This window comes from Populus nigra, chromosome 8, assembly GCF_951802175.1.
Source record: "Populus nigra chromosome 8, ddPopNigr1.1, whole genome shotgun sequence".
NCBI classification, from domain to species: Eukaryota; Viridiplantae; Streptophyta; class Magnoliopsida; order Malpighiales; family Salicaceae; genus Populus; species Populus nigra.
The window spans coordinates 13597557-13668976 of NC_084859.1; the positions used below are offsets into that span (position 1 = coordinate 13597557).

The 71420-nt window shown below is 32.4% G+C and overlaps 7 protein-coding genes across 13 annotated transcripts in view; 3 read left to right on the forward strand and 4 right to left on the reverse strand.

Annotated features, from left to right (window-relative positions):
• Positions 1–5343: 5343 nt before the first annotated feature.
• Positions 5344–8994, forward strand: LOC133701659 (protein NRT1/ PTR FAMILY 6.3). The gene is made up of 5 exons (XM_062125667.1): positions 5344–5542; positions 5645–5822; positions 5936–5975; positions 6343–6905; positions 8020–8994. Exons 1-5 carry the CDS (start codon positions 5431–5433, stop codon positions 8876–8878), a joined length of 1752 nt encoding a protein of 583 aa, XP_061981651.1. The 5' UTR covers positions 5344–5430; the 3' UTR covers positions 8879–8994.
• Positions 8995–10484: 1490 nt separating this feature from the next.
• Positions 10485–19094, reverse strand: LOC133701841 (oxysterol-binding protein-related protein 2A-like). Of its 4 annotated transcripts, XM_062125966.1 has the most exons (12): positions 18876–19094; positions 18272–18778; positions 16506–16865; positions 15413–15509; positions 14596–15038; positions 13491–13646; positions 12819–12986; positions 12561–12701; positions 12126–12356; positions 11918–12037; positions 11270–11459; positions 10485–10829 (listed from the first exon to the last, which is right to left on the reverse strand). In XM_062125966.1, the coding sequence occupies exons 2-11, from the start codon at positions 18689–18691 to the stop codon at positions 11280–11282; spliced, it is 2316 nt and encodes a 771-aa protein (XP_061981950.1). In that variant the 5' UTR covers positions 18692–18778; positions 18876–19094; the 3' UTR covers positions 10485–10829; positions 11270–11279. The 4 variants fall into 4 exon arrangements, 3 of the variants coding, with proteins under 3 accessions (XP_061981950.1, XP_061981949.1, XP_061981951.1); XR_009843626.1 differs by having other exon boundaries at positions 11154–11459; positions 18272–19094; XM_062125965.1 differs by having other exon boundaries at positions 18272–19094.
• Positions 19095–30735: 11641 nt separating this feature from the next.
• Positions 30736–33265, reverse strand: LOC133700644 (probable lipid phosphate phosphatase beta). The gene is made up of 2 exons (XM_062124231.1): positions 32493–33265; positions 30736–31088 (listed from the first exon to the last, which is right to left on the reverse strand). The coding sequence occupies exons 1-2, from the start codon at positions 33131–33133 to the stop codon at positions 31058–31060; spliced, it is 672 nt and encodes a 223-aa protein (XP_061980215.1). The 5' UTR covers positions 33134–33265; the 3' UTR covers positions 30736–31057.
• Positions 33266–43517: 10252 nt separating this feature from the next.
• On the forward strand, positions 43518–44672 carry LOC133700896 (uncharacterized). The gene has a single exon (XM_062124627.1). The coding sequence runs from the start codon at positions 43753–43755 to the stop codon at positions 44584–44586; it is 834 nt and encodes a 277-aa protein (XP_061980611.1). The 5' UTR covers positions 43518–43752; the 3' UTR covers positions 44587–44672.
• Positions 44673–52679: 8007 nt separating this feature from the next.
• On the reverse strand, positions 52680–55385 carry LOC133701197 (probable WRKY transcription factor 17). Its single transcript, XM_062125031.1, has 3 exons — positions 54026–55385; positions 53569–53694; positions 52680–53076 (listed from the first exon to the last, which is right to left on the reverse strand). The coding sequence occupies exons 1-3, from the start codon at positions 54655–54657 to the stop codon at positions 52920–52922; spliced, it is 915 nt and encodes a 304-aa protein (XP_061981015.1). The 5' UTR covers positions 54658–55385; the 3' UTR covers positions 52680–52919.
• A 4570-nt stretch (positions 55386–59955) lies between these two features.
• Positions 59956–64843, reverse strand: LOC133702420 (uncharacterized). Of its 4 annotated transcripts, none has more exons than XM_062126772.1 (5): positions 64593–64843; positions 63249–63534; positions 62770–62949; positions 61808–62363; positions 59956–61672 (listed from the first exon to the last, which is right to left on the reverse strand). In XM_062126772.1, exons 2-5 carry the CDS (start codon positions 63384–63386, stop codon positions 60357–60359), a joined length of 2190 nt encoding a protein of 729 aa, XP_061982756.1. In that variant the 5' UTR covers positions 63387–63534; positions 64593–64843; the 3' UTR covers positions 59956–60356. The 4 variants fall into 4 exon arrangements, with proteins under 4 accessions (XP_061982756.1, XP_061982757.1, XP_061982759.1 ...); XM_062126773.1 differs by lacking the exon at positions 64593–64843 and adding an exon at positions 64333–64564; XM_062126775.1 differs by lacking the exon at positions 63249–63534 and having other exon boundaries at positions 64593–64842.
• A 3323-nt stretch (positions 64844–68166) lies between these two features.
• LOC133701950 (flavin-containing monooxygenase FMO GS-OX-like 4) overlaps positions 68167–71420 on the forward strand; it is a 6131-nt gene continuing 2877 nt past the window's right edge. Inside the window, exons 1-6 of the mRNA XM_062126146.1 lie at positions 68167–68220; positions 68253–68321; positions 68825–68977; positions 69120–69202; positions 69342–69399; positions 69490–69690. Of these exons, the coding sequence (XP_061982130.1) occupies positions 68167–68220; positions 68253–68321; positions 68825–68977; positions 69120–69202; positions 69342–69399; positions 69490–69690 (618 nt within the window). The remainder of the gene's footprint in view (positions 68221–68252; positions 68322–68824; positions 68978–69119; positions 69203–69341; positions 69400–69489; positions 69691–71420) is intronic.

Genomic DNA, 71420 nt, shown 5'->3' on the forward strand with positions numbered 1-71420 from the left:
CATTCATTACCGTACTTAGTTTATGCTCATACACGAACCGAATGGATCTCTTGAATGCAAGTATTGTTCTATTATTGAAACTAGTTTGACTGTATTAATTAGATCACTATAAAATACCTCAAAAGTCTTTGGAGTTTTCATTAGAAACAACCGTCTTCCTCATCAATTGTATGCCGACTCTAGCTTGAGATGACAATTCTTCATATGTGATTGTGAGCTTATATATTTTTTAGGACCTTTGGTTGTCTTGTCCATATAATCGACATAAAATTGATTTTAAATCCAAGCTTTATGTTTTTTTAAGGTATAACTCTTCTCATTTGAGCTATCATTTCTTGAAATTTCATGTAAAATAATTTATATATATTCATGGAAAGGGCTATTTTAAAAAAAAAAACAAGAAGAAGAAAAAAATAGCATGCTAGATCTTTTAGTAAAGAATGGCAATGTATTTTGGGTTAATAGTATATTTTTTTGTGTTTTAACATTTAATTTGGTATTTTTATCATAATTCCAAATCTAATTAGCTATGAGGTAATTGAAAGAGAGATAAAAAAAGTTAGAAAACTAAAAAAGAAAAAGAAAAAGAAAGAGAAGCTTTATAAAAGAATGCAATTGAAAGGGAAAAAAAGTTAGAAATCTGAAGTTAAAAAAAGCTTCACTTCATATAAATTGTGAATTTCCATGATGTTTCTCAATTGTTTTGGTGTCAACATGAGAATCACTATTTTGACTGTGGCTTTTTAAATGTATGGTAATACTTAAAAACTAATATCACGTCTTTTTAATTTATAACTTTTTAAAAGTCACATTCATAGCTAAAAGCAACAATCTTTCCAAACAGACCCCAAGGTTTAGGAGGGTAATTGTGTATATTATTATTATTAGTTTGCAATAAAAAGTATCTACTGATAACTTCTGCCGCCCTTTCCAAGAAACATGGATGAACTAGCTAGATATCATCATTGGAGGAGTCAAGCAAATAAAAGGAGAAAGAAAGTACACCTACCACGTAATATTCAAAAGGTGATTTGAATGTCTAACCTTCAACCTTTCTTTCGAAAAAGCGCCGCCGCTAGGGCGATTCAGGCCACGAAATATCAGTGGTGCTTATGGCTTGAAGATGCACGACCATTAATTGCCAAAAGCTTTTTGATAAACATCAGACAGAAACCAACCAAAGGAATATATACGAAGCAGCGTATGTATTGTATGCTCGTTGAACTTCATGGATCTTCGACAAGAGACCCCCGGTACCTACAAACCATATAAATAGGAAAGCTAATAATCACGAAAAAAAATTCTAAAAGTATTAAATATTTATGCACAAATAAAAAGCTATATTTTTTTTAAAACTTGAGAAATCTGAAATATTTTTGGTTTTTATATTTCAAAAATACTTTTTAAAAAATTTATTTTTTATAGTTTTTTATTTACTTCAAATTAATATTTTTTGATATTTTAAGATTATTTTGATATATTGATATCAAAAATAATTTTTTAAAAATAAAAAAATATTATTTTAATATATTTCTAAATTAAAAATAATTTTTAAATATTAAAAATAAAAAATATATGCTTTCACGGTGATTGAAAACAGGCTCTGTCAGCTTTGCAATTATCATTAATTTCTTGTTCATGTAATCAGCTGTAATCAACAGTTAAGTCAATAGATCATGATGTTGAAGAGGTACACTCTGTTTTTCTTTTTCTTTTTTAAGATTGAATATTAAAATTAGCTGCCAGAATAATTCATTTTCTTGCATCAAACAATATGAATATCGGTTGTTCTTGAAGAAAAAAAACTTTTCAGTATTGATATAAAATTTGATTAAAAAATATCCTTAACTAATTAATAAAAAAACTATCAACGGAAATACATTGGAGTGGAAAAATAAAAACTTGATACATCTTTGTGGTTGTATGATACATTTCTTCGCTTGATAAGGAGATTGTGAATTAAAAGGTATGGAATAATTAGTAATTCAATTAAACAAAAACTGAAAGGCAATAGCCTTTCTCTGTAAAATATGAGAGGAAACACCGCGCTCTTTTTTCTCATTCCTTTTTCTTTTTTTTTTCCGGATACTTAATCTATTTTATCCATTTAAATTAGATTTGTTTTCGGATTGGATTTTGCTATTTAGTTTTTTTTAGATCGGTATTGACTATTTGCAGTGTCAAGAAACAAAATCAATTATTGGTCGATGCTTGATTTTATAAAAATAAATAAAAATTAATTTTATAGAAACAATTAAAGCTATAAGAATAAAATTTAAACACTAGATAAGTATTAAGCCTCCTTTTCTTGTGAACATTAGGGATCGAGTTGCATGGGCAGGGGAAAGATTCCATCCTTTTTTAGGCCTCTCAATGCTTTTTCTTCAAATTGATCCTTTCACCTTGATTTTATTTAAGACTGGCTATGATAGTTTTTGTTTTTTTTTTTTTGCTTGGATATAAGGATCCCACAATGTTAATAAAAAATTTCAACACATGTTTGATGCTTGATTTTATAAAATAAGATTTAATTTTATTAATCTAAAATAATTAAGGTTTGAGGAGTCAAATTTAAAACTAAAAACATTTCAAGGATTAAGCTGGTGCGTGCAACACATATGCTAACATGTGGGGTGAAGTCAATGTGCTCTAGCAAGATGTGTGACTTTTTCTAGTGGCAGAACACCGCCATCCACAATTGCATTAGAAGCAGAGTAGTGAGCTTTTGTTGATAACACGGCTCATGGCAACATAGTAACAACGAGGAGGCTCCGACAACCTTTTTTTTATAGCGCTGCATTACTTTTATTTCTGCTACTACTTTAATCAACCCTGATTTATATGGTTTGAGATGTAGTTATAATTATAATATAAATTTATCAATAGTATTTTTATTAATAATATTTTAACAACTATCATTATCAATAGTAAAATAAAAAAGGTTATTATTTATGATGCATCGAGTATAAACTAACATGTTTCATTATGAATCCGTTGCATTTTTTGGTATTAACAATATCTTTCTAATCATGTAGGTTTGTTCATCATCATATAAATATTCTGTCATCTACATCAAGTTTCCTTAGTTCATCCTTGTCTTCGTAAGGTTATTACTTATATTGTTATATATATATATATATATATATATATATATATATATATATATATATATATATATATATAATGTTGATGGATTTTAGCTCTTATTTTGTGATAGTTTATCTTATTCTAGTAAGGCTCTACGACCCCCATTAAATTTGTCTTCATCAACACCCTCTACATAGATAAGTGGTTGTCTAAATCGATTTTTAAAAGTGAATTCTATAGATTCTTTCAAATTGTTTCTTGGTTTAAACTATATTGCATGGTCTTTTCTGAACCTTATATATGAGGTTAGGCCTAGCTCGAAATAAGTTTCTAAGTTCGTTTCTCTTCTCTTCATGATTTTTGTTTATGCCTCTCCATTGTAATTGATCCATCAACTTAATTAAGTTTTCTATGGAATATTGCTCCTGTGAATCAAATTTTTATGGTAGATTTTTTTGCATTCCTCTACAGCTCTTATATATAGTGATTAAGATGACATCCACTCCTATGAAATGAGTTAATATTGTCTTCATCCATTAAATAGACTGATCTACTTTTATACCAATTAACGCAACATACAACACGTACGGATAAGGTTCATCCATCCTTAAAGTTTTATAAAATCTAGAAAAAAAAACAGGGATTCTCAAACTCTATAGCTACAGCCCTAATATATAGAGAAAATTGTCTAATATTATGAAAAGTTTATTTCATTAAAATTCAATGAAAATAGCCTAAAATGTTGTTTAAATACAAAAAAATCTAATTAGTAAAATCATATTTAATTTAAAAGTTCTAATTTAAATAGAAAAGAGAATCAAAACACAAAAAAAATAAAAAAATCTTAAGCAATAATTTCTGTGTCAAATTTGAGCATGTTCCCAAACTTTAATAAAGCTGTCTTTTTTAGACTTCCATGGAACAAAGCTTTTATAACCTGTTGAAAAAAAATGCAGTCCAATCTAACATGCAACTAAAAAATTATGCATATTTTTACAAAATTGTGCATTGGACTCCATCATATATGACCCTTTAAAAATGTTAACAATTAAGTAAATAAAATAATTCTGCAAAAACTATGTTAACAACATGCAAATAAAAAATTATAAAGTTGAATTTCTAATCTTGAATAATAAAATTAAAAAAAAACATTTAAAAAAACTCAAAAGAGATCAAATTAAATCGAATTAATTTTTAAAATTTATAACATGAGATATAAGAGTGAGTTATTAATTAGTAAATAATTTTACTAAGCTAAAAAAATACAAAAAGAAAACATGGTCCTAATTTTTATTGAAAAAAGAAAAGAAAAGGATAAAAACATTATTTCATTCGGTGTTTTGTGTCTTGGTGGATTCCTAAGCTCTTATAATTTTCTAGATAACAGCTATGATGGGCTAAGACACTCCGACTCAATCCAAATATGGTTCACAAGTGTCGCATATTTCTCACCCTCGCCCCTTAAAAAATATTTATTTTCTCTGCAAAGTCTCATAATATTCTAACTTGGTCCCTCCAAGAAATTGATTTCGCTCTCCACCTCTGCCATCTCTTTCTTCCAAATTCCAGCTGCCACCCAAAACAAAAACTTGTCCAATCAAACACTGCAATTGCCACTTCAAAATCACAGGGTCCACTAACACGTGGAGAGAAAACTGGGATGTGCATTTAGGGTGTTCATCTAACCATAAATGACAATGGTAGCGTGTGGGTTGAGTTTTGTTTTTATATTTATATTTTATTTATTATTTATCAAATAAATAATTTAAATATTTAAAAATTACTCATCAAGTTTTGAACATTCAATAAGTATTTATTATCTAGTATTATTTATTAATCAATAAAAAATAAAATAGTTTATATATATATATATATATGCACTAATTCCTTAAATGAATAAGTATTTTTTAAAATTGATAGATAATAAATAGGATATAAATATTACCCGAATCTAATCTCAAATATATATTTAGATTTTTTAACATATATACATATTTTAATAGTAACATAAAAACACAAATATAAATACATATTTATCATTTTATCATTTAATATTCATATACATGCATCTCCCATATATATATATATATATATATATATATATATATATATAGTCTACAGTGAACTACTGAATAAATTTTCATTAAAACATAAGCTGCTGACACATTTCACTTTATCCAAAACACAACTACCTTATTGTTTATTTTTAACATTATTAGATCCCCTTATCTCCCCTATAAAAAGGGGCAGTTCCAAAGCATTCAATGTGCAACATAGTTTCTTCTTTTCTAGTCTCTCATATTTCTAGTTCTTAGGCTTCGATCCAAAATTAAAATCAAAGCAATGTCTCTTCCAGAAACACAAGGCCAGACCCTCTCAGATGCCTGGGACTATAAGGGCCGCCCTGCGGAGCGGTCCAAAACTGGTGGCTGGACCAGTGCTGCCATGATTCTAGGTTACAGCTTTCTTTCATTTTCTATGATATTTATATCTTACTTATCTGTATATGTTTCTCTATCTATCTGATCTCTCGCTCTCCTGTTCTGGGTTTTATCAGGTGGAGAGGCAATGGAGAGACTAACAACACTTGGTATTGCTGTTAATCTGGTGACGTATCTGACTGGTATTATGCACCTGGGCAATGCTACCTCTGCCAACACTGTCACCAACTTCCTTGGAACATCTTTCATGCTTTGTCTACTTGGTGGTTTTATTGCTGACACCTTTCTTGGAAGGTTTAACCAGTTTTTTGCACTTTCGGTCTTTTATTTTGTGCTATATTTGTTTCTAAATTCAGGGTTAGTGTCTGCTTTCTGCTTTCTTAACCCTTTCCTTTGTTTCATGACAGGTATCTCACCATCGCCATCTTCGCCACCGTGCAAGCAACGGTAAGACCATCGCACTTACCATTAATTGAACCATTTTTTTTAATGATCCATCAGTGGCCAGGGAACTTTGTGTTAATTGTAACAAATTGAAGTTTGCTAGCCAATACACAGCTATATATACACATGTAGAGCACTTGCCCTAGTCCCCAGGGCACTGGCTTCGCCCTTTTATCCTGCACCTGAAGTTTGTTGTTGCGCGTTAATTAGCTAGCTGATTTCTCTTCATATTTCCTTTTGAGTAAATTATCTCAATATTTTATTATAAATCTTTCTTCTTGGTCGTAAGAGGTTATGCACCTTGTTTTTATTTGGTTCCTAACACATTACTTCACTTGTTTCATTTTTCTTATTATTTTTTGTTGATCAGGGTGTCACAATCTTGACAATCTCCACCGTAGTCCCCAGCCTCAGGCCACCAAAATGTGTGGACAACACAGATTGCATCCCTGCGAACGGAGAACAACTCACGGTTCTTTATTTGGCCCTGTACCTCACTGCCCTCGGCACTGGAGGTCTAAAATCAAGCGTCTCAGGATTTGGCTCGGATCAATTCGATGACACGGACCCAAAAGAACGAAAACAGATGCTCAATTTCTTTAACTGGTTCTTCTTTCTAATCAGCCTAGGTGCACTTTGTGCAGTGACAGTTCTGGTTTACATACAAGATAATTTGGGGAGAGAATGGGGATATGGCATATGTGCCTGTGCTATTGTGCTAGGCCTAATTGTGTTCCTTTCTGGCACAAGGCGGTACCGGTTCAGGAAATTGGTGGGTAGTCCATTGACACAGATAGCCACTGTTTTTGTGAGTGCTTGGAGAAAAAGGCACATGGAATTACCTTCAGAAGTGTCTCTGCTTTACAACGTTGATGATGTTGAAGAGGGAAGCAAGGAGAAGAAGCAAAAGCTGCCACATACCAAGCAATTCCGGTTAGTGTTTTATTGAACATTAATAACTTCTTCCTTTTCTTTTTCTTTTTTATTATTTTCTCCTCAACTAGAAAACTTTTTTTTTATTATTGGAATTTATTTCATTTTGTTCTTGAAATACATGATGAGAATATCCTTTCGCTACCAGAGTAAAATGTGAAGAGAAGGGGTAGCTTTCACGTCATTGAAGATTAATAATTATGCTTTTGCTTTTCGACCTAATTGAGGAACTCATCCATATCCTCGAAATCCCCAAAGCCCCAAAAAGACATTGCAGTCCCTAAAATATCTGGATCTTAACATTCATACACAAATCAACCAGGACTGGTTTCGTGTTCCCAGTGTCATACATCTTATAATAATATTAGTATATTCAAACTTTCCAAGAGGGGATCGCTATGATCTATAGCTTCTGCCACTCTTAACGTGTAAGTTGAAAAATATTAATAATTTATTATCTTAGGTACGTATTTTAATGGTTTTGTTATTCATTATTTTAATTAAAAATATGTTAAAATAATTGTTTTTTATACTACCACACCAAAACTATATTAAAAAAATATAACACTTTAAAAATAAAAATTACTGAATCCTGAACATTAAAGTGTGTTTGTTTTTGTTTTTTAAAAATATTTTAAAAAAAATTAAAAAATTTTAATTTTTTTGTGCTTCAAATAATTCTTGTATTGTTTTTAAATTATTTTAATATATTAATGTTAAATATAAATTTTAAAAAATATAAAATATTTTTTTAAAAAAATAATTATTACGGCACGAGCCAGTCTGTCTCCCAATGGAATCTCCTGTGGTGATTTTTGTCTTCAGCATTTGATCAGTTCACATTCCCCCCAGCTATCTCGTGACAGATGTTTTAGCTTCAATTTTTTAAAACCTTCTCTGGATAGGGGACACCTTTAGGCGTACATCACACAAAATAAGTGGAAGAAAACAAATAGGAAATTATGTGTTGGTCACTAATAACGAGGCCGGCCAGCTATCTGTCGGTCCATGCCCATGGATGGGTTTTCTTGCAATTTTAGATCTTACGACGTGATAATACACTGATATATCATGCCTTAAACTTTTATGTATTCTTCGTATACGTACGGTGCAGTTTCTTGGACAAAGCAGCGATCAAGGGCCTAGAAGTGGGCAAGGTAAACAAGTGGAATTTAGCAACCTTAACAGATGCGGAAGAAGTGAAAATGGTAATTAGAATGATGCCCATTTGGGCTACTACTGTGATATTTTGGACTGTCTATGCCCAGATGACCACATTCTCTGTGTCACAAGCCACCACCATGGACCGTCGCATCGGAAAATCTTTCCAAATACCTGCAGCATCACTGACGGTCTTCTTTGTTGGTAGCATTCTTTTGACTGTTCCTGTTTATGACCGAATTATCGTCCCAGTTGCAAGGAGAGTGCTTAAGCATCCACAAGGGCTAACCCCATTAAGACGCATAGGAGTCGGCTTGGTTTTATCCATTGTTGCCATGATAGCAGCAGCACTCACTGAAAAGAAGAGGCTGAGAGCCGCGAGATTACATGGTTTGGCTAATGATCCAACGGCCGAGATCCCACTGAGTGTGTTCTGGCTGGTCCCACAATTCTTTTTTGTGGGGTCTGGTGAAGCTTTCACATATATAGGGCAGCTTGATTTCTTCCTGAGAGAGTGTCCAAAGGGGATGAAGACGATAAGCACAGGGTTGTTTTTGAGCACCCTTTCTCTAGGGTTCTTTGTCAGCTCTTCATTGGTTACTATAGTGCACAAGGTGACTATAAACAAGCCATGGTTATCGGATAATCTAAACCAAGGGAGGCTCCATGATTTCTACTGGTTGTTGGCAATTTTGAGTGCTTTGAACTTTTTCATATATTTGATTTGTGCCAGATGGTATGTCTACAAGGACAAGAGGCTCGCCGACGAGGGAATTGAACTGGACGAAGTTGATGAGCCCACTCTCCACTGAAATGTGTTTTATATTATACTTTTTTACACCCTTTTCGCCCTCTTTTGTCTTGGGAATTGCAGTTTGACAATGTGTTTAATTTTAAATAGTGTTTTAAAAAGATAACGTATTATTGATGCAGGCTTCCTCAAAACCACGAAGCTAATCATGAGTTATAGTTACTTTAATAATTTTAATTTTTAAAATTATTTATTATTTAATAATATAATAACAAAATAGTCATTTATAAAATTAAATATCAATCAAATATCATGCTATTTATTTAATACTATAATAATTTCATATATTGCAAAATAAAATAAATTATGAGTATTATTTTATTGATTGAAGAATAAAATTAATTAAGAAAAAAACTAAAAAGAATTTAGTCGAAAGGAGGAAAAACTGGAATATAGAGTTTTTCTTAAAAAAGAAAATTATTTGGTATATATTTTTATTAAACTCGATCTAGGAGGTCAACCTTGAAATCTCTCGATTTGACTTTTTTTTTTATCTCAAGTTTAAAAGTAACTCGCATGAAAGTTGATTTTATATAACCGAGTTGACTTAACTAGTCCAAATATAACCTAGATAACCAATGAAAGCATGGTTTGACATAAAAAAATCAAGATAACATCTTCTTTGTTTTTTTAATATTGAAACGACAACATATTAGATAATTTGAGTTTCATGGCTTGTAAAACCAATGACTTATGTCATGGACTCCATTGGACTTAATTTTTTTTTTAAAAAAAAATCTATTTTTTGCTTAATAATATGATAACAAAAAATATATACATGTAAAAATTAAGCACAAACCAAATGTCAAAATATTTGTTAAAAATTATTATAACCTCAGAAAAAACAAATTAAAATAAATTATAATAACTAGTTCAAAATCAATGATGACCAATTTAAAATCAATAAAATATTAAATGATGAAATTTAAAGAAGAAAAATTTGTTGGATTGACTTAGGTTTTGCAATGCAACTATATGTTCTAATTAAAAAGTTGAATTATTATGATACAGTATATATATTTGAGTTTACCAAGAGAATATGATGCAACTTTGAAGTTGTTGAGTGAGAGTAAATTATTTCAAGAACATCATGAAAAATAATTAAAAATAAATAAAATTAACAATGATATTTCTAGAATAAAACATGTCTCGTATAAGGATGCATTCAAAACAACGATTACATTACATAATTTTCTCTTGTAATATATGAACATTATATCAAAATTTCTTAACGCACTATGAAAAGTTTGAAATGAAGAATAGGTATCAATTTCAAGAGAGAGAAAGTAACATTGGAGTCATTTTTTACAAAAGTCTACTCTCTCTCTCTCAACACACATATACACAAGGGAATTATTAATTTATATATCAAGTAGAACCTGTGTATTGTCTTATAAATAAAACGAACTATTAATTTACCATAATAATTTAACGATGTTATTAAATATAGTTCAACGCGCCTTAAAAAATTCTATTAGAATGAGCTAAATTAGGTTTGAAGCACATATTCATTATGATTAAGATGGGCTAAAACCTAAAATTAACTCTCCCAATTTCAGAGCTGTAAAAGCACATAATTTGTTAAACCAAAAGTTGCGAGTTTGGGATGATGACAACAATATATTTCCTTTTTCTTTTTCTTTTATTTCTAAAAAGAAAAATAAATATCAAAATAAATTTTTTAGCCAATGGCTAGTGCAGTTCAAAGAACTATAACAGACAGAAGAGAGTGAGTACATTACAAAAATAACACCTTATAGCAGACAATTAAGAATGTTACAAGAAGAAATATCTCTAATCCTATCCATCCCCTATGAACTGCAAAAACCAGTTCCCGCTCAAGCGCCCACAAGAAAAACATAGTCAAACTTGGACTAAAACCTTTTAAAAAGGCTGGAATATGATAAACCCGACCAAATTAATGTGCACAGCTTGCTCTGGGACACCCCTTTCTGCATTATCAACAAGCACATAATCAGGTCAGGTCTAAAAGAAGAGTAGTAGTTGGAGCTATATGCTGTAGTCAGATTTGATTTCCGCTTTTGAACTGCTTGGACATTTCGTTGAAAACAGAGGGAATTATTCTATGAATGGTAAAATTAAGCTTAGAGGGGTCCATTTAAAATCATAATATGCATCAACTTTTTCATTGTTTATCCTTTACACCAGTCAGCATGGCATGGGAAAGCGGAAGCCAAGACAGGTAAGATGCATTTTTAGACTAGGATATTGTCCTCCATATTGAATCTTGTACATGCTTTAGGTTCAAGTCTCACCATAAACAATGGTGCAGCATTGCAAAAAATTTCAGGCATCCACCATGGCAATTCATCAGCCAAAGGAGCCGCATTTAAAGGAGTGTGAAAATGCGGTTTTCTGGAAGAATACACACCTAAATCAAGTCAGGGCCCTTCAGAGGATTCCACTAGGTCTTCATTGAATTCACCGAAAATATTTGGACATCCATCCCAATTTCCCTGCTCCCGAGCTTCCCAATAGCCACCACCATAGCGGAAAGATCCATTATCACCTTCCTTTTGGAACCATCTGGGCTTCCATCCATGTTCTTGTAATTTCCTTGACTGCATAAAATGAATGAAGTATGATGACAACGGGTCTTGCAAGTGCATATATAAGATTTATGACTCATTCCACCTCTTAATGTTCAAATCTAGCCATGCAAAGAATTTCTTAAATACGATTTCTTCCAGATCTAAACTGATAAGTAGGATACAAATGATGTTAATAGAAGTAAAGTCTAGACATCAGTGCAACAGATAGGTAAACTAACAAAAAATTATATGATGGCCTAATAGTCCATATCTCATCTAGTTCATATGCAGCCCAAGCAACAGCAAAGTCACACTAGATATTTAATAATAGTAATAAAGTTCAAATCTTAGCCGGGGGAAAAAAGAAGTTTTTCCATCACCAATAGAAAGTTCAACTCATATTCCCTATTCTTATAATTATTCCAACATATCTGCACTAAAATGAAGTGTATAATTAAGTTAAGAAAGATCAAAAGGAGTGAATATACCATTCTTTGCCTCCTCTCCAGCCGTTGTTTCTCTGCATTTGCTTTCTCATATTCCCCATTCTCCAAATGCCGCTGGTCTGGTCTAAGCCTGGAATCCGTGGGTGGGAGCCTCTCCTTAATCCGTTATCAAATACCCAGGATAAAAACAATTAGAGATGCATACCTGGAAAAGAAAAATTAGAAAATCAAGTTCATACATCATCACTACCTGGAGTCCTGGCGTCAATTCGTTTAGGGTGATAGCAAATGTCGTCAAGTTGTACCGGGTGAGATTAAGAGGTGGCTTGTTCCTTTTCCAAAGCAAGGTGGCATTAGATGAGGGAATCCGATCCTTTGGCTTGCCAGTCTCATCCCCAGTAGTATAATACATGCTGTCATCCCACTTCCCAAATAATGAAGCAACTTTGTTACCAGAAGCATCTTCAACGAACCCTTGAACCTATAAATACTGGACACTAATGAATTGTACTATATATTCGAAAATAACTCAGAACTAAGACCAATGCTGTATCCTAATGATCTGTTGACAGCAGACCTACCAGATGTACACTGATCAGGCTAGTGAAAAGCATTATACTAATCAGAAAATTAAAATACATGTCAGATCTCATGCATACAAGTAGAATTTCCAAAATTGACCAACCTGGTGAGGATTTCTGTCAAGAATAGATTGTTCTTTGAACTTCAGTTTGCATGAATACTGTCGATTTCCTTGTATATGCATCATCCCATGGTGACCACAATACAATTTACCAAGGATAAGATTATAGATCGTTGTTGTGACCTAACAGATAAGCAATCTTGCGTCAATTCAAATGCACCCCATACTAATAGAAATGGAAGCTAGAAGATCAAAAAATTTGACTAGCCATGATGCAGACATCCACACAGAAGTACATACCTTGCTCCACTGGAATATTTCACCATCATCAAATTCTAGGGTCAGGATTCCAACAGGGTCAAGCTGAATCGACCGCCCCCAAAATTTTGTGCGGAGGTTGCTGTCACCCCAGAACTTCCACCCTCTACCTTCACAGTGGCAGGCAATGAGAGTTGGGTGGTGACTAACCTGTTTCAACTCAAAATATCGTTGAAATGTACTCTGTCTGAAGAGAAAAGCATTCATGACCAGACAGATCCTATATCTTCCCTAAGGACATTTTGTTTGGCTAGTTTCACTTAGTGAAGAACTAAAAGCAAGGTTCAATTTTGTTTGAATAATTTTAAATAGAAATTTACTCCCGAACCCTGCATAGTAGTTTGACTGGAATATATTTTTCTTTAAGTGTTGCAATTTCTAAAATTTGTAAATACCCCTTTAGAAAAGAAAGTGGTGCTGGCAAACCCTTATGCATTTATTAGGATTCTAATCACAGTCATGTTTTTCTTAAAGTTCTTTCTATTCATTCATTGAAGTCTCTGACAAAGTATATGTCATGATTTTTTGTTAAATATAGAAAAGAAAAGGGCATGTATCAACACAGCTTAGTCAGTAGTCTGACTGTGAGTTCAATTTAAATATATCTTAAGTCGATTCACCCTGTTCTGTTGTGAATCAGAGATGATTACTGACCTTTTCAGAGAAGAAACGAACTCCTTTATCAGGAAAGTCAGCTTCATAAGTTTCTCCTAGCAAAGGATTGAAGGGTTTACAGTGCCGGCCTTCAGAGGAAGCATATCCAGAGACAGCAAAAGCGGCAACATTTAGGATCCTTAGGTCGCTGTTCCCCTGAAATTTAAAAATAAAAAATAAAACACATCGGAACAGTCAGAACCGAACAGCAATCCAATAATATATATGGGTAGCATTTTAGTATAGTTACTTGACTTAGTCCAGATTACAAGATCATCTTTAGCCCTCAAGTTATAGAGCCTAATTGCTATCTGAAAACCATCTCACATCTGCCAATCAAATGATGAGAAGGTTTAGCAACTGCAATGCATGGAATTCTAAAGATATTGTCTATCAGAGTCTGTAATATTTCCTTGAGAGCACTGGTTTTCCCAAAAGATGCTAGAATGGCGAGTATTATTTCATATGGAACTTTAGCCCTCAAGTTATAGAGCCTAATTGCTATCTGAAAACCATCTCACATCTGCCAATCAAATGATGAGAAGGTTTAGCCAACTGCAATGCATGGAATTCTAAAGATATTGTCTGTCAGAGTCTGTAATATTTACTTGAGAGCACTGGTTTTCCCAAAAGATGCTAGAATGGCGAGTATTATTTCATATGGAACCTTAACGTACAAGTCAGTATCACAGCAAAGAAACATCATGAACAGAAAAGAGAGACAAGTTTAGTGGCTGAAATCCTTGAATTCCCAAATACTCATAGATAATTCAAATGCTCGATGTTTGTTGTAAAGACCATAAACTTGAGTGCAATCAAGATATAAAGCAAAAAATCAATCACTGTCCATGGACTGTCCCCTTTTTGTTTACCATCTCATAATAGACACCAGAATGTGTTCACAATTCATGAATGTCATATAATAATAATAAAATAAAAAAAAACATTGAAGAGAACAAGGCGTAAAGTGATGAATTCAAAAAAAAAAAAAACACCATAGATACTCAGAGAAAGAGTTCGCAATACTCAGACACTTAGATATGTGTCTTTTGACAAAAAAAGTTGTTCAATATGAATCAAGACTAAAAGCAATAATAACTCTTACTGCTTTTCCATATTCATAGGCTCTGTCCAAAAGATAAGAGTACTCCAAGTCCTCAAAGCACTTCTGAAGAGAGGATATTGGTTCATTAAAGTAAACAGGGAGACAGACTCGTGTGAGATCCTTCCCCACATTGTCTTTGATCATAGACCAAAGACTGACTCCTTTCTCTTTCTCAACCGGGTCAGGAAGCTTTTTTCGCCGTTCAATATATGGATATCCAGAACTGCAAACTCGCTTCTCAGCATGCATTTTCTCTTCATTATCAAGCTGATTAAATCTCCTATCCTTCTCAGAGTACTTTGAAACTTCTGTCATTGACAAACCACTGACAGCCAGTTCAGTAAAATATTCTTTTGTGTCATAAAAGAAGGTTCCATCTTCGTCTGACACTTCCTCAAGCTCTTGTTTCTCAATATCATCAGATGACTCAGTTGTGCTATATTCTGAAATCCGTAATAGGACATCAGGAATAAGAATACATAAAAAGTAGCCTTGGAAATGTAGTTATTGACGCAAATTTATGGAGCAGGAAACCTTTTTAAAATGAAAAAGATAAATAAAAAAAGCATGGCAGAAATATTAATGAAATGTTTTTCAAGAAATCATGAGAACCGAATAACAGAAAATAAAAAATGGAAATTGCATGGCATTTTGTTGTTAAAATATTTTTCAACTCCAAGAAAATAAACTAGATACCCTTCAATTTTTGCTACATAAGGATGGATCCGTAGTTGACTCCAGTGATCAGAATAAAGACAAAATTCTAGTAATTCATTATGAGTTCACAATAAGAAGATGAAGTATCAGATGCCCATACCACTATATTTTCCACGCCCTAAACTTGAAAATTCATGCTTTGTCAATTGATATTCGCCATCTGGAATTCCTGAGGTTTCATTTTCAATATTAGCTGCCTGCATGCATAAAACAAACAAACAAACAAAAATTCTTGGGGTTATGCAATGTAAGATTATTTCAAAGCATTCATACTTCACAAAATAATACCTGCAACAATCCACTTTGTATAGGAAAAAAACATTAGAGAATCCATCAATGGTATTGAACCAAATATTACAATTCAAAAGATTTTTGGATCAACTTTGTCAATTGCCACAGATTGTTTCATCACTTGCAATGCCAAGGCAAAAGCAATTTGTCAGTAATTCCTCAAAACCAATACTGAGACAACAAATGTTAACCTCTATGTTCTTGTGAATATACTATCGGTCTATATTTGGCAGAATATATTAATTATTCTTTATTCATAATTTGAAATATTCAGGCAGCAGGAAATTATCTGTCCATAACACTCCCATCAATTACAAAGCATTCAGACCTTTCCAAAACTTTACGATAATGTCAGATTTTAAAAATGAACAGCAGAAGTTGCATTAACCACCTGAAATTTACATTTTTTTCAATTTAAATAGCTATGAACATGTGCCTTACTCAAACTATGATCCTAAGTTTTCAAACAAATTTCAAAGTTAGAGGTTGGAAAGCAAAATATATGTTAAGAGCAGGGAGGGCATATTTTACCACTCAGGAAGGTTTAAGCTGCTACCTTATCCATGAAGATATTGGAGATCAACAAAACCAAGGGTTTTATCAAGAAACAAGCCAGTCAATACACTACATCTAGAGAAGCTAGGGTCATATAAATTGTCAAAAGGATGAAGATTTGTTTGGCCAACCTTAGTATTTTTTTCACTTGAAGATGAACAATTACTTGAATTCATCCTCTCATTAAGTTATTTATGTTTTAGAAAAGGATTGATCACAACATTTTCAAATTTAACATGATAATGCAATGACAAAAAAAACAATTAATTCAGATAATGTGTAAGAATAAATAAATATACTGAATATCACCCCAAACATCTCCAATAAAGTTATGGTCGTTTTTTTACCTCCAATTGCCTTAATGTGTCTAGCAAATTGGACCGTTCTTCACAAAGAACTTTAACTTGTACTTGTATTTCAGAGAACTCGGATAGCATGATCTGCTCGCAATCCTTTACGATGTTCTCATTGATACCGTCTTCAAGTAAACGTTTCTTAAGCCTGTCAGTTGAGATAGACAAATCATTTGGAACAAGGGAGATACTATCATTTAGCGATCTTGATGGAAAAAGGTTGCTAGTTGAGACCAGTGCTCGTATCCAAGCCACTCTATCTCTCTTTGAATCAGTTCTCAGATGAAGTGTCTTAGTAGCAGTAAATATGTAAAACCGCTTATCGTCGGACTTGCTCTCACGAAATGATGAAATCTGCCACACCAATTCAGACAACATCCCGATAAACATTTGCAACAATTGCATATCACATTGTAAAATAAGAAAATGCTAGAAATATCACGACTAAAATGGTAGAATAATCGTATGACTAAATCAACAAACAAAATCAAATATCTGGAATAAGTTTGAACAGTGAACGTGTTCTCAATTTCAAAGATTCATTTAGATAAGGAGAAACTATAACGTTGAAGGACAAGACTCCCCAGGATAACTAGCAAATCACTATGACAAAAAAGAAAAAGAAAAAAAAGACATACCCAGAAGAGGAACCGTTTAGACTTTTGAACCGAGTCCTGTCCAACCACCTTTCAGTTTCAGGTCACCGAGAACTAACCCAGGTAGGAGCAAAACCCTTTAAACTAGTTCGTTATACAACCAGCACCGGTAATAACACGAACAAATGTTTTGGTCACAAGAATATAAATCAGCTGTAGAAACTCAAAAGCCAAAAACCACCACCCAGACCCCAATATGACTTGGTCAAAAAACAAGACCCTGATATAATAAAGTTTGTCACTGCCCCAGAGAAGCCTGAGATAGGATATGCTTAAAAATGCTCGCATAAAAGCATCTTTTTTGTTTGTGCGGTTTATAAACAGTAGTAGTCAAATTAAAATGAACTCCCAAACCCAGACTTGAAAAATAAGCCAAGCCCACGCCTAGTGATAGTTACATATTTTTTAAAACCAAGAATATTTTTACAGCACAGAATATAATTATAAACGGAAAAACAAATATTATCATAGCGCAGTCGTCTTCTCAAAAGTCCATCAAAAATAAAGATAAGAAAAAGTCCATAAGGTCTATAGGTTTGGTTTTTGGATGAGATGTGAGAAGAGTGAAAACCACGAAGTCGATGATAAAAAGCAAGAAATGAAAGATCATTTGATGGTGCTAAAATCCAACCATGCAAGGCCGTCGATGTGACCAAAGCTTGGAATTACCTAGATCTACACCGTACCTTATTCTAGCCATACCATTCCATACCCCCCCCCCCCCGCCCCAAACACCTGCTGATGTGACCCACTGTACATTAACACCCAGTTGAAACTGTAAAAACAAAACCCAAAACAGAGTACTCCATCCATGCATTAAAATCAATAACAAAAGTAATCTTTTTTCTTATAAAAAAAATTCATCCTTTTCCTAATTTGAAAATCTAAAAAGAAAATTCCAATACCAGCAACACTTCCTCCAATACCGCTAGAAAGAAAAAGAAAAAGAAAATATACGCACAGCAAAGAAAATGGATAGATAAATGAATAATAATAATAATAATAATAATAAAACCTTAGTAAGCACTTCCATTTTGTTGATCATTTAAATTAAAGGTCATAGTTTTAGATTTCCATTTCTGATTTTCGATTTAATAATATTACCTTTAAATGAACAAGGCCAACAGTTTTTTGCAGTTTCTGTCTTCCACTGCCGCCACGACTATCCAATCTCAATAATCGATTCGTCGATATTTCTCCGATCAATCTAACATCATCACCCAGATTAATACTCTCCGGTGGCCGTCGAATCTTCGAGTAAGAAAGCATACCATTTTTCAACAAGAACCACCGCGATCTCCACCCTTTCCCATAATTCGTCCACTTGTACAACACTCCAGCCACCGTCGCCTTCGATCCCACCTCTGTCCTCCCTACATTGCCGTTAGATCCACCGAAAAATGTCTCCGGCAACGATCTTGCTCGAGTCAACGTTGCATCCGGTGATTGGCTCCGAACTTCTGAACTCTCTAGTGAGATGCAGCATAATGGATGCATTTCTTTGACCCGCATTTTTATAACCATACCAAAAAAAAATTAATGCTAAGTTGTTATTGCTAATAGAAAAAAAATAAAAAATTGATAATCCCACAACAAGCTAGCTAGCACTTCCTGCATTGACACGCACACAAAGAGAAAGAAAAGAATCAGAACAACATAAATCGGAAGAGACAGTGAATCAATGAAAGAACGGAGTGTTTGGCACTACCAGAGATAGGGAATTCTAGAGAAAAATGGTGAAAGAGTGGATCTTGGCTTCTGGGTTGTTCATAAAATGGGTACTTGAGGTATAAAATATTAATGCTGGTACATAAAGAGTTGCAGTTTTTATGTTATCCATGTGTGTGTGCGCGCAAGCCATTGAGGGAGGAGAGAAACTGTGTTGCAGAGAGAGGGAGAGGCGGTACTTAAGGAAGAGAGGGTGATGGCAGAATGGCAATTAAAGTGACAGTTAAGTGGGAGTTTTATTTTTAGTCTTCTTCACGGAGTAATGAGTAATTTTACTCCTGTAGTAACAATTGATATTTTACTGCTTCTACATTCATTTTATATAAATAAAAAGATATAATTATGATAGAAAAATCTTAAATTGAGATATTGTTATCTATTTTTTTATGAATAGTGAATTTTCAATTTTTTTTGTTTATTTTTTTAAATACATTCAAGAAAATAACTAATAAAATATCATAATAAAATAATAAGTTATATCCAACAACATTGGAGGGCAGCCTTACCAATCTTGATTCCAAGCTTTGTTTTTACAATTAATTGTGTCTAAACTGCAAGATCCATGAAAAGCTTCAACTTATTAATCATGAGTTACCCAGTTTCGAGTCACCAAAGTAGCATCATAATTGATTGATAAATGAACAGGAAAACGCAGCTTATCCATCTAAATTCCATGGTCAATCTCGACAAGCTTTCGCACTTTGAGATTTTACCTTGCTCATGTGAAGTTTCACCACCACGTAAACTACACAAGCAAACAAAAGAATGTTCTACCTGTGCAGGCTCCCACTGTGTGTAAAGAAAAAAGGTGCCCACCAAGAATTGGAAGGCACTTCGCCTTTTGTGATTGTTTGTCTTCACCACGTTTATATTTGATATAATCGACTTTTTAATGTAGCTTCAATGATCGAAAGATGAAGATCCTTTTCTATCTTTGAATTCAAATTAGACTTAAGGTTACACAAACTTTGAGCCAAAAAAAAAATGAAAAGAAAAGACACCTATCCCACTAATTAACTAAAAAGAACAAAGTAGTTGCGGACTCCATGATCTAATTGTAATTGTAAGCATGAACAATCACATAAAATATTAATGCCCATGATCTAGAACTTCATGATTTTCATGTATAAATAAATATCTAAAGAAAACATTAAAAGAAAGTGTATCTAGACCCCTAGCAAACCCCTTCAAATTAAATCCCGGATATGAATCTTTTAATGCCTTTAAATTATTATTTACGTAAGTTCTGATGAAATAAAACTAATTATCACGGGTAGAGAGATGGTCAATTTTCTAAAGAGACTCCTTAATTCACACATTCATATTCATCAAGTTTGCAATTATTAAAATAAAAAATTACTTCTCAAAAAGTTGACTAATAAGGTTTCAATATTAATATTCTATTAAACCATTTAATAGCCTATTATTTTATTTATGTAGCCACATCTTATAATATTCTTTCACTTGACTCATATGATATTATCTTTTTTCATGATTTAGTAAATAGACTAATATAATACTCATAGAGTAACGCTAAAACTTTATATACATTGGTCTCGACGTATATCATAATTAAGTAAAAACGAATAAGATTCATGACAGTTGTACATCATTTATTCGACATAAATCCTTCCATGTACAATAATATTAGTCTTCACTTACCATGATCTGTAAATAAAAAACACATAATTGGTCCAACAATAATGTCTTTATCAAAGACAATTCATGTTATAATTATTCTAATTCAATCATGTTTACCAAATAGAAAAGAGGAAATATCATAAACATCAGCTTATAATGTCAAATACATAATCATTATAAAGTTATGATATAATATCAACAATTATATGCCATGATACCCACTATTTTACATGATTGCTAAAAATTTTAGGTGACAATCCTTTCGTCAATGGATCAATAATCATAAGATTGGTGCTAATATGTTCAATTTACACTCTTTGTTTATGAACTTCTTTTTTAATTACAAAGTATTTCAATTCCATGCATTTTGCACCTTTTTAATACCTTCTGTTCTTAGAAAAGAAGACAAGTTGCAAAATTATCACAATAAACTTTTAGCAGCTTGGTGATACTATCAACTACTCCGGGTCTTGAAATAAAATTTTGTAACCAATTCATCTGAATTGTAGCCTCAAAGCATGCCACAAATTCAACTTTTATAATGGATACATCAATAATAGATTGCTTTGCACTATTCCATGAGATTTCTCCTCCAGCTAAAAGAAACAAATAACCAAATATGGATTTTCTTATATCTACACATCCTACAAGATCTAAATTTGAATATCTAATCACACCTCATGATGATCAAATTTTTTTATAAGTGAGCATATAATATTTTGTTCCTTGCAAGTATCTCAATACTTTTTTTGTAGCCTTCCAATGATCTAAGCCTAGATTACTTTGGTACCTGCGTAGCATTCCAACAGCAAAACTGATGTATGGTCTAGTACAAGTTCAAGCATACATCAAGCTCCCAACAATTGATGCATATGAAATTTCTTCCATTTGTTTGTGTTCCAATTCATTCTTTGAGCATTGAATGAGACTGAACTTATTTTCTTTTTGAATGGGAACAGTATTTGTTGAGCATTTATTCATCCTAAATCTCTCTAAAACTTCATTAATATAGGCCTTTTAAGATAACCGTAACAATTCTTGTGATCTATCCCATAATATTTCTATCCTAGTCATATAAGTTGTCTATTCTATATCTTTTATATCAAAGTTACTAGAGAGGAAAATTTTTGGTCTCGTGAAGTAAACCAAGATCATTAGTTTCAAACAAGATATCATCAATATATAGAATAAAAAATATAAACTGACTCTCACTAACCTTTAAATATATACACCAATTAACAATGTTTTTCTTAATCCAAAAGAAATTATTGTATCATTAAACTTGAGATACCATTGTGTAGAAGTTCGTTTAGTCCATTTATTGATTTTTTAATTTTCACACCATGTGTTTGTTTTCTTCAACTGAAAATCCCTCAGGTTGATCTATATAGACCTTTTCTTCTAAATCCCCATTTAAAAAGGTTGTTTTCACATCTATTTGATAAAACTCTAAATCATAATGAGCTACTATAGCCATGATAATTCTAAACGAGTCTTTCCTAAAGACTAGTGAAAAAGTCTATTTGTAATCAATGTTATATTTATAAGTAAATCCTTTGACAACAAGTTTGGCCTTGTATCTTTTAACATGGCTATTTGAGTCTCATTTAACCATGAAGATCAATTTACATCCAACTCTTTTGTAACCTTCAAGTATTTTAATAAGGTCTCAAACTTCATTCTGTTCCATAGATTTTAGTTTATCTTTTATGGCATCAATCCATTTGTTAGAATTATCACTATCAATAGTATGTGAAAATGAAATTGGATCATCATTAATTCCACGATCAAATCCTGACTCTTGTAAATATACCACTAATCATTTAAAATAACAGACTTTTTTGTTTTGTTTTTTAGACCTTCTTAATGTTATTTCTTATGGTTCATCTATCATGAGTTCATCAACAATATCTTTATTATGTGGTGTATAATTATTAATTTATTGTTCTTGATAATTGTTAAACTGGTCAACAATTTGAGGAACAACAACTTTAGAAGAAGTAGAAGGTAAATGAATTTGTACCATAAATTCTTAAATTTCCATATTATATGGTGTTTCACTCCTACTAACTTTATCATTTTTAATGAACCTAGCGTTTACAATTTCAACAATTCTTGTGTTATGGTTAGAACAATAAAATCTATACCTTATAGATTTTTCTAAATAACTAATTAATGAAGAAACCATTGATTGTTCTAGAATCCAATTTCTTTTCATATGTATTATAAATTCTTACTTCCATTGGATAACCCTAAACATACAGGTGCTTTAAACTAGGTTAATTATCAATCTATAATTTATAAAGTGTTTTTAGTTTTGCCTTACTATGAACCCTATTTAACAAATACGCAATAGTTTTTAATGCATACATCTACAATGAGATACGTAAAGATTAATTAAGAAAAGTGCTTACGCCTTACTTGGAATTGAAGTTGGGAAAGCCTAGACTTACTTGCTACGTAAATAGCCCTTTCTTGGCATAACGAAATGAAAAAGCTCAATCCCAACTCTTTCTCTTTGTGCCAAAGAGCTACTTCTTGCATAGGATTTGTCTAAGGTTATCCGGCAAAGAGCTTCTTCTAGAACATCTATCCCATCTCCTTTTACTTTGATAGGTGAGAGCTTGAAGTTGCTTGCCTTCTTGTTGGAATCAGACTGATTGTCAGGAATGAAATTCCATCCTCGATAGAAGTCACTCTTTTGTTTGACAAAATAGCTTGTTAGCAATGACCATTAAAGGAGCTCGGGAATCATGTTCCACCAAAGCTCAATCACCGCTAGTCTCTAAATGGTTTAAGGCTTATTTCAAGCTGAATGCTTGAGGTCGCCTGCTTTTTAGAATCAAGTTCCCGAGGTAAACTTTCTAGATTACCATTCTCTAAAGATGGAACAACCAATATGCCTATATATTCGCTCGGGAACTACGTAAAAGACTATTTCATCCTTAGCATCCTTCTAGTCCTTTTCTTTTATGGATTCCTATTCTTGATCTTTATATTGATATTCTACAGTAATAGGAGGTAGTAGATCAGTGTTCGAATAGGGCTGTAGCTGCAAGGAAGAATGCTTTGGACAAGGAAAGGGTAAAGAATTTTATGCTCTTAGTAGCTTCTATAAAAGGGTATCCTATTTTACTGCTGTCAAGCCGCTTACAATAAGAAAAAGGGCTGACATCGCTCCTCACACATCAACGACTGGATAAACTGAAATTGCACAACCAACAAAAAGCTAATTTCTTGGAAGGAAAACCCACCAGCGCGGACCTGAAAGGAGAAAAAAAAATTTGTGTTCACTATCTATTATTAATAATTCAACATACTCCTAACCATATCTAATAAAGTACAATTACGTCTTTTTGCTACACCATTTTGTTGTGATGTATCTAGCATTGTGTATTGAGCATATATGTCATGTTTCTTAAGGAATTTAGCAAATGGACCTGAAAATTGTCAAGTATCATGAAATCTCTATCTGACTTAATAAATCTCACCTTCATGTTTATTTGTCTTTCAACTTCATTAATAAACACCTTTAAAGCATCTATTGCTTGAGATTTTTCATGTAACAAATAAACATATCCATAACATAAATAGTCATCAATAAAGGTGATAAAATATTTTTCCTTACTAAAAAAAGTAGCATCAAAAGGTTCACATTTATCGGTGTGTATAATTTCAAGAAGCTGTGTACTTTTTATGGCTATTTTCTTTATGTGTTTTGTTTGTTTTTTTTTTAATACAATCCACACTGATATTAAGATAAATAAAATCTAAACCTAGAAGGATTTCATTTTTTACTAATCTTTCCAATCTTTATTTGGAAATGTGACCCAAACATTTATACCACAAGTAAGCAGAATGTTCATTTACTAAACCATGTTTAGTACCAATATTATGATGTAAAGTCAAAAGAGTTTCAACAAAAAGGTTTTCAAGGTTCAACTTGTACAAATATTAAAAAATAATATCGGGACCAATAAGGCGATTACGTTTAAAAAAACTAAAACATCCTTTCCCAGATCTAAAAGAATATTTAGCTTTATCAAGTTTGGATTAAAAAACTAAGTTTTGAGAAACTGAGAATACATAAAGAGTTTGAAACAAGTCCAAATGATATATTGTGTCTAGAATCAAATGATAAGTTCCAATGGCTTCAACTAGATCTTTGACTCTGTTTCCTATATAGACAAGCTTTTCATTTGAGTTTGTGCTTTAAATTGAAAGCAATCTCTGCATTGTATTAGAAACATAAACGGTACATCATAAATCAATCCACTAAGAATTATAAGAAACCTTAATTAAATTTGATTCAAAACATACAAAAGCACAAGGCTTACCATTCTTTTCTAACTATGCCTTACATTTCAGGAAATCTTTCTAAAAATGTCTAGGTTTTCCATAAAAATAACACATATCTCTCTCATATTCCTTCTTATGAACTTGGAAAGAAGATTCATTTATCCTGAGTGGTCTATGCTTGCCCTTTCTATATTGTTTACCAACCATCTTTCCATCTCCTTGATTGTTTACAAAATGAATGGAATGAGTTCCTTGATTCTTAAATCTTGTTTTCTCCTAAACAAGCATATTTTGCAATTCATACACATTCTATTTGTTCTTCGTGGTATTATAGTTCATTTGAAAATGACCATACTCAAGAGGTAACGAGTTGATAATAAATTGCAAAAGAAAACTCTCATCCACATTAATTTTCAATGACTTAAGTCTTACTGTGATATTTGTCATTTCGATGACGTGCTCATGTATGGTATGAGAACCATCAAACTTCATAGTGGTTAAAGCACTCATTAATGTCATAACAAGTGAATTATCAGCAGTTTAGGAATGCTCTTCCACAAATATCATAGATTCCTTAGCACTTTCAGTTTTGGGAAAAACAAACTTTATATTATTAGTTTTACTCATTCGCATAAACATTAGACTCGGTTTGTTTGATCTTTCACAAGCTTTATGGAAAGATTTTTCTTCGGTATTGCTAGTGTCTATAATAGCAATTAGAGAAATAAGCCCATTGAATATTGGAACAGATGGAACAGACGAATCATGTGAATGAAGGGAAATAAGAACAAACATGACAAAGATTCATAAAATACTCAAACATTAATACTTTGCACCAAAACTTAAATATATTATATGAATCCAAAAAAATATATTCACATAATGATCTCCTTTGGGTGATACAACAATATACACAAAACAATAACCATAATGACGCTAATTAAATTTGACTTTATTTGGTAATTAAACATGTACTAATTAAATACATCTACTATCTCTGAATATACAAATATATATTGACCACCAACAATTATGTTCATTAATTATAAAAACAACTAATCAACATTTGGATGATCCTAAAATATCTTATAACAATGAACTTCAATTTACATATAAATATTTATCATCATGACATTTATAAGCATTAAAATTCATGGGTAATTGAGAAGAAAAACATTATAAACATGAAACTTATTTATCATCAAAATTCACGGGTAACTGAGAAGAACATTACACAATGTCAAACTTATTTGTCTGAAGGATTTGATGACTTTGTTGAATAACAAATCATTCCTTTTATTTAAAGTTGTATCTTAAGATGATATATCTTTCACATGATGTAATAAAAGAGAATCCTATATGACCCCGCACCTAAATGATAGAACCCACCTCTTTATTTTTATTTATTTATTACACGAGTGAAGGAAAATTAATGGCTGAGCTCCAAGATTCCCAGTACTGTACTAGGATTTAATGTGCGGATATAATAGAAAAAGTTTTTAATTTTTTAATTTTTTTTCCTCTCCCATTACATAGATTGTTGTCCTCTAGCTGAAGGCACATCCAAGTCATCTCCATCTTATTAATTCTATCTACTGGTACGTACAAGACCTTTTATTTCAATTCCATTCATGTTCTTTAATTTGCACCAAACACAAATTCAACAATGATTGTCCGGCACAATCAAGTATCATCTAACAACTAGCACTTACTTACTTATAACAAGTATCAATCGATTTAATTATATCTTGAAATATTCCTTGATTCATCATTAATTATCGTAATAGGCAGCAGGAGGTTGAAATAAAATAATAATAAAAAAACTCCTTATTTTATACGTCTATCAAAATATGTTAATTTAAAACCTTTCACACTTGAATTGAACTGGAGATTCGCATTCCAATTATCATAATTATTTTGATGCTAGTATCTTCAAATTATTTTGATTTATTTTTAAAGTATCGGTTCTTTTACATAATTGAATTGCAATAAAATAAATTAATAGCACATTTGACCCAAAACTAAAGGGTGCGAAATGATTTCTCAGGACCAGTTACTTCTGTTTTTCTTTTCTTCATTTCTTTCTTTCTTTGACCAAATTATAGCTATCTGTTTGGTGAAAGTGACAAATCAATGAGAACAATAAATTAGATTCATCGAAAATGAGGTTAGAGATCCACGAGGTAAATTCACGCAGAAAAACTAAAATCACTGAAATACAATGGATTTAATTTGGAACATTTCAAGGAAGTTTCATGGAAAAATGAGTGATAATTACCCTTCTTCTTCTTCTTCTTCTTCTTCTTCTTCTTCTTCTTTTGAGAATAGCAATGAGTCTCATAAACAAAAAGTTCAGTAAATAAACGTTTTCGTTATTATTATTTGGTACAGCCAAAAAACCCTAATATAATAACACAATGAGGGAAGTAGAGCAATCCAACTGATTTATCTAATCCCGAGAAAAAAATATTATTAAAAATAAAAAATGGGTTGGAATCATCATATAAAAATAAAGGTGAAAATTAAGATTATTGTGTTAATAAATTATGCTGGTTTCACAAATTTCCATTTCTTGGCAATAAAAAACTGGGAGAGAGTAAAAGCTGAAAACGAAACAAGAATAACTAAAGGCATTTTCAATACTCCAACAAATAACATCTGTATAGTGAAAGCAATACAACAATGTCAGCATATATCACTAGCTGGGCACTGATCGATGCCTCCACAAACAATAACTAAAGGAAGAGAGTGAGTTTTTTTTTTCCATGCGCAAATATTTATTATGGGAACAAACAGTGGTTGGAGAAAGACAACAAATATTTATTGAGAATGATTCCCATTTCTGTTGGAGGTAAAGTAAATGATTCAATCGCCATTGATGACTGGTTAAGATAAAAGCTTGCCATTTTCACGTCATTCTCGTATGGTGTTTTAATATTTCTCCTCTCTTTTCATGGGTTTTTAAAACGATAGCCCCCCTTTTATATATATATATATATAGCCCTTCCATCTTAAATTTCTGAGTCCACTAAATTAATTTATTGTTATAATTTTTATTCTGAAAATAATATATTGCTATAATATTTAGCTCAGCTATATGTAACTTTATAATGATTATTGAGTTAATTATAATTTAATCCTTGGAATTTATCAAAAAAAAATTAATTAAGCTCTACCGTAACGGAGAGTATAGGGATTAAATAACAATTTAAAAGGTCATGAGGACCAATTACTTTTGTTAAACTGCAGGGACTGAGGTTATAATCAACTCATGATTAATTATTAGAGCAATAATTAAAAAAGAAGAAGAAGAAGAAGAAGAAAGAAAGATGCATGCATGCATCTTATAAAGAAAGCAAAATCTACTCTAAAAACAATCTCACATCATCTCTGTCACACAACACACAGATAAAGAGCAAAACAGAGAGGACAAAAGTAATTCAAATGATGCGCTGTCGACCTCATCCCTCCAAACTCTACCAGGATTTCTCTTGCATTTTGTGGCAGTCTTTCTTCTCTGGATCTCTCTGCCCAGGTTATCCGATTGTTGCCAGGCAGGTAAATAAATTAACTGGTGAATAGAGGGAGGGGAAATTAATAAAAGAAAGAAGCAAAGGCATGAGGTAATAAATCCAACCTTCATAACTCCAAAACCCAAATTTGGCCTCCCAGTGGTCCTTCAACTTTTTGGAAAATGGAAAGATACCGATTATCCAGCTAGTGACAATATGTCCAAATTAGTCCAGTCAATGCCCAATGCAATCGCCACTTCCAAACTCCCAAAATAATTACTGTATTTATACGTACCAAACTGCAAAAAAAACCCAGTTCAGCCTCGTGTATTCGCATCATTGTCTTGGGGTTCCACTCACTAGCTAGCAAGAAGAGAAATATGACAGATACTGATCATGCTGATCCATAACAGGCTTTCTCAGCATAACTTTTGTCTCACATTTGGTCATCATAAATGTTAAGAGTTGACTGGCCTAACATTTCAGAGGGACTCAGGTTCTAGGTCGATCCATGAAGCTTGAAGGAACATACTTCATTGGTGAACAACCACATTGACATATATAGCCTAGGGTGCCGTTCTATAAACCTGCACCAGCCACAAAATGGTCAACAAGAACAAGTTCATGCATCCTGGCACAATAGCAATAGTACTTGTTTTGGCCATTTATTTCAAAAGCTGATGGTACAAAGAAGATTTAAATAATTGTATGAGATATTTTTATGACATAAGAGATAGGGACATTTATAGAATTCATCTTTTTCGTGCTAATTCCATCTACCAATCATGATACACTGACCAAAGCCCTCGACGACACAGTGCAGATAAAAAAGTCCATGTATCATCTCCAACCCTAATCTTCTAAGACGGAGAAATGACAATTGGCCCACGATACCGTATAGAAAATGACAGGGTTGGTGTTTCTGTGGACTCAAGAAGTCTTAAAACTCTGACGTTTCATGTCCATTGTAGAAGTGCTGTAACCTGTTGCCTATTGGTGGTCTTCGATAGCTTATGCATAACAAGTGTTGTGTAATCAATTCAAAACAAATCCGAGCATATTTTTCCTCTAGCAGGCCGTTTTAGCGCCGACGGAGCATCGGCAAATGTCAATCTCGTTAGCCTCGATCAATGATTGTCCCGTTTCTTATTTGGGGCATTCTGTCTTCAGATTCCACAGTAACAACATGTGATTGCAACTCAAAACGCAGTGTAAACACGTTCAGAACTAAAAGAATGCATGTGCATATCTTTTTCAACAACAGCGATATTTGGAAATGGACTTCAAGAACAATGATGACTCGGGTCACGCTAGCCAAAAACATCATCCAGTATTCTACAACTCCTTTTCTATATATCCACCAAGCTGACATACAATAATTCTACCAGATGTCAGTATCGCGTGACATCTCAAAGTATCGAAGCTCTTTTTGCCTGGATGTGTTCCATATTTTCATCGTGACATTCTTAATCCAGCAAGTTTCCATGCGCTTTTTCCTGATTAACTAAAACCAAAATAAGATCCATCAAACCAATAAACATTACCTTATCGGATAGAGTTACCTTATCATGGCTAATTCAAAAAACAAAAGCAAGTTTTTAGATTGCAAAAATCTTTGAGCTAACTACTTTGTAAGCTTTTAATTATTTGGAAATACAATGCTTAGCTTCTATCGGAAAATACGCAATAGCCATAGAGTCAATAAGGGGAGTTATTCTTCGTTTATGATAATGTAAGAAATTACCAATCTCTTCAGCATCTCGAGCATCAGTTAGAGCAATTGCTTAGCTTCTCGGATGATAGAACCAAATGAAAGCCATGAGAGACCCCATAGGAATTCCTAAACTTGTAGTAGCACCAGTTTAGCCTCCTGTTCCGGTTCCGGTTCCAGTTCAGTGCTTGCATCTGGGGTTGAAGTTGTAAGACTACTTTCCTCGCGTTTGTAGGAAAAGGTATGTCATGACATCATTCATGGGCCGTTACATTAACTGAATAACTATGATTGAAGGGGGTGGCCCAAATTAAGCAAAGCTGGCGGCCCGCAGCTAGCTAAACTAGCTCATGTGCCAGTCAAGGACAGCCGGAAAGTTTTTTAGCCATCGATGATAAACGTGACCTTTGCATCAGCCCCGTCGTTTTTGTGCCCCAAAAGATACATGCACTATTGTTCTGAACCCTGAAAGTTGGATGCACTACAAAGGTTTCGCATCGGCAGGCGACATTATAGTGGATGCAAGACTCTCAGAACAGGAGAGGGTTTGAAGTTTGAAGTTTGAACACAGATAATATACGGTTGCTTCTACCATGCGTCATCCATTATTTTACTGGAACTTATGACCATATAAAGGTCCCAACTAAACCAGTTCCATCAATCCCATTATGACTAAATTGTAGCAAGCACCAATTGCATTTATGTGATATTAAAGAGAATCGAGAATCATATTTAATGCCAAAGGGCCAATGAACTATGCAAATTGAGACAAAACAATGCCACAACTTAGTTGGCTAAATGGCATTCGCCAGCAGCACATTTCAGTATTCTGTGTGTTCAGAGAATTCGCACCAATCATCTTCGAATTCTGGGGCTTCGCATCAGAGAAAATGATACCTTGAATATGGATCTGGCATTAAGATAAACCCAGAGAGGTCCATCCGATGATCAGTTTCAAAGGAAGTATCTCCCATGCCTTCCATTCCAAGCACTTAGCTTCTACCTTGACCAGATTTGATGACGAAAGGTGCTGCAAGTAGGAAAATTAGGCTTGTTTAACTCATCTTTATTAGTAGTCAAATTTTAGCTAGTTAATAAATCCAAACAATATAATTCAAATAAGTTATATTAATGTACATCTTTAAGGGTAAAGCTGACAAATGAAAAACAATATTCATTAAAGGGGAGTGCAGTGCAGGTAACCTTCCCAGCAGTTATGTTAAGCTGATAATAGGTAACCCTTCTACGGTCATATTTCCCTATGAGCCAGTAAATGGTCCATCAAATGCACCAAACCACTTCATTCTACTGCTTTGTCAACCAATCTGTGTACACTATGGAAGTACATTAAAAGACATCCGTAAAGTTGGTATTTCATGGAAAGAAAAACTTGAGTGAGAGAACGAGAATGAACAAGATTGAAAAAAGTTGATCACAGATCAGGATGGCTAACCCAAAGACTAGTGGGAGGTGAAGGTGTTTAGGAAGTTCAGAATCAGCTCAAGCATTGATTTGAATGACAGAGTGGACTGAAATCTAAACATAAGTGATTTTTACAGAGCGGACTGTGCTTGAAATGGGCCTTTTGCTTTGCAAGCCGAGATGAAAATTCTATCTGCCGATTCCTGATCTGGTTTGTCGGTGCTGGAGATCTAGTGATGCTGAATTATATACCTTCCTCGGAAAATCTTACTTTGCATGCTAACTTTAACAATTACATTTCTGCAATTTTGTCAATCTACAATCATCATTTCCCCCATCCCTATGCCCACAATTGCACTACATGAACCCAAATTTACCATTGCATGATCAATTTCTAACCCAAAATTAAGCAATCCAGCCAGTTTATGACGTTTCAGTAGCAAGCCACCCAACAAGTATTGACAACGACGACCCTCCAGCAACACAAATCCAATAAAAGAATGATATTCCTCGCGCATTGCCATATTGGACATGAAGGTACATGAGCAAAGTAGAAGAACCAGAAAATAAAACTCAGCATGTAAACCAACATCTTTCATGACTAGAACTCAATGGATCTTGACAATCTAACGCCAATGACAGATGAATTGATCAATTCATCAAAAGCAAGTAACGCAGAAGTAACTGAACTCTTACCTCATCATCTAACTAAGTCAAACATACTTGTAAATTTAGTCACATTCTGTAAACATCATGGATAGCATCATTCCTTATTTGAAGCATAGTCCATCATCTACTCCTGTCTACTATCTGAACCAAAACTTTTTAAGGTTCACGTTGTTTAAATTTCATAGATCTTTGAACACTACAAAACCTAGCCAAATGATGATCAATCTTATCAGCAAAAATCCAACTTAATTAATGTAAATGCTAACTTTCAATTCTTGAGCTAATAAACTTTTGTACCAAATTGCATAGCCAATAATAAAAAAGTTAAGTTTCAAATCTTTACCTCAAAATATCCTCAAACCTCAAAACCCGAAAGGCGAAAACCCCTTCAATCACTCCCAAACAAAACCCTGCGAAGACATCAAAAAAGTAATGCCTCCCTAATAAAACCCTAGAAACCGCCGTAACAACTGCCCAAACACAAACTCCCACCACCACGACGTCCACCAACTTCCCGTCTTCCCCCGCCCAACTTCCAAAGACTCCACCTTTTTCCCTCACCTCCACAGCCGCTACCTCCATCACCTCCTTATAGAGAAAAACCAATGCAGCAACAAAGGAAACACGAGATGAATGGCCACTAGGGAAGGAAAAGTGGTCGGCGGAGACAGGGGTGGACATGGAGGAGAGGTGGTTATAAGGAGGGCGAGGGCGGCGCAAGAGGATTTTGACAAGGCCGACGGTGGCGATATCAAGGAGGAGGCCAAGGAGGAGAGAGGAAAAGAAAGGAAGGAGGGAAGGGAGGGGAAGGGCAAACAAAAGGGAGAGGGAAATTGGGAAGGAAAATCGGAAGTCAGCGGAAATTTCTAGGATGAGGAGAAAGAATATTGGGAGGCGAGTGTGGAATTTGGAATGGAGGTAGTGGGAGAATTTTGTGTCTACCGTCAGGACTTTTTGGAGGAGTGTCGGTGGTGGTTCGGCCATTTGTGGTAGTTAGAGTGGTGTTTATGTGGCCTCGGCGGAGGTGAAGATTGTGATCGTTAGAAGAGGTTAGGGACTTGGGATATGAAAAGGCGTCGTTTTGGATAAAAGAGTCCAGCACAGCCTAGCGCATGTGATTTTTCATTTTTGGAGTTTATTGATTGATACAAAAAAAATCTTAGGTCGGAAAATTTTGAGTTTTTCAAAACAAAAATTCTAACAAATAAAAAAATGAAGAAAAAGGTACTTATTGAATTTTTTAGAAAAAAATCAAGTGTTTTAAAATTATATATTATTTTTTAAAAAAAATTAAAATATTTTTTAATTTATCATCATTATAAAAATAAAAATTTATTTAATTCACTCAATATTTAATTTATCACTCTTCATTATTTATTATTTTATGTAAAAAAAACCAAAAGAAAAGGGGAAAAAGTGAATGGCTAGATCCAGAGCCTAACCCTGTTTTATTTTTAAATAGTAAGTCTATATTTTATATAATTGAAAAATAAAAAATCATAAATGTTATAAAATTATAATAAAAATCTATTTAAGAATTTTAATAATAATAAAAAAACGGATTTTAAACGATTTTTCATCAAGAATTTATTACTAGTATTATTATGTTTTAAAAAATTATTAAAATGAAAATATTTTTTATTTTAATAGTATTTGAGAAACATATCAAAATTAAAAAGTAGGTTAATCTAGTAAATATTTTTTGAAGTATGAAAAAAACCTAAAGAAAAAGAAAAAAGTAAATAGCCAGACCCGGAGGCCGGAGCATAACCCTATTTTATTTTTTTTATATTAAAAAGCAGAAATTATATCATCCACTTTTTATGTTCTTAAACAAAAAACATTTAGCAAATACACGACCCCAACAAGATTTGATCTCATCACCTCAACTCTGTCGCAATTGCGCTAACCACTCTTGCTACAGCCTCAATTTTGTATACGGTAATTAAAAACTATATACATATATAAACTAAGATGTTTTAACAGTTAATCACCATATAAAAAACTCCAGTTGCTTTAGAGTGTAGGTAATCGTCTCTTACAAAAGGATATTTAAAAATAAAAAAGGCAGCTTGATTTTGATTTATTATCTTTAACATTAAGAAAATGGGCCAGTTTTAGAATGGGTTTTAACGACGTCGTGCCGGCTAGTATCTATTATTAATGGGCTTAAGTATGGGCTCTTCATAACAAGAATTAAAGAATGTATTACCAGACTCCTTAGCTTATCTAGCTTCGTAATACTGGGCTGAGAACTTACTCTCCACTGGAATGAAATTCAATTTTTTTTACATACGGTTTGAAAAGCAGTGGGCTATTACCCTAAGGCATCAGTTATTACTCCTCCTGTCTGTTTTGGACATGACTATCATCTCTCTTTTTTTTTAATAAAAAAAAATTAAAATTTTTTTTTATTATTTTTTCTTTACTTCAAATTATTTTTTATATATATTTTTAGATGTTTTAAAATAATATAAATCATATCCTGGAACCTCATTTAATAACTTAAACTTTTAAGTTGAATTGGTTCTTTGACATGGTATCAGAGTCTTAATAGTCAAGCAGTTATAAGTTCGAATCTCGTCATCCCTATTTATTTGATAAAAATTAAGTACAAGGTAGTGTTGACCTGTATAAATTTCAAGTTCAAAATACTTTCAATTTGATATTAAATTATTTTGATATGTTAATATTAAAAAATATATTATTTTAATATATTTTTAAATAAATTATTTTTTTAAAATAATCATTATGATACTTTCAAACTCCTTAAATAAAGCCAGAAGTGAAGGATACTTAATCATAAGAAATAAACCGGGTGCTTGCCGACGTAAGTATCGGTGGAATCAGGTCTAATGTAATGATATACGTAACACATGAATCAATGATTAAATGGGCTCTTAAGTAACTCAGAAATACCTATACTGAGATCGTGCTCAAATATGCTGGTGTTAGGGAATAACATGGCCAAATAAGATCAGCGAACTTTGAGGAAAAACATGTCGGAAATCGAATTCGATCATGTGCTACTCCAAACAATACCTATAATTTAACATAACATAACTAGGATGACGACCTCCTACTGTTTTTTATGACAAAAAAGGAGGGGAATATGAATATCAGTGGACAGCTTATGATGAAATAATACAAGTCTTTTTCCGGTTTTTAAATTATTTTTTTATAGCATAGTCATAAAACACAATTCGATGACAAACCTTGCTTAAACTTCAGCTTCAGGTTTGATTAGCTAATTCGTGAATTGATATATTAACTCCATGATTGATTTTTTAAAAAAATTATTAAAACAATATTGTTTTATTAAACAAAATCGGTAGCCTCGGCCAGGATTTGGGTTGATGGTTTACATTCACCGGGTTGTATATTTTTTTATAAGCATGGTTTTTAGTTCCGACTTGTTGTTTTATAATTGCCTATTTGCAACGTACAATTACTAGGGCTTCACAACATGACAGCTATCATCAATTTCAGACCCTGTAAAATGTCCTAGTCCTAGAGCTGTAGTAAAACCTCCTCCTGGTCCAATTATACTACCTGGCTTGCTCCTATGTAGAATAAAATATTTTGGGTCAAATCATGCGCTCTTGCTGTTTTATATATAAGAAGAGAAAAGTTCGTTGGCACCATAAATTGGTAACCACAAAATTTTCAATTTGGTTTCTCTCTAGGATTTACTCAAAGAACTCAAAATTGACCACCTGCGAATTACCAAACACAGGCTTCACCACAGATTAACCTAGTCAATAAGGGTCCAAATCTGTAAGGGCACTATTTTTAAAACCACTACCACCTGCGTCCAACAGCCCTCCTACAAGGATAGAAGACCCCAAATGGTGTAGGGTAGACCGTGGGTGAATGTCATGGAAGTTGCTGTAGGTCTAAACGGGGACCAGCCTCTTAAAACGGGACCTACAAATAGCAGTTTTTCATGCCCAGCAAACCTTCCCTTATCAACCTGCCAAATCCCCAAGGGCCACGGCCTAAAAAATCACATGATCGCAGTCCTTCCTGTTTCCATCTGGACAAGTCAAAAACAAAATGTTTTGATTGATCCGATAATCACTCATCAATTGATCAAGTATATTTGTGGTTCCTTGGCATTCATGAGATTTTGTTTTTTTTTTTTTTTAAATAGCACAATAGCAAAAAAAATACGCAAACTATCACAATTGAAAACTTATTTTCTAAAATAACACGGTTTTATAAAACATGTAGGTCACACATGCGCGACTATAAAACGTGCATGTGAAACTTGTATGACCTCAAGATGCGCAGGTAAAGAGAGGGAGAGAGAAAGGACACGGTGGGGGGAGAGAGAGAGAGAGAGAGAGAGCTTTCGCGGTGGAGGATAAGGGGGAGGAGAAGGTGGAAAAGAGAAAAAAAGGGAAATAGGAAAAGGATTTTTGCCAATTTCAATCTGATTCGACGTGCATGTGTGAGTGGGTCATGCAAGTGTGATATGAATGTTTTATAAAATTGTGTTATTTTAAAAAAAAAAGTTTTAATTGATAGCGTTATTTTCTTAAGTACATTTTTCATAAATAAGTACCTGAATCCTTGTCTGGTTTATTGATGTCGGGTTGCTGCTTAGTACAAGGGTTGCTGATCTTATAAATCCTTAGATTTGAGCTTGCTTACAAATCTCAATCTCGAATAAAATTCCTGCTAATGTACCTAACACAGATGCAAGGATAATAAAATGCTACAAAGGGCTCACATGTTACTCAGAAAATTCGTGGTAGGAAATGGTAAAAATGGGCTGACAACGAGGCATCAAAGGGGAAATCCCAAAGCGGCATTAATGACATGTAGTAGAACAAGGTGGTGCAAGAAATAATATCACATTAATGGTGGTGAAGGAGGGAGCTAGATTCATGATACAGGTGCATTTAAGTCATTGGCATTACTTGTCCCAAAAACGCATTGATTATTTCATGGCTCGAGGGTGGTAAAAAACAGAAGAAAAAAATGTATCCAATTGTTAATCCCCTCAATAAATCAAATTAATCCCTTGAATATATCTTTGCCTTGTCGAACCTTCCAAAGAAATAATAAAGTCATTGTTTTCTTTGATTTTGTTTTTGGCACAAACAGATGTGAGTTCATAGCTACTGCTTCTTCTTCTTATTTTACTACTACGCACCAATATTAATACTTCGGCTTTTCTAAAGCATTGCACGTGTGTTATATATAATTCGTTGGTCTAGCCAGTATGCGAAACTCCAAAAATTTAAATTTAGATAATTATTTAAATCCAAGATAATATAAATCTGATAAATACAATAGATCTAAAAAACTTAAACTTGACAGATAGCTAGACTAAAAAAACTTGAACTTAGCAGATAGGTAGGCATAAGGTAACATCAATCTGACAACCATGTCAGACCCAAATTATTTAGACCTGGCATTTAGCCAAGCCCAAGATAACGTAGGTATGACAAATATATCACACTCAAAATACTTAAACTTGACAATCCATCAAATCCAAGGTAACGTGGGTCTAACAAATATGTCAGACCCAAAAAACTTTTCATCTCTTAAGATAAAAATATATAAATTTAAGAGCATTAACCAACTTAAAAATCAAGAACAAATATTTTTTTTCCTTTAATTTAAGGTTTTTTTAAGTCATTTAATTTCTTTTCATAAATATATTGACTTTATCATCGGATGGTTTTTAAATTCCCCGATTAAGACTATCTTTGTAAGTATTCAAACTTATATCATAAGTCTGGAGTTCCTTGTATTAATTAAAAAGAAAAAATTCAAGTACTTGAACATATTAATTAACTGTTTTTCCAAACACAAAATAACCTTTTATCTGTGCATATTAAATTTTAGGGCCTCTTGGATAGGATGCATGATTATTTTGTTTTTATTTTTTATGGGTTTGGATTAGTTAGATTTGTTTCCAATTGTTGTTCACAGTGGGTTTCAGATTTTATTTTTTTAATGCCTTCTTGTTTTTAAGATTTAAGCTATTCACAATGGGTTTCAAAATTCATAATTTCAAGTTGCTCGCTTTCCGAGCTTTTTTTCATATGGTAAGTAATTCTTAAAATAATTTTATAGTGAGACATTGTAGTTTGCTTTAGACTTGCCTTCTTGCCCTGTGCTATTGCCAATATCATCATGATGCCATGTTTGAATTTGTTACCAACTATTTTTTCAACTTATCTGATGAATTTGTTAATATTTACCAACTATTTTTTCGGTTGGTAAAATTTTGCATGAAAAATTACCAGCTGATTTTGTCAGTTGGAAAAGAATTTTACCAACTGATTCCCCCAGGGTTACCAACCAATCTTCCTCTTGGTATGCGGTGTATCCTAACTTGTCTTTTCCAAGGATCTTAGTTGGGGGATTCGAGTTTTTCTCTAACTCCTCCACCAATCAAAGATTCTTTAATCGTTTCGTTTGTTTTACTGTATTTAGATAATGTTTGTAAGTACAATATTTGTTATTTTTTAAAGTGTTTTTAATTTGAAAATATATAAAATTAATATTTTTTATTTTACAAAAATTAATTTTTTTATATTAGTATATCAAAATAATTAAAAAAATTTAAAACAAAAATAAATTGAAATTTAATGAAACGCTATTTAAAATGCAATTTCAAATAGCCTCTTAATTTGGTTAGATAAATGCCATACATTAGAAGAGTTGGATAAAGCATCTCAACGTGCTTTTAAATTAAAATAGAAGGAAGTGTTTGATATTGTGGCTAAAATACTATTTATTTTTAAAAAATAAAAAAAAATATTATCTTGATATATTTTTAAATAAAAATATATTTTGAAATATAGCCTCTACTATACTCACAATCATATACTTAGTTTTACAAAATTTAAAGCAAAAAAGTTTAATTTTAACAAATGAACAAATTAGAAGGATCACATATCATTTTAAGCATTTCCACGAGTAAAGGAACTTCTAGGACTATATGCTGCAATATTATATTTTTAACTACTAGTTAAAAGGAACCATTTAGATTTATTTTTTAATAATGGGTGTGTTACCAAAAAAAATACTTTTAAAAAAATTAAAAAATATAGATATAGAGCAAAGAAATAACAATTTATTACCTATCAAATGAAGGGTTAATCTCGCTTCAAAATCATAAGGATCAATAACTTATTGGAATAATAAACAAAATTTATCTCCATCTTCAAAACAAATTTAAAATCACAGGTTGGAATGGTCAAGCCAAATGACCTAGAAAAATTTCAAAAAAAATCAACAGGTTTTTCACCCGTGTTTTATCCCGTGTTGACTTAAGTTTTTGACCGTATAAGGTCAAGTCAATCATTCCTCTATTTTTCTTAAACTCAGACTAGTCCAGACTTTGGGTTAACCTGTTAGTTAGTCCTGGTTTTATAACTAAGTTTATTATAATATTATTGATTTTAACACTCATTATAAACTAAAGTAAAAATAAAACAAAACTAATTATTTTTAAAAATATATAAGTTTGACAATAATATATATTATAATTTAAATATTTTTTTTATTTTTTTATTTCTTATTTATTGTAACCAAATAGAATATGAAAACAATTATTTTATCTTCATAACCAAACATAATTTTATCTCTGTCTTCTTTTATATATTATCTCAATTATCTTTATCTTTACTATCCTGAGACAATAATTAAATGTTACATACTAGTCAAATTCACAAAATAATGGATTACATGATTACTTTTAGGGTTTTGCTTTTAAGAAACACCAAGTACATTGATATTTTTCTTTTGCTTATCTCATGTTATACTGGAATATTATCCTAACATTGCTTTAATATGTTCCTTTTTGCATCTAGAAAAATTTGTTGTGCCGACTGTCAAGGTAAGTTTACTAGAGTCAAAAAAAATTTATTTTAACTTTATGTTTTTATTTGTTTTCAACCTTTTTATATTTGGTTTATTATAATCAGGCTTTCTAATTTGTTTTAATATGAATTTATGGTTTTATTACTATCTCATATTATATGTCACGAGTTTTATAGATTAATCATGGTTAACATGGATCAATTTGATATGTTAATATCTCAAATTTTTTTAGAAAAATATTTTATCCAACATATCACCAATTAAATGTTTTAAAAGTGTTTTAGACAACATGGATGGAGTTTTTACTTTCTAATGCTTTTATAAAATTTTTAAATGGTAAAAAAAGTTAACTCATTGATCAGCACGGGTGAAAAAAAACTAGTCTAGCTCTTTATACATGATCGTGAATTTGGTAAAAAAAAAAAGGGATATAAAATTATTTAATGGTGCTGCTTGATATTAAAATCCAAAAGGAAAAAAGAAGAAGAAATGTGGAGGACAAGTTGTCGTTTTATTGTTTTAAATCTGAGTGCTTCTTTAATATTCCATTCTCTTTCTAGTCTTCTATTCTCACAGTACCATTCAAACTCCAACGAAAGATTCATCTCTTCGGTCCTCTATCTTATCTCTGAAGTCTGATCTATTTCAAGGAATTAATCTCAGGATAACCAATAAATCATTAAAGAGAACCCACTCATCATTGTTCAGTGTCTGATCAAAGCACCCTAATCGTGGTTTTTGATGTGATTGTCCCTCTACATAAGCAAAATGGAATATCGCGACTGAAAACAAATTCCTAATCATGGAGGTCCTACTCCGATGAGCAGTATCCTTCGAACAATTCCCTGCAATTACGATCCAAGAAATTACTTAATTATTTGACATTAAAACTGCTAATGGCCATTGATCAATTTGTCAAGGCAGCCCTCCTTTTGTTTTTTAAGGAGGCCGGTACACAGGAGAATCAATAATGCATATATAGAGAACAAAACGAAAACCTGGAGGGGTCCCCTAGGGTTTCTTATTGCATTGAATTTCAGCCAGAACACTGCTAGAGCAGCTCCAAAGGTTGTGATAAATAATGGAAAGTCAAAAATAAAAAATAAAAATATATTTATTCTTTTTTGTTAATCAATTCGTTTTGAGTGCTGAACAAAATGTTAAATTGACTCTTCTTTTTCAAAAATATATCTTAAAAAAAAAACCAATCAAAGTGAGGCAAATAAAAAATAAATTAATTAAATGCAGCTATGTGTAAAAATAATGACATCAAGCTCCTTAAAGAAAAATAAAGTATTTATTAACCATCTAGGTGGTGGCCTAGTGGTAAGAGCTTGGGACTAAGGGGTTTGCTCCCTCTTAGGTCTCAGGTTCAAACCCTATGGCTGCTCATATGATGGCCACTGGAGGCTTACATGGTCGTTAACTTCAGGACCCGTGGGATTAGTCGAGGTGCGCGCAAGCTGGCCCGGACACCCACGATAATCAAAAAAAAAAAAAAAAATAAAGTATTTATTTCTCTACTCCAATACAATTAGCTTTTTAAATGATTTTTTTTCATTAGAATATTTGTAATAAAAAAACTATATTTATACTATTTTAATTATTATTTTATTAATTTGACTCTTCGAAATAGGAGCGCTACTTGGAGATGATTTAAAGCTTATTTAGGATTGCCATGGTTTTGATTTATTAATATTTTTAATATATTTTAAAGAAAAACTGCACTACAGTAGGAAATAGCTGGTGTAGCTTCGATTCGAAGGAGAAACAAAGCTGAACGAAACGCAAAGCATTCAAAACGAGGTGGGAGAGAGAGGTAGCCTTAAATGGAAAATGACTTGACAGGATGGAGTGCTAACTAATTTAGACTATACTGATGCAAAATAATTAAGATTTTGATTAGGGCAGATAGATGATGGATGGTACGCTGACATGAAAACACTGATTGTGAATTTTAAACAACCCTAAAGAAACGAGAGGCAAATATTGCCACCGTGGGATTTACCAGGAAGAGAAGAAGAGAAAATGACTGATATGACACTGGTACGGGCAAAAAAATATTAGCTTCCCCTGTGTTACCTTAAATGAAAAGCTGCGAAATCAAGCCAGTCTGCGGGTGCACGTGGCTGCGGTTAACTATACTGTCTTTTTTAAAAAAATTAATTTTTTATATATTTTTAAATTATTTTAATGATTTAATATTAAAATTTTATTTTAAAAAATAAAAAATATTATTTAAATGTATTCATAAACAACAAACAATATAAAAGGTAACTTTTACCGCACTTTGAATTGGATACTTAATCAGCTTTAAAAACTTTTATAACCTTCCTCGATTCTAAACTTAAAATTTATACAAGTAGTTAAAAAGCAAATCACCCGAACCAAATCTCTTGTACCAGTAAAATTCGAATAGAGAAACAATAATTATCTTGGTCGTGATAGGTTGAGCGTGAAATTAAAAATTATTTTTTAATTAAAAAACTAAAAATAAAAGTGTGAGCATTGTCATTTTTCAGTTAGATTTTTTTTTTACTCCAAAAAGTTAACTCAAGCATTTAATTATTAGGTGAATTAAAAATTATATATGTAAATAAATGTTAGGTATAGCTGATGATATAAATAAAAAAAACTAGACTAAAAAGCTGAAACATAAATGTAGATTAAATTATTTGATCTTAGAGTTATTCAAGTTTTTTTATTTAATTATATGCCAATATTTCTTTGATGAAAAAATTAATAATTTAAATTCTATCCAAATAAAATAATTTGCTTTTTTTATTAATCTATTTTTATCAATTAAAAAATAAAGCTTTTTTGAGCTATGTACTTCATTAATAAAAATAAAAAGTGATTAGAATAAACATTTAAAAGACTCATAACGATCCAAAATAAGGAAAAAAATGCATCTCTTTATTTAAGATATATTTATCCTATTATTGTGTATACTATTTTTAGCAATTTATTTATTGAAGCAAAAAAGAAATTAGAAACATAAAAAATTTAAAAATAACAAAAAAATATATTTATTTTCATTATTATACTGTGTATACTATTCACCAATTGGTCTTTTTCTAGTCAGTTTTGGTGATTGAAAAATCAAAATATAGGTTTCTGATCAAAAACCTATTTTCATATTGTTTTTATCTAAAAACAATTGAAAAAAAAAATATAATCCTTAAAAAACCACTTATCCACTTATTTTACACTTTAATACTCTTTTATTGAATTTTATTTTTCATTAACTAAATATAAGAAATCAGTCATTAAATTGGTCCAAGAATGCTGAATTTTAAAATAATATCTGAGAATAAAAATGAAAAAATAATATGAATTGCTCCAATGAAATATCTAGAAATTGTATTATATTTTGTAATCCAAGGTAAGGTAATGCTTGTCTATTTAGCACATCAGGGAAATCAGATTAAAACGGACAAAAGGTCTAGAAAGAACACTCTGTCTAGGTCATTATCGTCATTTGAAAAGATTAACCAGTTGCTGTGTCCATTTAATATCGCGCCATGTCCCTTCCATTTCATTCTTTATATTACAACACAACAAAACAAAACTCTGACTTCTGAGTCGAAAGAAAATGAATCCCCAAGCACATCAACACCTCGCTCAAAAACTCTAACCCAACAAAATCGACATAGACATAGAAATGAAATAAGGAACTCTCCCTTCTTCTTGTTTTTAATTTTCATTTTTCAAGAGAGAGGATCCGGTTGGTTTGCAGGTCGGCTTGTCCTCGTTCAATGGCGAGCGGGTGGATTAAGTCCTTGCAATGTAAGTCGAGAGCACTTGATGATGTTTTTAACCCCAACCCGAAACACTTGTTACCCAGCTCCAGTTGCAGAAAAAACTCTTCAAAAATGACTAAAGATGTCATTGTTGAAACCAAAGCCAAGAGATCAAAACCTAAACACCATCTTTTTAATCATAACCAACAAAAACCCACCTCAAACCCCGTTTCAACACCCCCACCACGTTCTCGTTCAACCCGGAACACTGACCCCGTTTTCCCTGCCCTCACCGAGCTGCCTGACGGACATCCTTCAAGAAATGTGGTGGATATCATCTTTCACACCAGTTGGAGCAATAAATCATTCCCAGGTCGAATCGAGATGATTTTCAAAGTGCAAAACGGGCCGAGAACGGTGACTCGCTTTGAAGAATATCGAGAAATTGTTAAAACCCGGGCCGAGTTAACAGGTGGAACGACGCGGGAGGAAAACGCAAGGTGTGTGGCGGATGGAAACGAGATGATGCGGTTTTATTGCTTGGGTCCCGCTGGAGGTGTACATGAAGCGCGTGGTGATGCGTGGGTTTTCCCTGGAGGGAAAGGAGCAAGAGTTTGCACGTTTTCCGGCAGCGGAGGAGCTCATGAGAGCGCTGGTGGTGGTATAGGACGGAGAGCAATGCTTGTTTGTCGGGTCGTAGCAGGTCGGGTCACGAAGCAAGTCGGGTTCGATTCATTGATTGATGACTGTCGGGTCGGGTTTGACTCGGTGAGTGGGGATAACGGCGAGTTGATGGCATTTGATAGTCGTGCGGTGTTGCCTTGTTTTCTTATTATCTATAAATTGTAAAAATACATGGAAATTATTTTCTTTTCATTTATTTTTTGGAGGTGCTTTTCTTTTAAATATTAATCTGGTGCTTTTATCAACACAAATTTTCTTTCTTGATTTTAAAATCTTGAGCTGTTAATTGTTTTCTTAATATTTTTTATGGTGCGGTTATTGTGAGAGAGATCGGGTTGATAAATGCTAATTAACCTACCCACCGTTACTGTTTAAGGGAATGTTTGGTACTGCGTTTGTACCTGCGTTTCTTTAAAATTTGAAATTTTTTTTTTTGTTAAAATTGAGTGCGGTTTGTACTTTTTGGATCGTTTTGATGTGCTGATGTCAAAAATAATTTTTAAAAAATAAAAAAATATCATTGACATGCATTTCGGCACGAAAAGCTATTTGAAAAGCACCCGCAACCACACTGCCAAACACGCTCTAAATGTACTCATTGTTATTGATTGCTCAGTAACCTTTCTGCCACATCCTGTTCTTTTTGTAACTTTTTTTTTTAATTATTATTATTATTATTTTATTAGGAGAGTTTGGTCAAAAAAGAGTAGGGGGTCATTTGTCGTTGTGTGACGATATTGATGTTGATTTGTCAAGCTATCAACTCAGTATTTTTTGTAGAGCTCTAATGCTGACAGGAAGAGAATGCCACACTCTTTTTTAAAAATAATTTAGATCGTTTTAATGTATAGTTTTAAAAATAAATAAAAAAATATTATTTTAATATATTTTAAATAAAAATATTTGAAAAAACAGCACAGTCTAAAGATTTGATTGTTAGTTATCTTGTATTGATTTTTGGATAAACTAATTAGCACAATGATGACTTGGTAGTGTGTCAAAGAATATGAGAATTATAATGTAATGATAGCAATATGTAAGTGGTGGATTTCTTGTGGTTTTCCTTCGTAAGAAAAATATTGGATCCTGTAATTATGATTCTGGCAACAGAAAATCTTGGCTTTCTAAAGGGGATGATGGTCAAATATTTAGCAATGATTCGATTGGGAAAAGTCATTTACTATTTGGTGTCTTTCTTTTGATTTCAAAAGTTAGATACTTCATACAAGGTTTATGAATTTCAGATGTAATTTTTTGCACCTTTTTGTTTGTCATATATATATAATTTTTTAAACTTCAGGACCTCAGTGGATTAGCCAAGATATATATAAATTGACCCGTACACCCATGACTAACAAAAAAAAAAAATTGCTAGAAACTATTTTCCCTTTATTTCTCTCTTCCCCTCCTCCACGCCACCCTGATTCTCCTTTTCTCGATCTCTATTGCAATTACTATCTTCATCTTGACAAAACATCTATTTTCAATAATTTAAGGTATAATCCACCCTCTCTTTTTAATTTGATTTTTTGTACTATTTTCTAATGTGTTATGGTTATGGTTATGGTTATGATTTTTTTTGTTAGTTTAGGGATTTGTTGATTTTGATTAAATTAATTATAAATTATGTTAATTACCTATAAAATACATCAATTTGGTTAATTAACTACATTGTTTGGGGAGAAAATTGATGAATTAGAGTTTCGTTGATTAAAGTTTTGTCAAAAGTATATAACTTAATGAATTTACGATATTGATAAATTAGCATTGATTTTTATTGTGTTATTTCATAAAATATGTCTTCTAGTATGAGATTATTATGTTACTATGGTGTTATTATTGTGGATACCGACAATAATATCACTTATAATTGAGAAAATAATGATTTTCTTACTGCTAGATTAGACATGTCTCTTGCCAAACCAAGAAAAGTAATATGTGGAGACAGTGAGTGAAATTCTTCTAAAATTGAAGTAGACATTACTTGGAAGATATAAGTTGGTATATGTCTAAATTATTATGTCGGTATGCTCATTTATAGTGATGAAAATTTAAATTCAATGGTTGGGTTAATGACAAAAAATAAGTTGCAAATTTTAAAGCTCTACTTAAAAAAAAAACTCTTATAGTACAGAGTTTACCCAGGACCCTAGTTAAACTAAAAAAACCGTACATGCATTACAAACAACTTGTATATTTGGGATAGGTGCTGATGTAAATAACCTAACATCAACACCAAAAAAAATGGATATAGAAGCTCGGTTGAATATGTCAGTTACTTTATATTATTGGGATAACTCTAAACCAAGTGATAAGAAAGATAATTTTTATATTAATGACGCAATTAAAAAAAAAGAGTTAGTTGAGCTAATAAATCAATTCATGGACTTCTCATTCTTGAATTTGAGGATAGTGAGCTTACTTAAATGGTAAACAATTATTGGTTTGAAGTTATATGATTAGTTAAGCAACTCATGCAGTCTTGGTATATGCATGAACTAATATATAAACAGTATTTGTGTGGCGGTATCACAAGAATTTTGATTAATTTAATATTTTAAAATGAAAAGAGCCATACATATATCTCATCATTAAACTTACTTAGATTTTATTGTTAATACGATGATAATCATTGTCAAAAGCCAAAATAAGTATTAAAATTATAATCTTTCAAGTTATTATATGTAGAGATTTTTCAAAAAAAAATAATTTTTTTTTTAAATTTTAAATTGTTTTGATTTGCTGATATTAAAAATAAAATTTAAAATATATATTATTTTAATAAATTTTTAAATAAAATATACTTTAAAAAACAATAACTAATATATCTCAAATAACTTTTAAAAAGGATTCAGATTTCAGAATATACTCGTATAGTACAAGGCTTCGCCTGGTAATGCTAATGGGGCCACGAAAAAACCACATGATCATGTCACGGGAAAACTCAATAAAATGATAAATCTAAATAGAAGTGCCCACAAATTAACTTATACAATCATTACCTAGCCAAAATTGGATTCCCATTTTTATTGACTCTCTCTCTCTCTCTCTCTCTCTCTCTCTCTCTCCCCTCTTCTACCAGTAAAGTAAAACTTGACGACTACAAGTCTCCTCATAGTGGACCAAAACAAAATAAAATTGAAAACTTGGAAAAAAATCACATGGCATCGACTTCCTCATTGACAAATTCTTAAAATTATGTGAATTCTATTTCTTTGATAAATCAATCATAAATTGAGTCTTAAAAGTTAAAACTGCAATGATTGGATCGTGATGGCATTATTTGAGGATTTTTTTTTCTATTTATGAAGAAAAGTCTCAAAATAGAACTTTTTTTTAAAAAAAATGCAAGCTAAGAAATTGAACCTAAAACCTCCTGTAAAAGAGGTGAAGTACACGCATAATGTTAAACCACAGGTCAAAAGGTCCATGATGTGAGTTGATTTTTTTTTAATTTAACGTGGATGTCTGGGTTAATTTGTGCGTACCTCGACTAATTCCACGGTCCCTGAAGTTAACAACCATGTAAGCCTCCAGTGACCATCATATGAGCAACCACATGGCTCGAATCTGAGACCACAAAGGGAGTAAACCTCTTGGTCCCAAACTCTTACTACTGGATCATTACCTAAATAATTTTTTTTTTTTGATAATTGGAATGCCTAGTAGGTGTGATTTTTTTGTTCAAATATTTTATGATATTTGTTTTTTAATCTTTAATGGATTTTTTGAATTATCTATAAATGAACAAGTTTGAATGGTTATTATATTAAAATATTTTAAGATATAAATAATTTTAAATAAATTTTGACAAATTAATTATAGTTAAATATCTTATTTGATTATTAAAATTTAAAATGAAGACTATAAATTTGAATTATCATTCAATATTTTAATAACTAATAGTTAAAATAGTAACTCTTAGAAATAATTATCACTATAAAATTTACACTTATTTGTTTTATATGTATAGTTTAAATTAAAGAAATTGGAATCATATTTAACATATCGTCTTATTGTAAGAAAGTCCTGTCTTTATTTCAAAAATAAAAGCAATAAAAAAAGTTTGTCAAATATATATATATGTTAACTGAGGTAAAAGTGCTGTAGGATAATAGTTAAAATAAAGTTTTAATAAAATAATGTATTAATTTGTTAATAGCGATTTAAGAATCTTATTTGATGTTTAAGTAGAAAAATTACGTTCACTCATTTTTTTGGAATTCGTAAATTTTGTAATTTGTTTTTTAAATTAGAGATGGGATTATAAGTTATAATTCTTTAAGTATTAGTGTTTCCATGCGGCTATTAAGATTTGGGCGATCACATGTTTTAAATGAATTAATGGTTTTATATATGTATGCCACTTTAATTTCAGGGATTTATTTATGCAATTAATACAAAGTTATGACGCCGTAACCATACGAATATTTTAACTGGAAACCACCAGCTATTTAAGACATATTAATTAGGCCTCCATTGGAAGAAAAATAAATTAGCAAAAAAATGTCTCCAAACCATATTAGGAGTGTCTTGTAGGGTAGATTAGAATATGAAAATGATTTTAGTTAAAAATAGTTTAAAAAAATCTTAAATTCAATAGAGTTCATTGTGAAAGCGTATTAAGATTGAAAGCTCAAGTTGATTTTCTATATCATTTCAATATTAAAAATAGATATTATTTTGAAATTTTTATTAAAAATCAAATCATATTTTTTATTGGTTGGTTAAATTTTTTTTAGGTTTATCAAATTAAATGAATTACGTCAAAATAATTTTAATGCAAGTCGAGAGATTGAGCCACTTGGTTAGACATCTTTTTTTCATCTTCCTTTTTTTTTAAAAAAAAAAATTACCTTTCAATTTTTCTCTTTTAAATAAATAATATTTTTTTAATTTTATCTTTCAACATATAATTTATTTGAAATTTGTTTTCAGAATTTGTTTTGGTTTGTTTTCATATTTTATTTTGGTTTATTTTCTAAGAGATTATCACAGTCTCAAATGAATGTCTCAGTATTTTATTGATGTTTAATTGTGCTTGTGTGTCTATTTTTGTTATCATATTATTAAGTAAAAAATTATTTAAAAAGAAAAAATAAAATTGTTAAACCTAGTATAGTTCATACTTCGTATTCTGAGTTTTGTGGGTTAAATTACAAAGTCCAAATCAATTTAATATGTTACCATCTTAATATTAAAATAAAAAAGATGTTAGCCACGCATTTTATTAGTTATTTGTATTTTTTTAGACTCATCGACTAAGTCATGTCAAAATAATTTTTATAAAAGTTAATTTTAAACTTAAATTAAATAAAAAATCTGACAAGAAAATTTTAAAATTAACACAATGAATCTAGTTTAATAACAATAACAGATATTATTAATTACCTCGACTTTTTTATCACGTTGAAATAATTTTTAACCACAGCATAGTATGGTTAAATAAACTAGTATGAACATGAGAAAACAAGTTTAAGTCCTCCCGTCCAATATTTAAGAAAGAATATCTTCTCTTTTCTTTAGGGGCCATCATCCAGGCCTAAGAAATTTTCATTTATTTCATATTATATTGAAAGGGTGCGTGGAGGACCGAATTGAATATCATAATATATATGTATGCATATATTAGTGGATTTTCAAGAAATATTTTTCTCACGACCTTTTCTTTGAAAACAGAAACCCCACTTGCCGCTTAATTTAACAGCTCCAAAATCACTGAAAAAGGAGGTTCTAGTCAAGATAAGGCCATACGAAATATATATTTACAGTGTTTGTAGCTTTGTCCCTGTGCTGTTCACCACGACCAGCCAACCAAGCAAACGGTATGGGCAAGAAGTTTATCATCTCAAATCTCAATAACAACGGGTGTTTATCCGGCGACTGCAATGCACGGAAGAAGGGACATATCTTGATCTACAAGCGTTGCCCTTATACCGTATCACTCTAAATACATCAATGGCAAGTGTTACGTGAGAAGCGAAGCAAAAAACTGATGGTAAGATTGACCTTGTATTTTAGCAATGGCGACACCTAATTTTGTTGTGATTACAAGAAGACCTAGTCTAGAAATAACTCATCATCTGCTGATGAAAAACGAACAAGAGATAACTTAACTTACACTTGTACTTGTTTTGTTGGGCATTGAATTTCCATCCTTTCTACTTAATTAGCTCTATTCTCCAGCTTTGAAGATGTCGAACAATTGCTTCGCTTGGGAGAAAATGAAAGGCAGATAGATGGTGTATGGTCAACATCTTTGATAAACACTTCTAATCCTATTACTGCAACATCAATCTAACACTAGATCTATGAAATAGAAGCACCTACCTATCACAGTAATAAACAACGATCACTTCATATTAAATTTAGGCATGCCCCAGCAGCCTATGGGAGTAGCGAAGTGAACTGCAAAAGCTGAGGTCGAGGAAAGGGAAATAGCTGTGTGTGATTTAGGCATATTAAATTTAGGCATGCCCCAGCAGCCTATCCCGTATGGTCGAGGAAAGGGAAATAAAAAGGATGATTGTCTGAACAGTACTAGCTGTGTGTGATTGCAAGGTTGAAGATACGCAAGGAAGAAATGTGCATTCGTTACACAGACAAAATTCATAGAATCTGAAGTGTGTATATGAGCACCAACCTCTCATCATGCATAAATTAAGTGTGTATATGAACACCAATCCTGCTTATCCTTCTTCAAAAGTTAATTTTATTTTAATTCTTGTTTCTTCATTGTACTCGATCGCAATTAAGAACGATGAAGTCTTTTCTATTAAAAAAAGAAAAAGGAAACGAAAAGAAAAAGGAGAAGGAAGAGGTCAGGACATTCTTTTGTATTTTTTTTATCAACAGTCAATAGAATGCACAGTAGCGAAGCCTTCAACAAGAAATAGGTTTACCAAGTAAATTCATAGCATTGCACAGAGTGCCACCAGTGGCAATTTAATCGTCAACCACCAAAGCACGTTCACCCGATTTGACTGCTCCACCTATATCTCAAGACAATCTCTTCCATGTTCTAGAATATACTCTGCCGAAATAACTGTCTTTAACTGGGTTTTTTTTTTTGTTAAATTTTGTTGTTGTTTTCATTCTTTAATAAAGTTATGTTTAGTTTTATTTATTTATTTTTTATAGGTTTATAAAGTTTCATGACCTGAATAGTAGATTTGAACTCGACTTAATCTGAATTAATCTAAATTGTATTAATATTTTAAAAATATATTATCTTAATATTTTTTAATCAAACTATATTTTTATCGATCGTTTATATTATTTTTTAATATATCAAGTCAATTAATTTATAATCTTTCTATAATTAAAATTAACAATACTTAGAATTTGTTTTATATATATAAAAAATAATCTTACCTACAACATAGCGCTCGCTATTAATAACATAGTTAAATCTAAATGATTTGGCGCGACAACATTTCTTTGGGCCTGGGCATGAGCCTGGCATGGCATGCAATATTAGCAAAAGTTTTGGATCCCACTTGGGCCATCCAGGCTTATAACGAGAAAAGTTTTTCTAGCTAATCTTATTTTTTATTTTTGCTTTTGATTAGTATAAATCAAACCAGATTTCGAAGTGAAACATAAAAGATAGTGGACTTGGTTATAATTCATCCCATGTAATTTATTAAAAAAAAAAATCAATCAATCACTATAGTAACAGAAATAATAAAATAGTCCCAGTATTGATCATGCTTACTTTATTAATATTTTGTTAAAAAATTCTTTATTTTTCATCAAGTTTTTTCTATTTTAATTAGCTCAAAGATAGTGCACAGATTGTGGAAGAAGTATGGACCCATCAGTTTGTCCGTTTGTGGAAAAAATTGTGTTGGGCCATAGGATTGGTGACTGGTGTTGCCATTTTCATATCTCTTTTAAACTATGAAGTTGATTCATTTTCCAAGTCGAAGCAGCAACATTAAACAATTTGCATAAAGCATAAGATATATAACTAAATTAGTGTCAATAGGCAATTAAAGATTTTTAATCAAAAGAGACTCTCCAAGCATTTTATGCTGGATCGGGCCATGTGTTAGGTGAGGTCTGATCTGACGAGGTTGAGCTCCTGGAAAACAAATACTATGCACTATGCAGGCAGGAGTTAAACAATCAAAATAAGTCTCAAAAGATGAATCTTCATAGTAAATTTCAGTGGGCATATGATAAAACTCCTGGTTCAATGAGTCTTTTTTTTGAAGTGAAAGATATTTGAAAAGCAAACTAGAAAAATTCAGTCGTGCATGAAACAAATAAGCCTTTATTAGAAAATCTTAAAGAGCATGTATACAACTAGACATGAAATCCATTGATGAAGAAGAAGCATATAGTCTAGGAGTAACTAATCGGGAGTCTTGATGGAGTGACAGGATCTTTTTTGAAGGAAACACATGGAGCAGAAGAAGAACCTTATATAGCTTGCAGGTGCACGAGCAATTCCAGCTTGGAAAATACTGTTGTCCTACGGTTTGATTTTGTTGTTAAATATGAAGCATCATGTTGGGAGATTGAAATGCAATTTTGGAGTGATTGTGTTCCCCTTCATAAGCCACAACTAACATGGTAGGATCCTCCAGGCTCCTTTCTACATGTTTTCTTGCAGGGCATCCCCTCTTGCTGCTGCATTTATAGTAGCTCCTTTGAAACCAAAGAACGAATTAAAGAGATGTTAATAAGCAATATTACTGGTATAGGTAGCTTTACTCTTAGATGGACAAGTTAGTGTCGAAAGCTTGTGTTCGGTAATGAAGATTACAAAAACCAAATTGCAAATGTACCAAGTAGGTGTAATCATATGAATATTGACTACAAGTACGGTTTTTGAATGGGACATTGACTTGGGGGAGAAAAGAAGAAAACAATAATAATTTATCTCAAAGCTTCATAAATCACACAGATGTTAAGCTTGAGCAGGATGATGAGTTGGGCCGGTGTGTCCTGTTTGATTCTATATTGTGTTTTATTGGGTAGACGAATGCAGAGAAAGAACGAATTTGAAGTTCTACACAACTAAATCAAGTTACTTTCAGTTGCTATATATCAAGGAGAGGAAATAAAATAAAGCTTGCCTCTCCCAGCAACAAAAGAGATTTGACAGGAGACAATGTCAGGACTCAGGATGAAACATACCTGGGATATGGAGATCCTTTTATTGGCTTCTGTCCATATTTTCTCCAGGAGTGATCATCGGGAGGTATGTCAGCTAGTTTAGTGCTTAAAGCAGGAACCTTAATAATTTTCTTGATCCTCGATTTCCTATAGATAATAAATGAAAGATGGGATTAAAAGCAAGAAATTAACATAAAATCATCCAGCAGATATGGAGTTGGTCGAGGCAACCGAAATTACAGCTATCATGTCATTATTAAAACCAAGATTTCGTCAACTACAGATGGAAATAATTTGAGTCTTGAAAAATATTAAAGTAAAAAAAATACAGCAAAAGACGATATCATAGGCATCAATCAGCAAGACAAGTTAAAGCCTGCAAAAGAATCTCTCCCGATATCACAATCGAAAAGTTTCCTCAGGGTTAAGTAAAATAAATTCGAGTCAAATCAGAAGAAACAAATTAGGTATGACTTGCCTTCGCTTTGAGCAGTGACATCCACCGGTTGAGGCAAGGCATTTAGCACTAGTCTCTTCACTCTTGCTCTTGGAAAATATGGAGGAGTCATCTTGAGAAGGTAGACCTTCTGATGATGAATGATGAATTATCCTGCCACTTCCATCCGAATTTAAAAAATATGCGCTTGTCTGTAAGGGAGAATGGTTCAACCCCATGATCAAATTATTTTTGACATCAACGTTGTCTTTAGACTTCTTCTGTTTTTCCCTGTACAAGTTGAGAGTATTGACATGGGTCAAAGAAGTAGTTGACAGAATACTCTGAAGAGGGAATAGCTGCCTATTGGGTTGAGAAAAGTTGTGGTCAGAACTTTTAGACACAGAGTTGGGACTATCCATCAGTTCAACTGGGTTTATGTCATGGGCATATGGCAAGGGACCTTTCCTGATCCTCTTACAATCTGACTGCGCTGAATCGTCAAGGATTCTAACTAAATTTCTGAATTCATTAACTGCATCTTGAGCAATCAGGCTTACTTCCTGGATGCTTCTTTTCTGATTTTTATCAGAAATACAGCTAAACAGATTATGAGCATGTCTGAAACTACTTTGAGCAACCTCATGAATTTTGAAATCCCATCTTGGAGTCATTGAAACACAAACAGCTGAAGCTTCCTTCGTATTCAGTCTGGAGTTTACACGCTACGCTGAAAACCTAGTATCGGAACTACCTGATAAAAGGCCTTGTCTAGGTTTAGATAGTGAGAGTCAAAACACCATGAATGACGAGATAAGCCACGATCTTAATAGACAAACTATATTTTTCTAATAGCAGGTGAACCGAAAGCAATTAACTGAGCAAACTGTTCAAAACCAAGCAATGAAGATACCTTCTTCTTCTTCTTCTTCTCTCTCTCTCTCTCTCTCTCTCTCTGTTTTTTATGGACGCAACTGATATGCAAAACGATAGCTTGGATTACGGAATCCGTCTAATCAATAAATAAGTTCGAAAAAATAGAGACAAAGGGAAGAAAGATCAGGAAGATTTTTTTAAAAGAAGAAGAAGAAGAAGAAGAAGAAGAAGAAGAAAACGTTGGAGTAGAAACAAAGGTGACTGTCATTGCGTTCTCAAGTGGCTTTGTGCCGGCTTTATGTATCATTTAGTAATGTTGATAAAATAATGCTGCAAAACTCCGTAAAAATCATTGAAAAGACAAATTTCTCATCAGTTACAGCCACTGGTGATGCTTCTTCACTCCAAATCCCAACTCTAGCATCACATCCATGACGTTGAAGTTATTAATTAATGTGATCAGGATATTCACACAGATTAATCAAGAACCTGCAAGTTTTCAGGATGAAACATCTTATTACATGAGAATAATACAAATGAAAAACAATCAAATATGTAATTAATATGCTTTCTTATTTTTTTTCTTGGTGAATAACAAACATATAATGTTTATCCCTGTATTTTTTTAATATTTTTCACTTGTCATTTTCTTAAAGAGTTAGCATATCCACGTTCAATTATGAAGATGCTTTGAATAAATATACGTGCGCCGTGTGTGTGTGTGTGTGTATTGTCTATGGCAATAAAAAAAGATTTATGAATGCGTTTTAATGATATTGTACCACGAAGAGCTATTAATTTTATTTATTTAATTATATAACAATAAAATTATTTTTTTAAGAAAAATAATAATTTAAATTTAATCAAAGCAAAATATATAATTTTCTAGTATAATTCTTTCTGTTTTACTAATATATTCTTTAACAAAAAAAAACATTTTTGGGCTATGTTGTTAATTCAATAAAAAATAAAAGAAATAGAATAAAAAATAAACGATTTAAATAAGGATAAAAGAGACATATTTTTAATTAAAACCCCTTCATGCTTCTTTTTTTATATTTTTTAGCAGAAAAAAATATTTTTTTTAAGTAATAGCTTATAAAAACTATAAAAGCAAGCTTTAATAATAAAATAAAAGGAATTATATTTTGATAATTTTGACGTCAATATATTAAAAAAATAAGAATAACATATTGTTGGTGCACTGATATGAAAAAAATTTTGAAATATATTTTTAATTAATTATATGATAATATAAAATACATTCATAATAAAGACAACAAATAAAATTAGGGAGAGAAATATTTTTTTTCAAAACCTTCTTTTTTGATTCATGTAATATTTTTTTTGTTTAGAAAACTATAATGATTAAACATTTTTTTCATTAATTATTCATGATCATAAACTTAGAAAAAATCTGCATAGGTTAACATATAAAAATTAACAAAATAATTGCTCACAATATGAAATAAATGTCAAATTGAATGGCATCTAATGAAATGATATCTTAAATATACTTTAATTTATTTTACTATAATGAGTTTTGATTAAAATTCAGAAGAGAAATAATAATAAAAATTAATTACAAAGGGCTTAAAAAAAGCGATTATTAATATTATAAAAATAGTATAATCTTATTTAAAAAAATTTAAATTTGAATGGTATTTAATAGAATAGTATACTACATATAATTTTAATTATTTTATTTCAATACTCTTAATTAAGATTTTAATAAATAAATAAATAAGGACTTTATAAAAGAGTCTAGAAATCTGGGTTTGAATGGCCAACTCTTAGCCCAAAATAAAAAGGGTAGGTGATTATGCGTAGACGTGTAAGACACATTTCTAGCCTTTTTTATGTTTAATTTCTTTTAAAAAAACAAAAAACAAAGAAGATGACTTATCATATTGGTTAAATTTAAGCTACCTCAGATGATCAAAAAGTCAAGGTTTAACTTCTAGTATAAAAAAAATTCATTTTCAACCATGTTTTTTGCACCTAATAAAAACGCCCAAAACCTTAATAAACTCATTTCTAACATTAAATTAGGCTTTAATATGTTAAAAAATAAATAATTAATTCGAATAGAAAATATCTCCAAGCTTGATTTACCCTTCTCGGGAAGATGAATGATAAAAAAAAACACTTGACACGATTCTTATCAAATGAAACATATTAATATAAATATTGAGTTTTTTAATTTTAAAACATGATCAATCGATCACTATCTCTTTTTTTCGTGTTTTTTCAATAGCTTTCACTCTCCTTTCTCAAATTTAAAGACTAGAACATGAATAAAATGAATTTTTAAACCAAATCTTAAAATTCTAAAACTACCAGGATAAAAAAGAAGTTAGTGAAGAATATATAGACTAAAACTATTTTTTAATGCGAATCTGAAAAAGATCATTTTTTTTTATTGTTAGTTTGATTCTTTTTATTTATTATTATGTCGTACAAATTCAAACTATATTTTATTAAACCAGCTTCCAATCGAAGTATGAAACTAATCAAAACTTTAAATTTTCAAGAATATGCAAAGAAAAGAAACAACTTCCAAAACACATATAAGACATAATCAAAGAAATTCGATACACACACACACCGTGAAGCTGTAAAGTGAAACCATCGCTATGCTTTTTTATAAATAAAACAAAAATCATTCCTCTGGATATGTGGGTTGCGGGACAGGCACAAAGGGATTCAAATATTTAGGTGAATTTTTTTGGCTGTATGTGGCCTTGTTCCACTTGCCCACGATTCTAATCCACTAAACAGCCAGCCAGCCATTGCAATGGCAGTCACTTTCATTCAAGAACTTGGACCACTAGGTAGCATATATCCTTTTTGGGTTCATCATTGAAGCATGCTTCTTCCCAAAGGATGGCTTTTAGTGGCTTCATCTTCACTCCTCCTATTAATTAGTGCAGTTTTTATTTCCTGTCGCAATAAAGAATCCATATCAGAATAAGCACATCTTTCACAGAAATCTTACCTACAATGTGCTATCAGGCAGCAATGGCCTTGGATATCAACAATCACCCCATCATTGCTGATAGTACTCGAAGGGATACTCCATCAAGTTCTCAGTCAAAAGATCGTATGGTTGGAAACAACTGTGCTCCCTAACGATATTGGCATCCATTCAAACTGATTTGTTGTGTTGCTTTTCTATGTCCAATCAATTAAATAACAAGCTTTGGCCTTACTTGTGCAGTTGCCTAGTTGCTGCCTCCTGAACTGGCAAGTGATGTCATAGCATTGATACTTGCATTTTGCCAGCTAAAAATCAATCTCTTACCATGAGTGTTTTGTTAATTATGTTAGAGTTTATGATTTCTTTGATTCAAATTTTGTCAAAATTATGTGTCATGATTAATTCGCATTATTGATAAATTAAAATTGGATATTGTTATGTTTTTAGCAGCAAGTATAGGATTACTATGCTTTTATAATGGTAATATTATCCAAGTCAATAATTGTATAACTTATAATGGAGAAAGTAACAAGTTTTTGACTACAAGATTAGACATGTCACTTAACTAAAGAGATTTACATGTGATTGAATTAGATAGATTTTAGGAGAATTAAAGTTAACAATACTTGGAGGATGAAATATGAGATGTGTCCAATTTCTTATATTGGTGTACCTATTTCTAGTAATGACAATATAAATTCAATGTTTGGGCTAATCACAAAAAAATAAGCTGTAAATTTCAGAGCTCTATATAAATAATAGACCACAATAAAAAAAATCACTTAATATAGAGTTCACTTAGTAGGAGAATCAATTGGTATGAATTAGATTTTTCTTATAATATTTATTAAATATCTTATTTATATATTATAGATTACAATGATAGTTTTTTTATACATATTAGATGTATTGTTTGATACGGGAATCTTAGAAAACTACTGTTATACTCCATGAAAGAGTTGATGAGATGAGACGTGTCATGACCAACACTACATTTTTTTTTTGTGTTGTGATGGACTTCAAGAACTTAAGGAGATTGAACATCTTGGAATGACATTAACGGTTGATGAAATCATTTTCGTGAACAAGAATATTTAATTGGGGAGGCAGGCGATTTAGATCTATCCATGAGTTGAGACGATTTTAATACATATATGTCCATGATTTATAATAATTTTTAGATGTAGTTAAATGATACACTTGAATTTATAAGAATTAATCTTGTTTAATTATTCATGAATTTAGTTGAAATTAAATTAAGTGAAATGTCACGTGAATTGAATTATGAATTGTTGAGTTGATTGATAGAGTTAAGAGGCTAGAGAAATTGTGTCTGTAAATTTTTTAAATTTGAATTTTATATAATAATATATTTGATTTTACAAACTGTGTTATTCTTCTAATTAAACTTTTAACTGTATTATATCAACAATATTTTATTGTTACAGTACTACTTTGAAAAGAAGAAGAAATCCTCAGCCTACAGATCACCAGATCCAATATGACTAATGACATTTGAGCTCATGACATTTGAGCCTGCTTCTCTAACGAGACCTTGACAGGTGTGTAACTTGACATGCCACTTACGCCAATGTGTTAATATATATATATATATATATATATATATATATATATATATATATTAACTGTTAAAATCCAGCAAAATGAACTGCGGAGCCATCTTGTTGTAAAATTTACAACAAGTTTGTTCGCAAGCATATGCCTTGGTCTAGCAGCCATAGCAAGACATTTGCTATGACCTTTTCATGGCTGCAAGTTGGGCCGGTGCAACTTTTACTCCAAGAAAATCCAGCTAGGACAAGACCAGATGTTTGCTGGTAACAGCAGCCGGAAAGTTGGGCTGGATGTTTTCACACCCCATAGCATGCCCAGGATTGGTAACAATAAGGTATAATTCAACTACAATAAATCATTGATTGAATTATCAAGATGACCGCTGTTACAGTCCCCGATCGCATGCCCCGCTTCTCAAAGTAAATTGTCTGGGAGAAAATGTTTTTGCGGGGGGTACCAGCATGGAATCCATATAGTGCACGAGCCATGAAAGTGCAGAAGCTAATCATTATAAATGTGGCAATTACTGCACTGCTCAAAATGGAACAACTTCTAAAATTCGATGTCATTCATCGAAAAGGGCGTGTTAACATATACAACAGCAGTAGCCTTACCGAGGAGCAAACTTTTCTGTCAGCAACTTCTTTTGCCATCAGTAAAGAAGCAAAATATCAACTTTCTCACTTAGTGCCATCATCAAGGGAAACAAACACGAAAAAGTGATAGATAGAGAGAAGCATTGAAGGTGCCAAAGATAGGTGTGGTGAAGGAAAATATTGCCCTAAGAATGGAACAAAATATGAAGACCAACCATCCATTTGAAGTAACGCGTTCTGTTTCTAAAGCTAGGAAATGAGATGGAACTATATGTGCTGCTATATATGCAAAGATGCTCTGTAGATCTAGAACGGATGTGATTAGATATCAGGCTGTTAATGACTTCTACTTGAACCTCGATGAACAATTTCTCCGTCCAGCATAATTGAGTCTTGACCGTCTACTTCTCAACGGTGGAGACCAGTTCTCTCCATTTCTTGCCATCTTGCCGCTGATTTTGCGGTATTCTCTTGATCTTAGAACTCCCTCAATAATGTTTATATCTTCATGAATTTCATGTCTTGAAAGAGATGCCAGAGCAGGCAGTATCTCCTTCTGGAAATCTTTCATTCTCCTTCCCCGTCTCAACTTTGAGCCAAAATCTTTTGTCTCCACATCATTTACTTCATATGGCTTTGATGTCACGGAATTTTCATCCACACTGCTCTCCGTTAGATCCACAACTATTAATTCAAACGAATCACAAGTATACTGGGGCTCCACTCTAGTCTCATTTCTGATTTCTTTGGCAGAAGAATCTTGATAGGAAACTGAATTCTCCAAAGACAAATTTATAAGTGATTCAGCTGCTCTTTTCATCAAACCATCCACTTCAGCTGATTCTTCTTTCTTGTGGTAGCATTCATTTTTCAAATCACAACTGTTGGAAGTTCTTAGGTCATTCTCATCTGATGAGGCATCAGCAACTTGTGCCCCTAAGTGGCTTTTCAAATCAGTGTTCACATCACCAGACACATTGCCACATTGCGCTGTCTTTCCACTGTTTGAATCATTATCATAAATGCCAGACTTGCATGAAACAGGAGATTGATTTCCATGTCTATCATTTTGAGACTGATATACACATGAAAAGACAGCGTCTTCCACTTGGCTCTTCTCAGAGGTCATTTCTATAGCAGCTAAACGCATTTGATTTAAATCATGTAGAAGACCATTTGCAAGTTTCGCCTTCAGCACAACATTATCATTCTTATGGTCACCACTGCAGCTGCCAATGTCTACAAAAATGTCTACTGGGGAGCTGGCCATGGGCTCTGGCCCTGTAAGGTTCACTACCCTACTGCTTATTCCATTATGCTCAGAACTTCTAGTCCAAACATTTGCGCTCCTAGTTGTGCTGTTTAAATCTACTTGAGCAGCATGAAGGATATCAGAAATTTCATTTGAGCAGCCATTGACTCGTTTCTCCCAAGAAGTGGTTGGGCAAGTTTCTTCCTGCACGCTCCCAATAACTACTGCAGATACACCTGCTGAGCTGGCCGGTGAAGGATAGGCCAATAGAGGATCATTTGAGAAACATGACGGGTCATCGAGGTAAACTTTGTTGAGGTCCAAATCAGCTTTTAGATGTGAAGTGGACTGTTGAATTTTGGTGGAAAGATTATTAAACAGGATATCATCATGTAACTCCATAATTCCTGCTTGCAAGAACAATAAGAGGAGCTAAATATGATGGTGGCTAACCATATACCTAAATTGCACAAGATCAAAATCCTGAAACACACATTCATGGATAAAAAATACTATATCAACTTCCAAGTAGTGATTATCAGTACCTTCATTCGAAGAGGTCTGCTCTCGGCAGCATTCACTATGTTCTTGAAAAGAGCTGCTTTCTGCAATCTCAACAGATGGATCTTTCTTTGCTCTAGTTGAGAAGATTAAATTGGAGAAGGCAGAAACTAGTGACTTGTGCTTGCCTGGGGAATAAGTTTCTGGAGCAGCACCGCCAACAGAAGGTGTGCATTTTGCATGATCATCTGATATCATCTCATCTGATTCCAAATCAATCACAGAACAGTACTGATGAGTTTTCTTATCAAACCAAGCCCTCAATGCACCTTCTGTTCTTCTATAGTCAACTCCAGTGGTCAGGGAAAGCTTCAACTCCTCAGTACCTGAAGAGTAATTAGAAGAGAGAGGATGCTTAAAGTCTATGGGTTCTCTTAAGCGATGATTCCAAGCATGTCCTATGCTTGGGAGATCCTCCTCGACATGGCTGATGAATTCATCAGCACAGAGCTGAAGATCAAGAGGCCTCTGCTTAAGCCTATAATATGCATCTTGGCACCCATCTAACAACTCCTCGCTTGTGGAAGGTGTTGAGAACACCTGAAAGACAAGATCCTTACATTAGCACAACGAAAAGCGTGTATGATGATTGTTTTAAAGCTATCTAGTGAAGTTTTCCATGGAAAGATATAATACATGATACGCCAGTTGTTGATGATTCAACAACCACTTGTCTTTTCTGAAGGACCAAAAAGCCTCAATCTAACCAAATTAAAGCAGGAAGCCATTGAAAGGAATTAAGAGTAAGTCTCTACTAACTGAATTGCCAACATTTTTGTCATTGCTATAGGTTGGACTTTCATATGGCATGCCGTAGAAGACTTGAGCTTGTGCCACAAAAACACGAGAAAAAGAGCCTAAAAACCATGATTGAAAAAAAAAAACCTCCTCTCCTACTTTAAGGATCACTTTTAAGAGCAAGCTCATAGTTGGAGGTTTCATTTACCTTGGAAAATGAGGAAATTCCTGTTTCTTTCACCAGCGGTTCAACTCTTGTAGGATTTGTAAAAGGTGGTAAAAATGATTGCACATTTGCATCCCATGAATTGTATGCACCACACCCCTTACAACCAAGATTCTTCATTAGTGACTTCTGTGTCCTATATAACTGATGGAGTTCATGGACCTAAAGAAATACAAGTAAAATGAAGATAAGAGTATTGTGGCAAAACCATGGTTTTGCAAACACGTAAACTTCTATGTTTCATGCCATCAACCATGACCTTATGATTCACCCATAAGATAAACCATATTAAAAAAGTGTAACCCAAAATCTCAGAGCTCAGCTTAGTTTTAGTATGACCGAGTAGTTCAAGCTACATATGACAGAAGTGACCCAACATTCTGACCAAACTCAAAGGAATCATATGATATCAGATTTAGCTCAAAACATATTATGATGCATGTTGAATGTTGAGGTCAAACCTGAGTCCTAAATATAACCTCCTGCTTGAGAATTGTCTTCTTTATAACTTCTTTAAATGAATCTGTGTATAGCTGTACAGAGTTCAGATCTAAATCTCCTTGCATCAACATCTCCTTGCTAGGATTGAACAAGTCCATCGCATCACATCACGAATCGTACCCTAAGCTGCATTTTGTGAACATTTGTCTCCAAAATCTATATTCCATCCAGTAAATTCCAAATAAAATTTCTAGTTGTGAGATGGGCAGCACCGATAAGAACCAAGAAACCACCCATTCACCATCCCTACATTTTCAAAAGAATTGCTAGTTATAAGATGCCCAGAATCAACCAATGAACCGGCAACTCTATGACAGTCTAAGCGGCACCAATGAAATAAGCTTTCCCCTGCTTAAAGCACTAGCAAAATCGTATGAATACTAAGCAGCACTAATCATGCACATGAAAAACAAACTCCAGAGAAGCTATTTACACGTCAAATGAGAAATGAAGTACATATCAACAGCATGACGACAACCGAAATCATCACCAGAGCCGTTTACATCCTTGCAGGGTCACGAACTCTGTTTTCAGCGCCCAGATGTAACAGTACCACCAACAATTATGCATGTCCCACACAATGCAAAATATGATCTGACTCGCTCTATAGTTAACTCTTCCAGCACTATTCGGTAGCAGAAAAAGTTCAATGCATAGAAGCCAATGCATACATGGACATGAAATTTGGCCAATAAGAACCCAGATATGGCTTAACAAAGGACACAAATTCCATGAACACTTGGACAACGATGCTTTCTCAAATTTCCCATTCACCAAGCCAGCCCCAAATGGTTCCCAAAGACCTCCAGCCACAAAAGAAAGTAGCCTCATTTTTTCAAGCCGCAAGAAATGACTCTGATGCCTTCATAGCCAATCAAAATTTTAAGCCTTTATACGATGAGACTCATGTACACTACAAACTAAGCCAGTTCTCCAAAAAAAAAAAAACCGCAACCAAACTAAGCCCTGATAATTTGCATTAATGACATGGGATTTGCATATTAACAACGGAAATGGAAATAACTTCGCTAATGATTCACGAACCAAGTAGAAGCTCAATATGTATTCTTTGGCATGTAAAGTTTATATCTTGCAAACATTTTGGCACGAGTTATACAAGGACATTCAACGGATCAAAACTCCACTTCATATCCAGCCCATACACAATAAAACACTGTTATGGTAACCCTCCTCAAAAAAAAAAAACCAAAACAATACACAACAAAAACATGTTATCAACAACAATGAAACTCAAATCCCAAAATGATGTAAGAAAAGAAAAAAAGAGAAGGAAAAGAGAGTACCATGAAGCAAAGAACCCATAATCTTCAACTTCTTCTTTAGAAACCCACATGGCAAAGAAAAGAATGTAAAAACCATACAAAACCCATCATGAAAGACAAGTAAAAAAGAGAGGGAATCAGATCAAAGAGAACCCAATGAGAGAGATAAATTATTTTCTCTCTCTCACTGAATATAACGAGAGAAGGAGTGAGAGACTAGAATTGAGCTACTAATATAGTTAACAGTGAGGGTTGTGTAGCTGTAGTATCCTTTCTTTTTATGGTTTCACTTTCTGTCTCTTTCTTTCTTTGCTTTCTCTGTTTTGTGATTCCATCTCTCTCTCTCTCTCTCTCTCTCTCTCTCTCTCTCTCAATTTTAATTATAATTACATTTATCTTTTAAAATATTTTTTATATTAAAATAATATTTCTTTTATTTTTTAAATTATTTCTAAAATTTACATATCAAAATAATTTAAAATATATAAAAAATTAATTTTTAACAAAAAAAAATTTAAAACTTTTTAAAAACACGAGTTAGTACATGTTTTTGAACACTTTTAAAAATATAACTGTAATGAAATTATAATTCAATTTTACTAATAATTTATTATAATTTTTATCTTTATAAAAATATTAAATTACATGGTTAAATTTAATTATATTATTTAAAATATTTATAAAATAAAATTGAATTAACAATTTTAATTATTTTATCCTTAGCTTGTATACTATGGGGCTAGAAAATATTATTTATTTATATTTTATATTATGAAAGATAGGTTTAGTTGTCTTTTCAACGCTTTTGAAAGAACATACCCCCTAATAAAGAAACTAATTCTTTATTAAAAAAATCAGTGAAAAGGACAAATAACAATTTTCTTTTGTATTTATTTACACAGGAGGTATTGTCTTCTTCAAGAAATTGGCAGTTCACTGCACACAAAACCGTCAAGCTAGATGATAATGATAAATAATAGCCTCGTTAAAATTAACACTGGAAATGCTACAGGGAATAAAAGCGGACAGTTTTCATTACACAAACCCTGTATCCAACCGAACATGAGCAGTATAAACATGATATGACATTTTCGAGCATAAGCAAAATTATTCCCCTTAAAGCCGATATCCAAGCAATCCTCTCTTTAAAACGCAAGCAGGGTCGATTAAAGCAAATTAATGTCTCCTGCTAAGGTCCAAGGCTCCTGAAAACCAGTTGAAAACTTATGGAGACGAGTCCATAATCTATCCCTGAAAGCAGAAATAGGACTAGCATAGCAGAACCATTGCAGCCCAGCATGATCCACCACTGACAGAAGTTAAACCACGAAAATGAATGTGATGTACAGAGACATGAATCATCTGAGAATTCCATAAAGAATATTATTAAACTACTTGAAATCTTGATTCATTCTTCTTGACTTCAAGATTCTTTCTAAGTCTTATCTTGGTTGCAACTCAATATTCATATGCTTCTATTAATATAAATTCGTTCCTCTCAATATACAAAAATGTTGTCTGTGCAACGTGATTTATTGGGAGTTTAAAAAAGAAAATAAACCTTCTATTTTCTTAATAAAAAATTGGATAGGCAAATATGCTCTATGAGCATTAAATGATCAATCTTCATCCAACATACATTGGACAAACTTATTTTAAATCTTATGGCATTTTGAAATATTTAATTATATTATTGAAAATACTAGATATTAAGCAAAAAAAAAGATATTTTTTTTAAAAATAATTATGAGACATTGAATTTGATATTAATGCGGAATCCAATGACGAACAAATCTACTGATGGGCCTTGTAGAAATTTAATATCTTCAAACTCATAACAGATGCTAGCAGAAAATTCATTATGCACTGTCAATTTGCTGGTTTATGGACAGATATGAACCCTACTCTTATGAATGACGCGGGGTGCTGGTTATAACCTAAGAACAATTGTGTAGGGTCCTATATATGTCCCATGCATGTTCTCGACTCGATCAAATGTTACTTTAACAGGTTGTACATGATTACTGGGATGCCTGAATTGTCTCGATCTTTTGATTATTGTACAATCAAGTGTTGTTTTATGCTGTGTTTTTTCCGTTTTGGTGTGTTTATGAGAAAAAAATATTTTAAAAAATAATTACTGCTATATTTTTATATACTATCTTTAAAATTATACATACATTATTATCCAATGGTTTATTAAAGATTTCAAGCAACAGTGAAGTAAAATTATTCAATTCGTTACAGAGAATCCTAGTAGCATTGACCGACCTTTCTCCTTTCTCTGTTTTTTTTTTTCCTCTGTTGCTTCTTTTCTTTTCTTTTTCTTCTCTGGGGACAAAGCATTGACTAACTTACAACTACTATTGTCGTGGAGCATAGAGTGAGGATCAATATAATAATTTTTTGCGCGCATATCAACCTCCCAAACACAATCCTTTTCATAAAAACGACCGATACTTACCAGAGAAAGAGACGTTCTGGGCCACCGAACTTGGCGTTGTGACAATGACTTGTCAAAGGATGTTACGTGCCGGTTCGGTTTCAGAGCTTCAGTCGGTCCGTGGTTATGTCAGAAGTAACCAAATTTGTTACCTCTAACAACGCCATAGTAAATAGAACATGTGATGATGCTAGACTTTGATCTTGCTGTTTTCTACCTTCTTAGCGTATTATGATTAAATTAATCCCTCCAGATTCATTGATCTATGATAAACCATTCAATCAAAATTAAGAATCTTGACTCTTCTAATGTCACTTAGATTAAAATTTCAATTATCAAGATCCGGAAATATGGCTAGCCGTGTATTTTTAGGATTTTTTAATTTTATTTTGTTTAAAATTATTTTATATATATATATTTTTGTATTTTTTTTAAAAGTGATATCAAGATTAAAATTTTAAAAATAAATAATATTATTTAAATATATTTTTAACTAAAAACAATTTTAAACCAAACCTATAATTAGCAAACCTCATCGAATGCCTCTTTTGTTTTTGTACACGGAGAGTTGAGGTTGCATTTTAACTTCTCGTTCAATAAAAATCCCTCCATATCAGAAAGACAATTCAATTATAAATTAAAAAAACCCCAACAAGTTCCTTAATGATTGAGATTTCTTTTTTTTGTCGGTGGGTTATCATAAACGTATCAAGTCTTCTTCTTTCTTTTTTTTCCCCTTCTTCCCTTCTTTGTCTCGCTTCTTCAATGAATGCTTTAGTTTCCCAGATTCTATTTTCTATGTTCTAATATTATCTTGACTTTGACCTGTCATATTTGATATAAAAAAAAAAATTTGGTCTGTGATGTATAATTATTATTAAGTAATAAATTCAAATGCCTACCATAGTTATTGCATTTCAGTTCTTGAGAGCTGTGAAATAGGAGAAAAAATCATTGACAAGAAAAAGGAAAAGGAGGTTTCAATCAATCATATTCTGAAAATAAAAAAGAATAATCTTAATGTCCATAGTTCATCTGGGATAAAAAAGCTTGATGTAGATTGTTTAAGCCTTCATTCATGTTGTAATGTAAATCTGGGTCTGAAAATGTTTTTTTAATAAGTTTGATTTTGTAGTTATTTTAATGTTTAGAATGGGGTTATTGCTGCATCCTCGTCTAAAGGTTTTTGTTGAAGTTGTTCCAATTGTATTTTTATTTTTCTTACACATCCTTTTCAGGCGTCAACTTGTGGCCTGGAAAGCAAATACAGTCACAACTATCGCACTCCTGAGCCCTTCCGGAATCGAGTATGTGAGAAGTTTATAGTTCTCTATCCTTTATCTGATCATAACTGTAGAGAATCACTATTTCAATATTACTGCGACTTTTGATTGGTTTTCTTATACTTTCAATTAATTGTTGTCAAGCTAACGCTCGGTTACTTAAACATCCTCCTCTTTCCTCTCTTTCCAGTGGGCTGTGCTCACTTTATTGGTTAAAACCCATCGTTTGATTTCGGATTTGAAACCAATCTTCTTTTAAAAGACATCTTTGATCAATCCATATATTTGTAACGCTTCTTTGATTGTGAAGTTTGAGAGCATATCGAGCTTGCAAAGGTTATGCAAGATTAAACAAGCAAGAGTTTACTTGTATTTACTTCCTTTCCACCTTTTAATGCAATTTTTCGTTGTTTTATGGCGGTTTCTATGTGTCTCTATGCATTCTCGCTATTACTTGGAGTCCCTGATTTTATTTGTTGTTTTATTCAACTGGACTCTGTTGTTAAATAATTTTCCTCCATTGGCAGGTTGTGGTTTTGATAGGCAGTTCCATGAGTGCTGCTGATTTATCTATTGAGATTGCTGAGGTAGCCAGAGAGGTCCACATTGCATCCAGATCAGTGGCTGATGAAACCTACGAAAAACAGCCGGGGCATGACAATCTGTGGCTTCATTCTATGGTAAAAGTTCTAATCCAAGTTAAGAATGGAAATTGTCTATCATTAGAGAGTTAATGATTTTGTGGGGGCCGGCAACTGTTTGACCATGGTGCTAGGAGATGGTTTGATCTAAAATGCTTATATTTTTCCAAAAACTATTCAGGTGGAAAGCGCCAGTGGAGATGGTACCGTGGTTTTCCGATTTGGCTTTGCTGTTGTTGCTGACATTATTCTGCATTGCACTGGGTATTTTTTATTTAGTTTTGTCCAGTTGAAAAGATAAAGCAAAATTGAATACTGGTTTCTTACAATTTGCAGTTCTTGTTATTGAATGAAGCCACAGATTGTGACTGTGGATGACAATCGTATGGGGCCACTTTACAAGCATGTTTTTCCTCCCATCTTTGGCTCCAGGGCTGTCCTTTGTTGGTATACCATGGAAGGTTGAACTCTAAGATATTGTCATCTGCCATTGTTTTGATTTGTTTTCGCTACATCATTGAAACTAACCCTTCGTCTGTGATTGGTCCTAGGCTGTCCCTTTTCCAAAGTCTGAGTTTCAGAGCAAGTGGATTGCTGGTGTGTTATCAGGTCGATTTGTGCTTCCATCACCGGAACACATGATGGACGATGTTAAGGCCTTCTATTCTACACTTGAAGGTGAAGCTTCTGGCATTCCTAAACATTACACTCATAAGATGTTAGATTCTGGGGGGTACTATGCCAAGCCTCATGTTTGTTTGTCTGTTTTTTTTTTCCTGACAAATTAATTTCCATATTTTAAAATATAAATTTCAGAAGCGATAAACATCCACTTCATTTTCCTAGAAGTTCATTTATCACCTGCTTATAGCACGCTCTAAGCTAGCGTTTTGTTATTCTTGTGGACAGTTGAGACAAAAAGAATAGGAATATTAATATGTTTGGTTTTGGAGATAAAAATAAATATATTTTTAGAATAATTTTAAAGTAAATTTTTATATTTTTAAAATAAAAAGTATAAAAGAAACATGTTTTTATAAATAATATTTTTTATTTTTTATTCCTAAGATATTAAAAAAATTTAATTTCAAAATAAAAATAAAAATTATTATAATTTTAAAACTTAACTCGATAGTTAATCCAGAGCAAAACTCAGGTTATTGGTTGAGGCATGGGTCACAGGTCGGGTTAACTCAAGTTAGTAAAAGAATAAAAATAATTATTATTATAGTTTTAAAACTCAATTCGAGGATCAACCCGAGATAAGGTTAAGTCAAGAATAGAGTTGACCGTTAACTCGAGTCAATATAAAAATAAAAATAAAAATTATTATATTTTTAAAAATCAACTCGAGGTAAGATCTTAGTCACGTATCAAAAGGGTCAACATCAAATAAAAATGATTATTATCATAATTTTAAAACTTGATTCAGGATTCAATTCGAGACAAAACCTGAATTATGAATTAAAAAGGTCAACCTGAATCAATATAAGTATAAAAATTGTTATTATTATAGTTTAAAATACTAACTTGGGGTCAACTATAATAAAGCTAAGGTGAACAAGACTCGGGTTATGGATTGAGAGAATCAATACGGGTTGATCCAAGTTAACATATAAATAAAAATAATAATTATTATAATTTTCAAATTTAACTCAATTGAATCTATTTTTTTATATATAAAATTATTAAAGAATAAAAAATGATGAAACAGTAGATTCACCTACCTACTTTCTTAGGTCTCTCCTAATTTAATTAGTTTTTTTTTTTTTTATGATGATATCGAGTGAGGCTTGTCGTATAAAAAAAAGAGAAAAATTCTTCGTCGTATCTAAAAAAACACCATTTTTTATACTTATTTAAATTATTTAGATACACGTGTCTTCTCTATGTGTTTTCTTTGCCGTGTCTTTCTTTCTCAGTTGTTTTTTTAAGAAATGGCTAGAGCATCCGGGTCTAGTAGTCCTTCAGCTCCAAGCCTCGGAGGGAAGATTATGCCTTCAACAGGGATTATTGGATCTGGGTTTTGGTCCATCAAAGGAATCTCAAGGAGAGTGGTGTGTTCCAGCACCATTGAAGGTTCAGATAAGATTTCCCCTTCTCAATCTGGATTGCCCAGGTCAGTATTTTAGTTATGGACTCACATGTTTTTTTTTAGTCTCAATTGGCAAATGAGTCTTTAATGCAAGTGGGTTTTGATTAGTAATGGTTTTGGTTATTTGTTTGATGGTGAATATATGCTTGTTTGTTGAATGAAGTGGAAAATTTTTTTAGAGTTCGCAGCCGAATTGTTGTGGCATGAACACATGTAATTGAACTTTCAGTTTAATGAAAGAATCAACTGGGGTGGACTTTGTTGGTTTTGTAAGCTTGATGTTAGATATGGTTACAGCGTGCAAGTTTGTTGAATCATTAGCTGGATATCAATTCCAAGGTGATTTTTGAGAGGATAGTTTTTCAAGGATATCTTAATAAAGTGATT

What these genes read in the sequence shown, in the direction of transcription:
- LOC133701659 (XM_062125667.1), top strand. Translation starts at nt 5,431, where the DNA reads ATGTCTCTTCCAGAAACACAAGGCCAGACCCTCTCAGATGCCTGGGAC. An exon ending in CAGTGCTGCCATGATTCTAG is followed by an intron (nt 5,543 to 5,644) that starts GTTACAGCTTTC and finishes GGGTTTTATCAG; the next exon opens with GTGGAGAGGCAATGGAGAGA. An exon ending in TCGCCACCGTGCAAGCAACG is followed by an intron (nt 5,976 to 6,342) that starts GTAAGACCATCG and finishes TTTGTTGATCAG; the next exon opens with GGTGTCACAATCTTGACAAT.
- LOC133702420 (XM_062126772.1), bottom strand. Translation starts at nt 63,386, where the DNA reads ATGGACTTGTTCAATCCTAGCAAGGAGATGTTGATGCAAGGAGATTTA. An exon ending in GAATTTCCTCATTTTCCAAG is followed by an intron (nt 62,364 to 62,769) that starts GTAAATGAAACC and finishes CTTGTCTTTCAG; the next exon opens with GTGTTCTCAACACCTTCCAC. An exon ending in GCAGACCTCTTCGAATGAAG is followed by an intron (nt 61,673 to 61,807) that starts GTACTGATAATC and finishes TGTTCTTGCAAG; the next exon opens with CAGGAATTATGGAGTTACAT.
- LOC133701841 (XM_062125966.1), bottom strand. Translation starts at nt 18,691, where the DNA reads ATGGTTATAAAAATGCGGGTCAAAGAAATGCATCCATTATGCTGCATC. An exon ending in AAATATTCCAGTGGAGCAAG is followed by an intron (nt 12,702 to 12,818) that starts GTATGTACTTCT and finishes CTTATCTGTTAG; the next exon opens with GTCACAACAACGATCTATAA. An exon ending in AATTGACGCCAGGACTCCAG is followed by an intron (nt 12,038 to 12,125) that starts GTAGTGATGATG and finishes ATTTGATAACGG; the next exon opens with ATTAAGGAGAGGCTCCCACC.
- LOC133700644 (XM_062124231.1), bottom strand. Translation starts at nt 33,133, where the DNA reads ATGGCCGAACCACCACCGACACTCCTCCAAAAAGTCCTGACGGTAGAC. An exon ending in AGGTTTGAGGATATTTTGAG is followed by an intron (nt 31,089 to 32,492) that starts GTAAAGATTTGA and finishes TCCTACTTGCAG; the next exon opens with CACCTTTCGTCATCAAATCT.
- LOC133701197 (XM_062125031.1), bottom strand. Translation starts at nt 54,657, where the DNA reads ATGACTCCAAGATGGGATTTCAAAATTCATGAGGTTGCTCAAAGTAGT. An exon ending in TGTCACTGCTCAAAGCGAAG is followed by an intron (nt 53,695 to 54,025) that starts GCAAGTCATACC and finishes TATTATCTATAG; the next exon opens with GAAATCGAGGATCAAGAAAA. An exon ending in AAAGGATCTCCATATCCCAG is followed by an intron (nt 53,077 to 53,568) that starts GTATGTTTCATC and finishes TTGGTTTCAAAG; the next exon opens with GAGCTACTATAAATGCAGCA.
- LOC133700896 (XM_062124627.1), top strand. Translation starts at nt 43,753, where the DNA reads ATGGCGAGCGGGTGGATTAAGTCCTTGCAATGTAAGTCGAGAGCACTT.